At 55.2% G+C, this 54,436-nt stretch overlaps 6 protein-coding genes across 6 annotated transcripts; 2 read left to right on the top strand and 4 right to left on the bottom strand.

Moving 5' to 3' along the window:
- Positions 1 to 9,202: 9,202 nt before the first annotated feature.
- LOC113567213 (IQ motif and SEC7 domain-containing protein 2-like) lies at positions 9,203 to 11,593 on the bottom strand. Its single transcript, XM_026994391.1, has 3 exons — positions 11,392 to 11,593; positions 10,005 to 11,323; positions 9,203 to 9,937 (listed from the first exon to the last, which is right to left on the bottom strand). Exons 1-3 carry the CDS (start codon positions 11,441 to 11,443, stop codon positions 9,203 to 9,205), a joined length of 2,106 nt encoding a protein of 701 aa, XP_026850192.1. The 5' UTR covers positions 11,444 to 11,593.
- A 2,224-nt stretch (positions 11,594 to 13,817) lies between these two features.
- On the bottom strand, positions 13,818 to 17,269 carry LOC113567212 (IQ motif and SEC7 domain-containing protein 3-like). Its single transcript, XM_026994390.1, is given in 6 exon segments — positions 13,818 to 14,379; positions 14,444 to 15,296; positions 15,364 to 16,247; positions 16,250 to 16,654; positions 16,723 to 16,916; positions 17,205 to 17,269. Coding segments are annotated over 6 exon segments (2,880 nt in total). The 3' UTR covers positions 13,818 to 13,900.
- Positions 17,270 to 19,143: 1,874 nt separating this feature from the next.
- On the bottom strand, positions 19,144 to 22,586 carry LOC113567211 (IQ motif and SEC7 domain-containing protein 3-like). Its single transcript, XM_026994389.1, is given in 6 exon segments — positions 19,144 to 19,705; positions 19,770 to 20,622; positions 20,690 to 21,573; positions 21,576 to 21,971; positions 22,040 to 22,233; positions 22,522 to 22,586. Coding segments are annotated over 6 exon segments (2,871 nt in total). The 3' UTR covers positions 19,144 to 19,226.
- Positions 22,587 to 24,464: 1,878 nt separating this feature from the next.
- Positions 24,465 to 27,932, bottom strand: LOC113567210 (IQ motif and SEC7 domain-containing protein 3-like). The gene is made up of 5 exons (XM_026994388.1): positions 27,868 to 27,932; positions 27,386 to 27,579; positions 26,011 to 27,317; positions 25,091 to 25,943; positions 24,465 to 25,026 (listed from the first exon to the last, which is right to left on the bottom strand). The coding sequence occupies exons 1-5, from the start codon at positions 27,930 to 27,932 to the stop codon at positions 24,548 to 24,550; spliced, it is 2,898 nt and encodes a 965-aa protein (XP_026850189.1). The 3' UTR covers positions 24,465 to 24,547.
- A 2,168-nt stretch (positions 27,933 to 30,100) lies between these two features.
- On the top strand, positions 30,101 to 33,580 carry LOC113567209 (IQ motif and SEC7 domain-containing protein 3-like). The gene is made up of 5 exons (XM_026994387.1): positions 30,101 to 30,165; positions 30,451 to 30,647; positions 30,716 to 32,034; positions 32,102 to 32,954; positions 33,019 to 33,580. Exons 1-5 carry the CDS (start codon positions 30,101 to 30,103, stop codon positions 33,495 to 33,497), a joined length of 2,913 nt encoding a protein of 970 aa, XP_026850188.1. The 3' UTR covers positions 33,498 to 33,580.
- A 3,815-nt stretch (positions 33,581 to 37,395) lies between these two features.
- Positions 37,396 to 40,618, top strand: LOC6603920 (IQ motif and SEC7 domain-containing protein 3; the record flags this gene model as incomplete). Its single annotated transcript, XM_026994386.1, has 4 exons — positions 37,396 to 37,604; positions 37,673 to 38,991; positions 39,024 to 39,962; positions 40,030 to 40,618. Coding segments are annotated over exons 1-4 (2,899 nt in total), but the record flags the coding sequence as incomplete, so codon positions are not given.
- Positions 40,619 to 54,436: the final 13,818 nt, after the last annotated feature.

Genomic DNA, 54,436 nt, shown 5'->3' with positions numbered 1-54,436 from the left:
TCCAGCCTCTTTTCCAATCGCGTCATCCTCTGCGTATTCTCCAACAGTGCCTGGCTGCAGGATCCCTCGCAAGATTGGCGTTTCGGCTGCAATCTTCTGCCGGGAGCGGTTGTGGCAAGCTGCTGCTGCTGCTGTCGCTGTTGTTGTACGCGCTGCGGCTGGCTGTTGCAGCTGCTGTAGCTGCTGCTGCTGTTGTGCCTGGGAACGGCTCAATGGCTGCTCTGGACGTCGTCGCCCAGTGCGTGGGCCAGAGGCAGCAGGCGTCGGTTTTTTTGTATGTATTGGCTGCTGCTGCTTCTGCTTCTGCTGATGTTGTTGTCCTCTTCGTCGCCCAGGAGAGGAGACATTGAGTGGCGTCCATGCTGCCTGCTGCTGCTGTCCGCGCCAGGGATTGGCTGGCGTTTGAGCTTGCTGTTGCTGCTGCTGTCGGCGCCCTGGATGTGCTGGTGTTGTTCTTGCTGGTGGTGGCTGCTGCTCTGGCAATGGCTGCAGAAGCGAGCTGCGCTTGCGACGCAACTCCTGCATGGCCACTCGGTGCCGGACATCCCTTGTAGGCGCTGATGTGGGCGCCCTGGCAATTGGCGCATTTAGGGGCGTCTGCCCTTGGCTTGGCACATGCCGTGGACGCGTGGGCACCCGCACACTTCATACAGACGAATGAACGCCTGCAGTAGGTGCGGGTGTGCCCGAATGCCTGACATCTGTGGCACTGGGCTGGGTCCACCGGCTTGGCCTGCCTCTCAACGGTCACCAACTGGTTGCCCAGTTGGGTTAATTGGAGGACATCGTGGTGGCTTTCATCCGTCTTGGGGGCTATCTCCAACTCGAACTGGTCGAGCGGCTGTCCATCGGATCTCCCTTTAATGGCTCTAATAAATATAACATAATAACCCAATTCGGCCATCTGATTTTTATTAGTTGGGTGCTTGTGGAGTGGTGTAGATCTCTCACGACGATCCGTAGCCCACGGTCACTCTTGTGCTGGTGTGTGTAGTGGCCAGTCATCGCCTCGTTGCCGTCGCCATCGCCCAGGATTGCCATGATGGCATCCCTGGTAGCCATGTCGCGGGCCTGGATACGGACACCATTGCGGCTGATGAGCTTGGTGTGATAGCTACTGTTGCCCACCCTCGGGTCATTCTGCAGCTTGTCCAGAATGGGCATAATGTCGGGGGACAGCTGGCAGAATGATGGGGGGGGGGGAATAATTGTCGTTGGTTGGTGCTGTCGCTGCAGCATCCGAGTTTGTCTGGCATTGGGCATACTCAGGGCGGGCAGCTGGAGCAGCCCAACGCCGCCGCCGCTGCTGCTGCTGTGGGTTCGTGTGCCGCAGCTACTAGTTGCATTTGCAGGTGAGTGAGGTAGAGCTAGTGGAGCATTGGCTGGAGCAGGGGCAGGGGCAGGGGCAGGGGCGGGGGCATTTTGTGTAATTGTCCGCTGATGTTGTTGCTGTTGCTGGTTTGATTGTTGGTGATGGAGATGGTTTTGAATTTGGGGGATATGGGATTTGCTTGCCTGTTGGTTACTTTCCCGGAGTCGTCGTTTGGCCGATGCATAATTGGCATCCAAATTGTCGTCGTCATCGTCATCAAACTCAACAACCATATCATCACTGTCATCATCGTCATCGTCATCCACCTCGGCGCGGACGCGCTTCAGTGGCGAACCGGCCGCTGCAGCAGAGGTGGATGGGATATCATCGGTATTGGCTGTGTTTGTTGCTATTGGCTGATGTTGTTGTTGTTGTTGATGTGTTTGCTGCTGCTGATGTTCCTCTGGCGGCGGTGGTGGGGGGGGTCCGCCTGTTAACATTGCTGTTAACAGGCATCGTCTGGCTGCCGACGTAATTGTAGTTGTCGTTTTTGTGTTTGATGTCGCTGTTTGTGTGCTGATGTATGTCATCATTGTATTTGTGGTTGTGGTATTGGCTTTGTGCATTGCATTTGGAACCGCTGCTGTGGCCGATCGAGCGGGGTTTGTGCCATGGCTGTGGTTCGAGTTCGAACTCGCTCCCGAACGGGCACTCGAGCGCGAATCTTGTGTTGGCTGCTGTTCGTGTAGAGGCTGCTCGAGTGCCCTCTCGTACTGTCGCTGGTACGAGGTCGTTACCCGCTCTCTCTTTACGCCTTCTCTCGTTCCTTGCTGTTTCCGGCTCTCTCCACACGAAGCATCGGCATACGGTGCATCGATACGTGTATGTGTGTGTTGGAGTGTGGGAAGCGGAATTATTGGCGCGCTCGGTACCGCTAGGCTTGGCTTGGCTTGGCATAGCGGTGCTTGACATTGCGGTGCTTTGGCTGACGCCGCTGCCGCTGCCGACGCCGCCAATGCCTCAAGCCGGCGACTACCGCTGCTGCTGCTGCTGATGTTCTGCTGCTTCTGCTGCCGCTGGCGTTCCTGGGTATGGACCGCCTCAACCCAATCGCCGATCTGGAACTGCTCCTGGCTGGTGAGATTGGGAATGGCCGCCCGGCTGTTGGGGCAGGGCAGGTCGGGGATGGGGCTTGTGGCCGGAGTGGCCGTGATGGTGGTGTCGGTATTTGTGGTCCTCACATACCCGGTAATGGTGGCTGGAGCCGGTCCAGGAATTGGAGGAAGTGCCTCCAACCAGGTGGCGGAGTCGGTGGATTGGCGTCTCAGTATCGCTGCGTTTGCCACGGCGCCGGTGGCTGCGCTGTCGGCGCTGGCTTCGCCGTCGGCGGCGCTGTCGGAGCTGGCAGTGGAAATGGCTGATTTGGGGCGATCCCTGGCTGTGACGCCGTGTGGTCCTCGTCGTCGTCGTCCTCTTCTGGCAGTGGAACCGCGTGGCATAGCTGCGCTGGATTGGCTTTGGTTGGATTTGGTAATAAATTTTTTCGACCGACGCGAGTGGAGATTTTGTCAAGTCAGATTGATTCACACAGTTTTTTTCGCTTTTTTTTTTCCAATTAAGGGAAAAAGAGAAAAAGAGACAGATAAACTTTTCGGCACTTTGACGGAGGGACTAAACCTCAAACACGACTCGACTCCACAACGTTCACGACACGACTTTCCATTTAGGATAGAGATCCAGACTCGAGACTCGATTCCACGATCGGGGCAAAAGGCTCCAAAAGTATGAATTGTCAAGAGGGTGTCAAGTGTGTGTGTGTGCGGTGTGAGTCAAGAAAGTAAAGTGGGGCCACGCTCAAAAGTATGCTGTCTCTTCCTTGTAATTTTCCCTAACTTAAAATTTGATTTGATCCCCTGTGAATTTGTCAACTTGATGTTTTGTTGGTTCTAATGCGGTATGTGTTTGCAACACGTAGTCAGTTGAGGAATATATAAAGAGAAAGGTAAACAATGCAGGTGCTTTGCATGGAAAATAAGTGGAAAGGCACTAAATAAAAGAGACAAGCACTTGCAGAAATAGCAATACAGATAAGTAATAGACTGGAGTGGAGACGACGGAAAAACAGGTAATAAAAGAGATACTACACTGGAACAAAGACGAGACAAAACAGGTACAATTGATTTACGTTTACAATATTACAATAACATAACAATTTAAAATAATGTCTATATCTTTTACTATAATTACAGGGAAGACAAGAAGCATCGGCCGGCATAGCAAAACACAATGCTTGTAAAGACATTGCGTTGCATACCGGCCGACCCCGTCGTCCCCCCTGGTCGTCGAAATTGGCGTCATCCGAAGTCGTCAGAGGTAGCTGCAATTAGCACCTCGTCGTCGTTGTGGCTGTGGCTCCCCGCTTGGAGAACCAGTGGCACTGGTCCGGCCACCAGCTGGGAGCCAGGAGTAGACGGCACACATAGTACTGTGGCGACACGGGTCCGGCCGCCAAAGTGAAATGGATGTGAGTGTGTGTGTGTGCGTCGGTAATTGTGGCCCTAATGTAGAGCGAGTGGCACTGGTCCGGCCACCATCTGTGGGCAATGGCGGTCGATGACACGCCTACTCGAACGGCGCAGGTCCGGCCGCCCAAGTGTAATGGATGTGTGTGTGTGTGTGTGTCTGAATGGCTGGCGGTAGGTATTTTGAGAGCCCTTTTTTAATCGTATGTGTGGCTGATGGATTTTTCCTTTTCCAGGACCATAGGGCACTCTGAATGCCATGGCACTGGATCCGGCCACCAGCTAAGGACGATGGCGGACACGACACACATCTACTCGAACGGCACAGGTCCGGCCGCCCAAGTGTAATGGATGTTTGTGTGTGTGTTGATGTTTTATTTAATTGCTTTGATGGCGGCAGCGTCCGTTGTTAATTTTTGTTGTGGCATGCGGTTGATATGCATTTGTCATTTAATCCATTGCAGTGGCAGAGATGTGTCCAATTAGTACACAGCGTTCCAGGATATCTGGTTGTCAAGATGGTACCTCATGTTGCGGGCGTAGGCCTTAATGTCATCCATGGAGTCGTCATCTGTCCACATCTCATCGTCATCATTTTCTTCATCCGTTTCAGGATCCGTCTCTGGAATGGCGGCTGGCATTGGCCCTGACGTTTTTTGTGGTGGCTGTGGAGCTGGGGCAACCACTGCTGCTGCTGCCATTGTTGGTGGATTTTCCGATGTCACTGGAACTGCTGGAGTTGCCGTCACTGCCTGGGATTGGATGAGCGAGGTGAGTAGTGACATCATCGCTTCCAGCCTCTTTTCCAATCGCGTCATCCTCTGCGTATTCTCCAACAGTGCCTGGCTGCAGGATCCCTCGCAAGATTGGCGTTTCGGCTGCATCTTCTGCCGGGAGCGGTTGTTGGCAAGCTGCTGCTGCTGCTGTCGCTGTTGTTGTTCGCGCTGCGGCTGCTGTTGCAGCTGCTGTAGCTGCTGCTGCTGTTGTGCCTGGGAACGGCTCAATGGCTGCTCTGGACGTCGTCGCCCAGTGCGTGGGCCAGAGGCAGCAGGCGTCTGTTTTTTTGTATGTATTGGCTGCTGCTGCTTCTGCTTCTGCTGATGTTGTTGTCCTCTTCGTCGCCCAGGAGAGGAGACATTGAGTGGCGTCCATGCTGCCTGCTGCTGCTGTCCGCGCCAGGGATTGGCTGGCGTTTGAGCTTGCTGTTGCTGCTGCTGTCGGCGCCCTGGATGTGCTGGTGTTGTTCTTGCTGGTGGTGGCTGCTGCTCTGGCAATGGCTGCAGAAGCGAGCTGCGCTTGCGACGCAACTCCTGCATGGCCACTCGGTGGGACAGAAGGCGGCCCCTTGCTGCCTTGAATGCCGGACATCCCTTGTAGGCGCTGATGTGGGCGCCCTGGCAATTGGCGCATTTAGGGGCGTCTGCCCTTGGCTTGGCACATGCCGTGGACGCGTGGGCACCCGCACACTTCATACAGACGAATGAACGCCTGCAGTAGGTGCGGGTGTGCCCGAATGCCTGACATCTGTGGCACTGGGCTGGGTCCACCGGCTTGGCCTGCCTCTCAACGGTCACCAACTGGTTGCCCAGCTGGGTTAATTGGAGGACATCGTGGTGGCTTTCATCCGGCTTGGGGGCTATCTCCAACTCGAACTGGTCGAGCGGCTGTCCATCGGATCTCCCTTTAATGGCTCTAATAAATATAACATAATAACCCAATTCGGCCATCTGATTTTTTATTAGTTGGGTGCTTGTGGAGTGGTGTAGATCTCGCACGACGATCCGTAGCCCACGGTCACTCTTGTGCTGGTGTGTGTAGTGGCCAGTCATCGCCTCGTTGCCGTCGCCATCGCCTAGGATTGCCATGATGGCATCCCTGGTAGCCATGTCGCGGGCCTGGATACGGACACCATTGCGGCTGATGAGCTTGGTGTGATAGCTACTGTTGCCCACCCTCGGGTCATTCTGCAGCTTGTCCAGAATGGGCATAATGTCGGGGACAGCTGGCAGAATGATGGGGGGGGGGAATAATTGTCGTTGGTTGGTGCTGCCGCTGCAGCATCCGAGTTTGTCTGGCATTGGGCATACTCAGGGCGGGCAGCTGGAGCAGCCCAACGCCGCCGCCGCTGCTGCTGCTGTGGGTTCCTGTGCCGCAGCTACTAGTTGCATTTGCAGGTGAGTGAGGTAGAGCTAGTGGAGCATTGGCTGGAGCAGGGGCAGGGGCAGGGGCAGGGGCGGGGGCAGGGGCATTTTGTGTAATTGTCCGCTGATGTTGTTGCTGTTGCTGGTTTGATTGTTGGTGATGGAGATGGTTTTGAATTTGGGGGATATGGGATTTGCTTGCCTGTTGGTTACTTTCCCGGAGTCGTCGTTTGGCCGATGCATAATTGGCATCCAAATTGTCGTCGTCATCGTCATCAAACTCAAAAACCATATCATCACTGTCATCATCGTCATCGTCATCCACCTCGGCGCGGACGCGCTTCAGTGGCGAACGGGCCGCTGCAGCAGAGGTGGATGGGATATCATCGGTATTGGCTGTGTTTGTTGCTATTGGCTGATGTTGTTGTTGTTGTTGATGTGTTTGCTGCTGCTGATGTTCCTCTGGCGGCGGTGGTGGGGGGGGTCCGCCTGTTAACATTGCTGTTAACAGGCATCGTCTGGCTGCCGACGTAATTGTAGTTGTCGTTTTTGTGTTTGATGTCGCTGTTTGTGTGCTGATGTATGTCATCATTGTATTTGTGGTTGTGGTATTGGCTGTGTGCATTGCATTTGGAACCGCTGCTGTGGCCGATCGAGCGGGGTTTGTGCCATGGCTGTGGTTCGAGTTCGAACTCGCTCCCGAACGGGCACTCGAGCACGAATCTTTTGTTGGCTGCTGTTCGTGTAGGGGCTGCTCGAGTGCCCTCTCGTACTGTCGCTGGTACGAGGTCGTTACCCGCTCTCTCTTTGCGCCTTCTCTCGTTCCTTGCTGTTTCCGGCTCTCTCCACACGAAGCATCGGCATACGGTGCATCGATACGTGTATGTGTGTGTTGGAGTGTGGGAAGCGGAATTATTGGCGCGCTCGGTACCGCTAGGCTTGGCTTGGCTTGGCATAGCGGTGCTTGACATTGCGGTGCTTTGGCTGACGCCGCTGCCGCTGCCGACGCCGCCAATGCCTCAAGCCGGCGACTACCGCTGCTGCTGCTGCTGATGTTCTGCTGCTTCTGCTGCCGCTGGCGTTCCTGGGTATGGACCGCCTCAACCCAATCGCCGATCTGGAACTGCTCCTGGCTGGTGAGATTGGGAATGGCCGCCCAGCTGTTGGGGCAGGGCAGGTCAGGGATGGGGCTTGTGGCCGGAGTGGCCGTGATGGTGGTGTCGGTATTTGTGGTCCTCACATACCCGGTAATGGTGGCTGGAGCCGGTCCAGGAATTGGAGGAAGTGCCTCCAACCAGGTGGCGGAGTCGGTGGATTGGCGTCTCAGTATCGCTGCGTCTGCCACGGCGCCGGTGGCTGCGCTGTCGGCGCTGGCTTCGCCGTCGGCGGCGCTGTCGGAGCTGGCAGTGGAAATGGCTGATTTGGGGCGATCCCTGGCTGTGACGCCGTGTGGTCCTCGTCGTCGTCGTCCTCTTCTGGCAGTGGAACCGCGTGGCATAGCTGCGCTGGATTGGCTTTGGTTGGATTTGGTAATAAATTTTTTCGACCGACGCGAGTGGAGATTTTGTCAAGTCAGATTGATTCACACAGTTTTTTTGCGTTTTTTTTTCCAATTATATACCCGCTTTGGGTTGAGGGCTCCATACAGTGCTCCATACAGGGGAGGAACTGAGAGGCTGGGGTGTGAGCCGCCAGCAACCAAGCGCGTTGCTTTATTAATTTCTCTTTGTGGGCAGTATATGTCTTAATTTAGTAGATGTACATTTTTGTTTGTTTTTACAATTTAACTTTAAACGGCACTCAAACACTTTTTACTGGTACATTTAATGGCACAATAATTTACAAACATATAAACTGCAGCAACGTTAAACACTTGTAACCTCGACTAGGCCCGCACTCAGCAGGGGGGGGGGGGCAAGGGAAAAAGAGAAAGAGAGAGAGATAAACTTTTCGGCACTTTGACGGAGGGACTAAACCTCAAACACGACTCGACTCCACAACGCTCACGACACGACTTTTTCTCGTTTGGACAGAGATCCAGACTCGAGACTCGATTCCACGATCGGGGCAAAAGGCTCCAAAAGTATGAATTGTCAAGAGGGTGTCAAGTGTGTGTGTGTGCGGTGTGAGTCAAGAAAGTTAAGTGGGGCCACGCTCAAAAGTATGCTGTCTCTTCTTTGTAATTTTCCCTAACTTAAAATTTGATTTGATCCCCTGTGAGTTTGTCAACTTGATGTTTTGTTGGTTGTAATGCGGTATGTGGTCTTCAGTCCCCTCTACTACCCTTGCCGCCTGCTGAGGGCAGACGACTAGGAATGTATCATGTACATGTGGGCGGGCAGTTTATAGGGAACGTAGTGGATATATGCGAAGACTAGCATATTTGGCTCAATTTAGGCCGTAGTGGTGGGGTGTGGCGGCAACTGATGCTGATTTGAAAGTCGATTACGAAACCGATAATCAATTGTCAGCACCGTTGCCGCCGAAGTTTTATCACAGATTGTAATAATTTTTTTTTAGTGGGGTGTCGGAGAACCGCACTAATTACGATAGTAACAATAAGGGGGGGGGAAGAAGGGGTTAAAGAAATGAGATCGAAATGTGCAGAAATGTGCAGTGTTGCAACACGTAGTCAATTGGGGAATAGATAAAGGGAAAAGGTAAACAATGCATGTGCTTTGCATGGAAAATAAGTGGAAAGGCACTAAATAAAAGAGACAAGCACTTGCAGAAATAGCAATACAGATAAGTAATAGACTGGAGTGGAGACGACGGAAAAACAGGTAATAAAAGAGATACTACACTGGAACAAAGACGAGACAAAACAGTTACAATTGATTTACGTTTACAATATTACAATAAACATAACAATTTAAAATAATGTCTATATGTCAGCGTTATGTCGCTTAGAGGTTGCCTTGGGTAAATTGGTGTTTCAAGTTCTTGGAGGAAGTCAAGTGTTATACAATTTGTTTGTATATATACATATATATATATATATATATCTATATATATGTGTGTACGTGTTTGTATATATATATTGAGAATAGCTATCGTAGATCGTAGGGGCTACATGTATATGTATATCGCACGTGTATGCGTGTATGCTGAATGTATATATATACAATTAGTTTTAGAAACTTATTTTAGCAAGTAGATAGTGCGGGAAACAGACAATTGTTTAATTTATGTACATCAATTAATATTAGCAGAGAACGAAGGAACATTCAAAGGAACGCACAGGGACACACCGCCACATCAGCCACGCTACTATCGCGGTTCTCTGCGTTCCCCGGGGCCCGGTTGCGCGCCGACTTCTGGCGCTCCAGCTCTGCCTCGATGCGCAGCGATTCCATTTCGTCCATCTCGCTGATGGACTCCTTGAGATCCTCGGCAAACTTGCAGCGGTCGTGCTCGTTGCGGGCATTGAAGGTGATCAGGATCTTACCGTCGACCTTCTGCGACAGCTGGATACAGAACGGATAGTTGGGCATGTCCAGCAGGGTCACCACCGTGCCGCAGAGCGGGAAGCTGTTGCGGAACGTGTACGTCACGGAGGTCTTCTTCTTGCTGAATATCTTGGTGATGACCAGCAGGTCGTTGAAGAGGAACACCTCGCGCTGGTGGACGCCCGGCCGCTCCTTCTTGTTCACGTCGGGTATCTCGTACAGGCGGCAATAGCAGACCAGCCGCCGGTGGGGCAGCGCCAGATTCGGCTTCTTGCCGACAATGGTGGCCTGCACCTTCATCACCTGGGTGACGTGGTCGCTGCCCGGCTTGAACTCGTCCGACTTGACGCGCTCATAGATGCCGCTCAGCATGTCCTTGTCAATGTCGTGGCAATCGTCGATGCCTCGCAGATTCTTGATGAAGTCCTCGACGCGCATGCGCCTTTCCGGCTTCAGATTGGGCGTGTGCAGATCCGTATTGAGCATAATGATGGCAAATGCCAGCACAAAGATCTGTAAACAAATATAAATCGGATTAGTAGGCGAACCTCCAAGGAGGGGAGGGGAGGGGAGACTCTACCGTATCGGATGATCTTAGGCGCCCCACAATGTCCGCATTGCACTCGCAGTAGCGCTGCGAGAAGATCTCCATCAGCCGCTCAATCTTCTGCGCCTCCCCGGGCATCCGGAAGTAGGCCTGGAACTTGCGCAGGGCCACGTCCACCTGGCGGCCGGACAGGTCCAGCTCCATGGCGAAGCAGCTGAGCACGGCCATGTTGAACTGGTTCTGCAGATTGCCCAGATACTCGCCGATCATCTGGCGGGAGAGGCCCTTGCGCGTGATCAGGAAACGAGCCACGCCCTGTGGCGTGTTCTCGAGGAAGCCCCTGCGGATGAGATAGGTGATGCCCTTCTCCGGCTTCTTGTTGAACAGATTGAGGCCCACGCGGTACTGCCGCTTGCGTATGGTCTCCGACATCTTGTAGTTCTGGGCCACGCCCGCGGCGGAGGCCGCTGCCTGCAGCTGCTGCTGCTCGTGCTGCTGCTGTTCGTGCTGCTCGTACTGCGCGGCGCTGGTGTGCGACGAGACGGCATGATCGTCCGTCGGCGGTACTCCGCCCGCCGCTGTGGCCGCTGCCACGGCCGCCTGCATCTGTGCGGCATAAGCTCCGGGCCCAGCAGCAGCTATGGCTGCTCCGGAGACCACAACGGCTCCACCTCCACCTCCGCTGGGCACCGAGACCGATACCGAGTCGGCCGAGTGCGTGGAGAACTGCTGGGAGCTGTTCAGGGCCGTGCCACGCTTCCACGTGTGGGGGGAGTTGCTGCGGTCCGATCCGAGGTCGCTGTTCATGTTCCGCTCCGCCGAGGTGACGCTCGAGTCTGAGCCGGAACTCTGGACGGAGGTCAGGCTGCCGTTCTCCGCCGTCTTGCAGAGCCCGTTGGTCCGCAGCAGCGACGGGGGCGGCGGTGTCTGGCGCTGCAGCAGCAGCAGCTGGCTCTGCTGCTGTGCCGTGATCGAAGAGGTGCGCTTGGGCACCTCCGGCGGAACCTTCTTGCAGCTGCCGCTGCCACTGCCGCTGCCGCTGCCCGTGCTGCCGCTGCAGCTGGGAGTGGGCGTGGTGCTGCCGCCCTTGGGGCGCATGTAGATCTGTGCCGCCGAGTAGTAGGGCGTGTGGGGGCTGTGCCCGCTGGCGTTCACCCACGAGGCGTTCAGCGAGACGTCCGCGGAGCTGGCGTAGCTCAGGTCGTGCGGGGAGCCGTGGTAGCTGGTGTAGTAGACGGCTCCCTGGGCATTGTAGTAATGCGGCTCGGCCGCGTGCAGCAGATTCACATGCGGATGGGAGGCCATTCCGCCAGCGGTGGCTGTGGATCCCGAAATGGAAACGGGAGAGGCGCCTGCAAAAAGACAGAGGAGTTGGATTAAGCAAAGGATCCACAAGCAGGGGGAGAGAGTGATTCCTTACCCGATTGACTACGTGGTATGGGACTGCAGTCCAGCTGTCGTCGCTCCCGCATCGACAGAGAGCGCGACTTTTGATTGCCAGAATGCCCAGAGTGTGCAATGGAGGAGGGGATCTGGCGTTTAATAGAGCTCTTAGTCCAGCTGCCACCTGCCTCCTGTACTGCTTTCAATCTCCTCCGTAGATACGTATCTATGCTTTGTCACAGAGCTAACAACTATGCTATGCTATTGATTGTTGATTGATTGAGGCAAAACAAACAGAGATCTAAACTGGAATTTTTAACAGCAGAATTTCCGTCTTTAAACGGAAGGGACATCGCCAAAATATCACCAAAGGGTCGTATCTATTCTATTAATCTGTTCCCGATTCCCTTTCAAGACACTCAATGCCTCCAAACGAGACTTATATCTTTGGGTAATCCCATAAAGAAGAGGCTCCCCAATCGTGTCCATGGTTTTCCCTTTGAGAGAGGCAATACTTACGCTGACTGTGCCCGTCCGCGCTTGAGGACATCTCCGCCATTGCGGATCGAGTTCTTCTTGTGCATTCCCTGGTGCTGGTGCTGCTGCTGCTGGTGGTGCTGCTGCATCTGCTGTAGCTGCTGCTGCTGTTGTGCCTGGGAACGGCTCAATGGCTGCTCTGGACGTCGTCGCCCAGTGCGTGGGCCAGAGGCAGCAGGCGTCTGTTTTTTTGTATGTATTGGCTGCTGCTGCTTCTGCTTCTGCTGATGTTGTTGTCCTCTTCGTCGCCCAGGAGAGGAGACATTGAGTGGCGTCCATGCTGCCTGCTGCTGCTGTCCGCGCCAGGGATTGGCTGGCGTTTGAGCTTGCTGTTGCTGCTGCTGTCGGCGCCCTGGATGTGCTGGTGTTGTTCTTGCTGGTGGTGGCTGCTGCTCTGGCAATGGCTGCAGAAGCGAGCTGCGCTTGCGACGCAACTCCTGCATGGCCACTCGGTGGGACAGAAGGCGGCCCCTTGCTGCCTTGAATGCCGGACATCCCTTGTAGGCGCTGATGTGGGCGCCCTGGCAATTGGCGCATTTAGGGGCGTCTGCCCTTGGCTTGGCACATGCCGTGGACGCGTGGGCACCCGCACACTTCATACAGACGAATGAACGCCTGCAGTAGGTGCGGGTGTGCCCGAATGCCTGACATCTGTGGCACTGGGCTGGGTCCACCGGCTTGGCCTGCCTCTCAACGGTCACCAACTGGTTGCCCAGCTGGGTTAATTGGAGGACATCGTGGTGGCTTTCATCCGGCTTGGGGGCTATCTCCAACTCGAACTGGTCGAGCGGCTGTCCATCGGATCTCCCTTTAATGGCTCTAATAAATATAACATAATAACCCAATTCGGCCATCTGATTTTTTATTAGTTGGGTGCTTGTGGAGTGGTGTAGATCTCGCACGACGATCCGTAGCCCACGGTCACTCTTGTGCTGGTGTGTGTAGTGGCCAGTCATCGCCTCGTTGCCGTCGCCATCGCCCAGGATTGCCATGATGGCATCCCTGGTAGCCATGTCGCGGGCCTGGATACGGACACCATTGCGGCTGATGAGCTTGGTGTGATAGCTACTGTTGCCCACCCTCGGGTCATTCTGCAGCTTGTCCAGAATGGGCATAATGTCGGGGACAGCTGGCAGAATGATGGGGGGGGAATAATTGTCGTTGGTTGGTGCTGTCGCTGCAGCATCCGAGTTTGTCTGGCATTGGGCATACTCAGGGCGGGCAGCTGGAGCAGCCCAACGCCGCCGCCGCTGCTGCTGCTGTGGGTTCCTGTGCCGCAGCTACTAGTTGCATTTGCAGGTGAGTGAGGTAGAGCTAGTGGAGCATTGGCTGGAGCAGGGGCAAAAAAACTATCATCCGCGCACTCAACGGGGCGGGATGTTAGTATGTGCTAATAGAACTAGTAATCGTACATTCATAGATCGCATTTGTAATTAATTGGTAGAGAAGATTAGATAAAAATGTGTGTGTGGGGGGGGGGGGGCGTTATGTCGCTTAGAGGTTGCCTTGGGTAAATTGGTGTTTCAAGTTCTTGGAGGAAGTCAAGTGTTATACAATTTGTTTGTATATATACATATATATATATATATATCTATATATATGTGTGTACGTGTTTGTATATATATATTGAGAATAGCTATCGTAGATCGTAGGGGCTACATGTATATGTATATCGTACGTGTATGCGTGTATGCTGAATGTATATATATACAATTAGTTTTAGAAACTTATTTTAGCAAGTAGATAGTGCGGGAAACAGACAATTGTTTAATTTATGTACATCAATTAATATTAGCAGAGAACGAAGGAACATTCAAAATTCACTATATACTCGTAAGCTGTGTGTGTGGTGTGTGTGTATGTTTGTTTGTTAGGTGTTGCAGAAAAAATGGCTTTCGGTTCGTTTCGATTCGGATTATACAGATATTTGACTCTATATGCTATATAGATTTAATATTTATCGCTTTGCTGAACAACGGAAATGTACAATACGTAGATGAGTAGATGACTTAGACCTCCGTCGACCGTGCGTTCTCATCGGAGCGTGAGGCCTTCCTCTCCCTTCCAGGGATTCGACCCGTGACCACGGCTCCTCCTCCTACTCCTGCTCCTCCGCCTCCCTGCTGCTGTAGCGCCTGCGCCTGAGCCTGCGCTTGGGCCTGGGCTTGCGCCTGGGCTTGCATTTGTGCCTGTTGCTGAAGCATTTGCTGCTGCTGCATCATGTAGGCGGCCTGCGACTGCTGCACAAAGTTGGCATGCGTGTACGCCTGCATTCCGGGCGCTGCATACACATTGTTGGGCGTGGCAATCGCCGCCGTTGGCGGCATGTTGAAACGCATCTTGGCAGCCGCCGCTGCATTGGCGGCAGCTGCAATGGCCGCCGCATTCTCCCGCGAGGCGCTGGACGTGGTGGTCGACTGGAAGGAGATGCTCATGCCGCTGTCCAGGGAGCCGACGCTGCCTCGTCGCTGGGGCTTCTCGTTGCCAACTGGAAGGAGACTCGGAATAAGACAAACGCTCTCACATATCAAAATTTGAGTCTGAGAACTCACATTGCTCGTGCATGTCCAGGAGACTGTTGCTGAGCGCACTGCGCTTCAGCTGCTGCGTGGAGTCGGCCGAGTTGCCAGCTGCCTGCTCGCCGGCTGCCTGGGAGCCGCCGCCGGGCTGGGAGCCATAGGGACAGGGACACACCTCCACATCAGCCACGCCACTATCGCGGTTCTCTGCGTTCCCCGGGGCCCGGTTGCGCGCCGACTTCTGGCGCTCCAGCTCTGCCTCGATGCGCAGCGATTCCATTTCGTCCATCTCGCTGATGGACTCCTTGAGATCCTCGGCAAACTTGCAGCGGTCGTGCTCGTTGCGGGCATTGAAGGTGATCAGGATCTTACCGTCGACCTTCTGCGACAGCTGGATACAGAACGGATAGTTGGGCATGTCCAGCAGGGTCACCACCGTGCCGCAGAGCGGGAAGCTGTTGCGGAACGTGTACGTCACGGACGTCTTCTTCTTGCTGAATATCTTGGTGATGACCAGCAGGTCGTTGAAGAGGAACACCTCGCGCTGGTGGACGCCCGGCCGCTCCTTCTTGTTCACGTCGGGTATCTCGTACAGGCGGCAATAGCAGACCAGCCGCCGGTGGGGCAGCGCCAGATTCGGCTTCTTGCCGACAATGGTGGCCTGCACCTTCATCACCTGGGTGACGTGGTCGCTGCCCGGCTTGAACTCGTCCGACTTGACGCGCTCATAGATGCCGCTCAGCATGTCCTTGTCAGTGTCGTGGCAATCGTCGATGCCTCGCAGATTCTTGATGAAGTCCTCGACGCGCATGCGCCTTTCCGGCTTCAGATTGGGCGTGTGCAGATCCGTATTGAGCATAATGATGGCAAATGCCAGCACAAAGATCTGTAAACAAATATAAATCGGATTAGTAGGCGAACCTCCAAGGAGGGGAGGGGAGGGGAGACTCTACCGTATCGGATGATCTTAGGCGCCCCACAATGTCCGCATTGCACTCGCAGTAGCGCTGCGAGAAGATCTCCATCAGCCGCTCAATCTTCTGCGCCTCCCCGGGCATCCGGAAGTAGGCCTGGAACTTGCGCAGGGCCACGTCCACCTGGCGGCCGGACAGGTCCAGCTCCATGGCGAAGCAGCTGAGCACGGCCATGTTGAACTGGTTCTGCAGATTGCCCAGATACTCGCCGATCATCTGGCGGGAGAGGCCCTTGCGCGTGATCAGGAAACGAGCCACGCCCTGTGGCGTGTTCTCGAGGAAGCCCCTGCGGATGAGATAGGTGATGCCCTTCTCCGGCTTCTTGTTGAACAGATTGAGGCCCACGCGGTACTGCCGCTTGCGTATGGTCTCCGACATCTTGTAGTTCTGGGCCACGCCCGCGGCGGAGGCCGCTGCCTGCAGCTGCTGCTGCTCGTGCTGCTGCTGTTCGTGCTGCTCGTACTGCGCGGCGCTGGTGTGCGACGAGACGGCATGATCGTCCGTCGGCGGTACTCCGCCCGCCGCTGTGGCCGCTGCCACGGCCGCCTGCATCTGTGCGGCATAAGCTCCGGGCCCAGCAGCAGCTATGGCTGCTCCGGAGACCACAACGGCTCCACCTCCACCTCCGCTGGGCACCGAGACCGATACCGAGTCGGCCGAGTGCGTGGAGAACTGCTGGGAGCTGTTCAGGGCCGTGCCACGCTTCCACGTGTGGGGGGAGTTGCTGCGGTCCGATCCGAGGTCGCTGTTCATGTTCCGCTCCGCCGAGGTGACGCTCGAGTCTGAGCCGGAACTCTGGACGGAGGTCAGGCTGCCGTTCTCCGCCGTCTTGCAGAGCCCGTTGGTCCGCAGCAGCGACGGGGCGGCGGTGTCTGGCGCTGCAGCAGCAGCAGCTGGCTCTGCTGCTGTGCCGTGATCGAAGACGTGCGCTTGGGCACCTCCGGCGGAACCTTCTTGCAGCTGCCGCTGCCACTGCCGCTGCCGCTGCCCGTGCTGCCGCTGCAGCTGGGGCGCATGTAGATCTGTGCCGCCGAGTAGTAGGGCGTGTGGGGGCTGTGCCCGCTGGCGTTCACCCACGAGGCGTTCAGCGAGACGTCCGCGGAGCTGGCGTAGCTCAGGTCGTGCGGGGAGCCGTGGTAGCTGGTGTAGTAGACGGCTCCCTGGGCATTGTAGTAATGCGGCTCGGCCGCGTGCAGCAGATTCACATGCGGATGGGAGGCCATTCCGCCAGCGGTGGCTGTGGATCCCGAAATGGAAACGGGAGAGGCGCCTGCAAAAAGACAGAGGAGTTGGATTAAGCAAAGGATCCACAAGCAGGGGGAGAGAGTGATTCCTTACCCGATTGACTACGTGGTATGGGACTGCAGTCCAGCTGTCGTCGCTCCCGCATCGACAGAGAGCGCGACTTTTGATTGCCAGAATGCCCAGAGTGTGCAATGGAGGAGGGGATCTGGCGTTTAATAGAGCTCTTAGTCCAGCTGCCACCTGCCTCCTGTACTGCTTTCAATCTCCTCCGTAGATACGTATCTATGCTTTGTCACAGAGCTAACAACTATGCTATGCTATTGATTGTTGATTGATTGAGGCAAAACAAAAAGAGATCTAAACTGGAATTTTTAACAGCAGAATTTCCGTCTTTAAACGGAAGGGACATCGCCAAAATATCACCAAAGGGTCGTATCTATTCTATTAATCTGTTCCCGATTCCCTTTCAAGACACTCAATGCCTCCAAACGAGACTTATATCTTTGGGTAATCCCATAAAGAAGAGGCTCCCCAATCGTGTCCATGGTTTTCCCTTTGAGAGAGGCAATACTTACGCTGACTGTGCCCGTCCGCGCTTGAGGACATCTCCGCCATTGCGGATCGAGTTCTTCTTGTGCATTCCCTGGTGCTGGTGCTGCTGCTGCTGGTGCTGCTGCATCTGCTGTAGCTGCTGCTGCTGTTGTGCCTGGGAACGGCTCAATGGCTGCTCTGGACGTCGTCGCCCAGTGCGTGGGCCAGAGGCAGCAGGCGTCTGTTTTTTTGTATGTATTGGCTGCTGCTGCTTCTGCTTCTGCTGATGTTGTTGTCCTCTTCGTCGCCCAGGAGAGGAGACATTGAGTGGCGTCCATGCTGCCTGCTGCTGCTGTCCGCGCCAGGGATTGGCTGGCGTTTGAGCTTGCTGTTGCTGCTGCTGTCGGCGCCCTGGATGTGCTGGTGTTGTTCTTGCTGGTGGTGGCTGCTGCTCTGGCAATGGCTGCAGAAGCGAGCTGCGCTTGCGACGCAACTCCTGCATGGCCACTCGGTGTGACAGAAGGCGGCCCCTTGCTGCCTTGAATGCCGGACATCCCTTGTAGGCGCTGATGTGGGCGCCCTGGCAATTGGCGCATTTAGGGGCGTCTGCCCTTGGCTTGGCACATGCCGTGGACGCGTGGGCACCCGCACACTTCATACAGACGAATGAACGCCTGCAGTAGGTGCGGGTGTGCCCGAATGCCTGACATCTGTGGCACTGGGCTGGGTCCACCGGCTTGGCCTGCCTCTCAACGGTCACCAACTGGTTGCCCAGCTGGGTTAATTGGAGGACATCGTGGTGGCTTTCATCCGGCTTGGGGGCTATCTCCAACTCGAACTGGTCGAGCGGCTGTCCATCGGATCTCCCTTTAATGGCTCTAATAAATATAACATAATAACCCAATTCGGCCATCTGATTTTTTATTAGTTGGGTGCTTGTGGAGTGGTGTAGATCTCGCACGACGATCCGTAGCCCACGGTCACTCTTGTGCTGGTGTGTGTAGTGGCCAGTCATCGCCTCGTTGCCGTCGCCATCGCCCAGGATTGCCATGATGGCATCCCTGGTAGCCATGTCGCGGGCCTGGATACGGACACCATTGCGGCTGATGAGCTTGGTGTGATAGCTACTGTTGCCCACCCTCGGGTCATTCTGCAGCTTGTCCAGAATGGGCATAATGTCGGGGACAGCTGGCAGAATGATGGGGGGGGAATAATTGTCGTTGGTTGGTGCTGTCGCTGCAGCATCCGAGTTTGTCTGGCATTGGGCATACTCAGGGCGGGCAGCTGGAGCAGCCCAACGCCGCCGCCGCTGCTGCTGCTGTGGGTTCCTGTGCCGCAGCTACTAGTTGCATTTGCAGGTGAGTGAGGTAGAGCTAGTGGAGCATTGGCTGGAGCAGGGGCAAAAAAACTATCATCCGCGCACTCAACGGGGCGGGATGTTAGTATGTGCTAATAGAACTAGTAATCGTACATTCATAGATCGCATTTGTAATTAATTGGTAGAGAAGATTAGATAAAAATGTGTGTGTGGGGGGGGGGGCGTTATGTCGCTTAGAGGTTGCCTTGGGTAAATTGGTGTTTCAAGTTCTTGGAGGAAGTCAAGTGTTATACAATTTGTTTGTATATATACATATATATATATATATATCTATATATATGTGTGTACGTGTTTGTATATATATATTGAGAATAGCTATCGTAGATCGTAGGGGCTACATGTATATGTATATCGTACGTGTATGCGTGTATGCTGAATGTATATATATACAATTAGTTTTAGAAACTTATTTTAGCAAGTAGATAGTGCGGGAAACAGACAATTGTTTAATTTATGTACATCAATTAATATTAGCAGAGAACGAAGGAACATTCAAAATTCACTATATACTCGTAAGCTGTGTGTGTGGTGTGTGTGTATGTTTGTTTGTTAGGTGTTGCAGAAAAAATGGCTTTCGGTTCGTTTCGATTCGGATTATACAGATATTTGACTCTATATGCTATATAGATTTAATATTTATCGCTTTGCTGAACAACGGAAATGTACAATACGTAGATGAGTAGATGACTTAGACCTCCGTCGACCGTGCGTTCTCATCGGAGCGTGAGGCCTTCCTCTCCCTTCCAGGGATTCGACCCGTGACCACGGCTCCTCCTCCTACTCCTGCTCCTCCGCCTCCCTGCTGCTGTAGCGCCTGCGCCTGAGCCTGCGCTTGGGCCTGGGCTTGCGCCTGGGCTTGCATTTGTGCCTGTTGCTGAAGCATTTGCTGCTGCTGCATCATGTAGGCGGCCTGCGACTGCTGCACAAAGTTGGCATGCGTGTACGCCTGCATTCCGGGCGCTGCATACACATTGTTGGGCGTGGCAATCGCCGCCGTTGGCGGCATGTTGAAACGCATCTTGGCAGCCGCCGCTGCATTGGCGGCAGCTGCAATGGCCGCCGCATTCTCCCGCGAGGCGCTGGACGTGGTGGTCGACTGGAAGGAGATGCTCATGCCGCTGTCCAGGGAGCCGACGCTGCCTCGTCGCTGGGGCTTCTCGTTGCCAACTGGAAGGAGACTCGGAATAAGACAAACGCTCTCACATATCAAAATTTGAGTCTGAGAACTCACATTGCTCGTGCATGTCCAGGAGACTGTTGCTGAGCGCACTGCGCTTCAGCTGCTGCGTGGAGTCGGCCGAGTTGCCAGCTGCCTGCTCGCCGGCTGCCTGGGAGCCGCCGCCGGGCTGGGAGCCATAGGGACAGGGACACACCTCCACATCAGCCACGCTACTATCGCGGTTCTCTGCGTTCCCCGGGGCCCGGTTGCGCGCCGACTTCTGGCGCTCCAGCTCTGCCTCGATGCGCAGCGATTCCATTTCGTCCATCTCGCTGATGGACTCCTTGAGATCCTCGGCAAACTTGCAGCGGTCGTGCTCGTTGCGGGCATTGAAGGTGATCAGGATCTTACCGTCGACCTTCTGCGACAGCTGGATACAGAACGGATAGTTGGGCATGTCCAGCAGGGTCACCACCGTGCCGCAGAGCGGGAAGCTGTTGCGGAACGTGTACGTCACGGAGGTCTTCTTCTTGCTGAATATCTTGGTGATGACCAGCAGGTCGTTGAAGAGGAACACCTCGCGCTGGTGGACGCCCGGCCGCTCCTTCTTGTTCACGTCGGGTATCTCGTACAGGCGGCAATAGCAGACCAGCCGCCGGTGGGGCAGCGCCAGATTCGGCTTCTTGCCGACAATGGTGGCCTGCACCTTCATCACCTGGGTGACGTGGTCGCTGCCCGGCTTGAACTCGTCCGACTTGACGCGCTCATAGATGCCGCTCAGCATGTCCTTGTCAATGTCGTGGCAATCGTCGATGCCTCGCAGATTCTTGATGAAGTCCTCGACGCGCATGCGCCTTTCCGGCTTCAGATTGGGCGTGTGCAGATCCGTATTGAGCATAATGATGGCAAATGCCAGCACAAAGATCTGTAAACAAATATAAATCGGATTAGTAGGCGAACCTCCAAGGAGGGGAGGGGAGGGGAGACTCTACCGTATCGGATGATCTTAGGCGCCCCACAATGTCCGCATTGCACTCGCAGTAGCGCTGCGAGAAGATCTCCATCAGCCGCTCAATCTTCTGCGCCTCCCCGGGCATCCGGAAGTAGGCCTGGAACTTGCGCAGGGCCACGTCCACCTGGCGGCCGGACAGGTCCAGCTCCATGGCGAAGCAGCTGAGCACGGCCATGTTGAACTGGTTCTGCAGATTGCCCAGATACTCGCCGATCATCTGGCGGGAGAGGCCCTTGCGCGTGATCAGGAAACGAGCCACGCCCTGTGGCGTGTTCTCGAGGAAGCCCCTGCGGATGAGATAGGTGATGCCCTTCTCCGGCTTCTTGTTGAACAGATTGAGGCCCACGCGGTACTGCCGCTTGCGTATGGTCTCCGACATCTTGTAGTTCTGGGCCACGCCCGCGGCGGAGGCCGCTGCCTGCAGCTGCTGCTGCTCGTGCTGCTGCTGTTCGTGCTGCTCGTACTGCGCGGCGCTGGTGTGCGACGAGACGGCATGATCGTCCGTCGGCGGTACTCCGCCCGCCGCTGTGGCCGCTGCCACGGCCGCCTGCATCTGTGCGGCATAAGCTCCGGGCCCAGCAGCAGCTATGGCTGCTCCGGAGACCACAACGGCTCCACCTCCACCTCCGCTGGGCACCGAGACCGATACCGAGTCGGCCGAGTGCGTGGAGAACTGCTGGGAGCTGTTCAGGGCCGTGCCACGCTTCCACGTGTGGGGGGAGTTGCTGCGGTCCGATCCGAGGTCGCTGTTCATGTTCCGCTCCGCCGAGGTGACGCTCGAGTCTGAGCCGGAACTCTGGACGGAGGTCAGGCTGCCGTTCTCCGCCGTCTTGCAGAGCCCGTTGGTCCGCAGCAGCGTTGGCTCTGCTGCTGTGCCGTGATCGAAGAGGTGCGCTTGGGCACCTCCGGCGGAACCTTCTTGCAGCTGCCGCTGCCACTGCCGCTGCCGCTGCCCGTGCTGCCGCTGCAGCTGGGAGTGGGCGTGGTGCTGCCGCCCTTGGGGCGCATGTAGATCTGTGCCGCCGAGTAGTAGGGCGTGTGGGGGCTGTGCCCGCTGGCGTTCACCCACGAGGCGTTCAGCGAGACGTCCGCGGAGCTGGCGTAGCTCAGGTCGTGCGGGGAGCCGTGGTAGCTGGTGTAGTAGACGGCTCCCTGGGCATTGTAGTAATGCGGCTCGGCCGCGTGCAGCAGATTCACATGCGGATGGGAGGCCATTCCGCCAGCGGTGGCTGTGGATCCCGAAATGGAAACGGGAGAGGCGCCTGCAAAAAGACAGAGGAGTTGGATTAAGCAAAGGATCCACAAGCAGGGGGAGAGAGTGATTCCTTACCCGATTGACTACGTGGTATGGGACTGCAGTCCAGCTGTCGTCGCTCCCGCATCGACAGAGAGCGCGACTTTTGATTGCCAGAATGCCCAGAGTGTGCAATGGAGGAGGGGATCTGGCGTTTAATAGAGCTCTTAGTCCAGCTGCCACCTGCCTCCTGTACTGCTTTCAATCTCCTCCGTAGATACGTATCTATGCTTTGTCACAGAGCTAACAACTATGCTATGCTATTGATTGTTGATTGATTGAGGCAAAACAAACAGAGATCTAAACTGGAATTTTTAACAGCAGAATTTCCGTCTTTAAACGGAAGGGACATCGCCAAAATATCACCAAAGGGTCGTATCTATTCTATTAATCTGTTCCCGATTCCCTTTCAAGACACTCAATGCCTCCAAACGAGACTTATATCTTTGGGTAATCCCATAAAGAAGAGGCTCCCCAATCGTGTCCATGGTTTTCCCTTTGAGAGAGGCAATACTTACGCTGACTGTGCCCGTCCGCGCTTGAGGACATCTCCGCCATTGCGGATCGAGTTCTTCTTGTGCATTCCCTGGTGCTGGTGCTGCTGCTGCTGGTGCTGCTGCATCTGCTGTAGCTGCTGCTGCTGTTGTGCCTGGGAACGGCTCAATGGCTGCTCTGGACGTCGTCGCCCAGTGCGTGGGCCAGAGGCAGCAGGCGTCTGTTTTTTTGTATGTATTGGCTGCTGCTGCTTCTGCTTCTGCTGATGTTGTTGTCCTCTTCGTCGCCCAGGAGAGGAGACATTGAGTGGCGTCCATGCTGCCTGCTGCTGCTGTCCGCGCCAGGGATTGGCTGGCGTTTGAGCTTGCTGTTGCTGCTGCTGTCGGCGCCCTGGATGTGCTGGTGTTGTTCTTGCTGGTGGTGGCTGCTGCTCTGGCAATGGCCGCAGAAGCGAGCTGCGCTTGCGACGCAACTCCTGCATGGCCACTCGGTGGGACAGAAGGCGGCCCCTTGCTGCCTTGAATGCCGGACATCCCTTGTAGGCGCTGATGTGGGCGCCCTGGCAATTGGCGCATTTAGGGGCGTCTGCCCTTGGCTTGGCACATGCCGTGGACGCGTGGGCACCCGCACACTTCATACAGACGAATGAACGCCTGCAGTAGGTGCGGGTGTGCCCGAATGCCTGACATCTGTGGCACTGGGCTGGGTCCACCGGCTTGGCCTGCCTCTCAACGGTCACCAACTGGTTGCCCAGCTGGGTTAATTGGAGGACATCGTGGTGGCTTTCATCCGGCTTGGGGGCTATCTCCAACTCGAACTGGTCGAGCGGCTGTCCATCGGATCTCCCTTTAATGGCTCTAATAAATATAACATAATAACCCAATTCGGCCATCTGATTTTTTATTAGTTGGGTGCTTGTGGAGTGGTGTAGATCTCGCACGACGATCCGTAGCCCACGGTCACTCTTGTGCTGGTGTGTGTAGTGGCCAGTCATCGCCTCGTTGCCGTCGCCATCGCCCAGGATTGCCATGATGGCATCCCTGGTAGCCATGTCGCGGGCCTGGATACGGACACCATTGCGGCTGATGAGCTTGGTGTGATAGCTACTGTTGCCCACCCTCGGGTCATTCTGCAGCTTGTCCAGAATGGGCATAATGTCGGGGACAGCTGGCAGAATGATGGGGGGGGGGAATAATTGTCGTTGGTTGGTGCTGTCGCTGCAGCATCCGAGTTTGTCTGGCATTGGGCATACTCAGGGCGGGCAGCTGGAGCAGCCCAACGCCGCCGCCGCTGCTGCTGCTGTGGGTTCCTGTGCCGCAGCTACTAGTTGCATTTGCAGGTGAGTGAGGTAGAGCTAGTGGAGCATTGGCTGGAGCAGGGGCAAAAAAACTATCATCCGCGCACTCAACGGGGCGGGATGTTAGTATGTGCTAATAGAACTAGTAATCGTACATTCATAGATCGCATTTGTAATTAATTGGTAGAGAAGATTAGATAAAAATGTGTGTGTGGGGGGGGGGGGGCGTTATGTCGCTTAGAGGTTGCCTTGGGTAAATTGGTGTTTCAAGTTCTTGGAGGAAGTCAAGTGTTATACAATTTGTTTGTATATATACATATATATATATATATATCTATATATATGTGTGTACGTGTTTGTATATATATATTGAGAATAGCTATCGTAGATCGTAGGGGCTACATGTATATGTATATCGTACGTGTATGCGTGTATGCTGAATGTATATATATACAATTAGTTTTAGAAACTTATTTTAGCAAGTAGATAGTGCGGGAAACAGACAATTGTTTAATTTATGTACATCAATTAATATTAGCAGAGAACGAAGGAACATTCAAAATTCACTATATACTCGTAAGCTGTGTGTGTGGTGTGTGTGTATGTTTGTTTGTTAGGTGTTGCAGAAAAAATGGCTTTCGGTTCGTTTCGATTCGGATTATACAGATATTTGACTCTATATGCTATATAGATTTAATATTTATCGCTTTGCTGAACAACGGAAATGTACAATACGTAGATGAGTAGATGACTTAGACCTCCGTCGACCGTGCGTTCTCATCGGAGCGTGAGGCCTTCCTCTCCCTTCCAGGGATTCGACCCGTGACCACGGCTCCTCCTCCTACTCCTGCTCCTCCGCCTCCCTGCTGCTGTAGCGCCTGCGCCTGAGCCTGCGCTTGGGCCTGGGCTTGCGCCTGGGCTTGCATTTGTGCCTGTTGCTGAAGCATTTGCTGCTGCTGCATCATGTAGGCGGCCTGCGACTGCTGCACAAAGTTGGCATGCGTGTACGCCTGCATTCCGGGCGCTGCATACACATTGTTGGGCGTGGCAATCGCCGCCGTTGGCGGCATGTTGAAACGCATCTTGGCAGCCGCCGCTGCATTGGCGGCAGCTGCAATGGCCGCCGCATTCTCCCGCGAGGCGCTGGACGTGGTGGTCGACTGGAAGGAGATGCTCATGCCGCTGTCCAGGGAGCCGACGCTGCCTCGTCGCTGGGGCTTCTCGTTGCCAACTGGAAGGAGACTCGGAATAAGACAAACGCTCTCACATATCAAAACTTGAGTCTGAGAACTCACATTGCTCGTGCATGTCCAGGAGACTGTTGCTGAGCGCACTGCGCTTCAGCTGCTGCGTGGAGTCGGCCGAGTTGCCAGCTGCCTGCTCGCCGGCTGCCTGGGAGCCGCCGCCGGGCTGGGAGCCATAGGGACAGGGACACACCTCCACATCGGCCACGCCACTATCGCGGTTCTCTGCGTTCCCCGGGGCCCGGTTGCGCGCCGACTTCTGGCGCTCCAGCTCTGCCTCGATGCGCAGCGATTCCATTTCGTCCATCTCGCTGATGGACTCCTTGAGATCCTCGGCAAACTTGCAGCGGTCGTGCTCGTTGCGGGCATTGAAGGTGATCAGGATCTTACCGTCGACCTTCTGCGACAGCTGGATGCAGAACGGATAGTTGGGCATGTCCAGCAGGGTCACCACCGTGCCGCAGAGCGGGAAGCTGTTGCGGAACGTGTACGTCACGGAGGTCTTCTTCTTGCTGAATATCTTGGTGATGACCAGCAGGTCGTTGAAGAGGAACACCTCGCGCTGGTGGACGCCCGGCCGCTCCTTCTTGTTCACGTCGGGTATCTCGTACAGGCGGCAATAGCAGACCAGCCGCCGGTGGGGCAGCGCCAGATTCGGCTTCTTGCCGACAATGGTGGCCTGCACCTTCATCACCTGGGTGACGTGGTCGCTGCCCGGCTTGAACTCGTCCGACTTGACGCGCTCATAGATGCCGCTCAGCATGTCCTTGTCAATGTCGTGGCAATCGTCGATGCCTCGCAGATTCTTGATGAAGTCCTCGACGCGCATGCGCCTTTCCGGCTTCAGATTGGGCGTGTGCAGATCCGTATTGAGCATAATGATGGCAAATGCCAGCACAAAGATCTGTAAACAAATATAAATCGGATTAGTAGGCGAACCTCCAAGGAGGGGAGGGGAGGGGAGACTCTACCGTATCGGATGATCTTAGGCGCCCCACAATGTCCGCATTGCACTCGCAGTAGCGCTGCGAGAAGATCTCCATCAGCCGCTCAATCTTCTGCGCCTCCCCGGGCATCCGGAAGTAGGCCTGGAACTTGCGCAGGGCCACGTCCACCTGGCGGCCGGACAGGTCCAGCTCCATGGCGAAGCAGCTGAGCACGGCCATGTTGAACTGGTTCTGCAGATTGCCCAGAAACTCGCCGATCATCTGGCGGGAGAGGCCCTTGCGCGTGATCAGGAAACGAGCCACGCCCTGTGGCGTGTTCTCGAGGAAGCCCCTGCGGATGAGATAGGTGATGCCCTTCTCCGGCTTCTTGTTGAACAGATTGAGGCCCACGCGGTACTGCCGCTTGCGTATGGTCTCCGACATCTTGTAGTTCTGGGCCACGCCCGCGGCGGAGGCCGCTGCCTGCAGCTGCTGCTGCTCGTGCTGCTGCTGTTCGTGCTGCTCGTACTGCGCGGCGCTGGTGTGCGACGAGACGGCATGATCGTCCGTCGGCGGTACTCCGCCCGCCGCTGTGGCCGCTGCCACGGCCGCCTGCATCTGTGCGGCATAAGCTCCGGGCCCAGCAGCAGCTATGGCTGCTCCGGAGACCACAACGGCTCCACCTCCACCTCCGCTGGGCAGCGAGACTGATACCGAGTCGGCCGAGTGCGTGGAGAACTGCTGGGAGCTGTTCAGGGCCGTGCCACGCTTCCACGTGTGGGGGGAGTTGCTGCGGTCCGATCCGAGGTCGCTGTTCATGTTCCGCTCCGCCGAGGTGACGCTCGAGTCTGAGCCGGAACTCTGGACGGAGGTCAGGCTGCCGTTCTCCGCCGTCTTGCAGAGCCCGTTGGTCCGCAGCAGCGACGGGGGCGGCGGTGTCTGGCGCTGCAGCAGCAGCAGCTGGCTCTGCTGCTGTGCCGTGATCGAAGAGGTGCGCTTGGGCACCTCCGGCGGAACCTTCTTGCAGCTGCCGCTGCCGCTGCCCGTGCTGCCGCTGCAGCTGGGAGTGGGCGTGGTGCTGCCGCCCTTGGGGCGCATGTAGATCTGTGCCGCCGAGTAGTAGGGCGTGTGGGGGCTGTGCCCGCTGGCGTTCACCCACGAGGCGTTCAGCGAGACGTCCGCGGAGCTGGCGTAGCTCAGGTCGTGCGGGGAGCCGTGGTAGCTGGTGTAGTAGACGGCTCCCTGGGCATTGTAGTAATGCGGCTCGGCCGCGTGCAGCAGATTCACATGCGGATGGGAGGCCATTCCGCCAGCGGTGGCTGTGGATCCCGAAATGGAAACGGGAGAGGCGCCTGCAAAAAGACAGAGGAGTTGGATTAAGCAAAGGATCCACAAGCAGGGGGAGAGAGTGATTCCTTACCCGATTGACTACGTGGTATGGGACTGCAGTCCAGCTGTCGTCGCTCCCGCATCGACAGAGAGCGCGACTTTTGATTGCCAGAATGCCCAGAGTGTGCAATGGAGGAGGGGATCTGGCGTTTAATAGAGCTCTTAGTCCAGCTGCCACCTGCCTCCTGTACTGCTTTCAATCTCCTCCGTAGATACGTATCTATGCTTTGTCACAGAGCTAACAACTATGCTATGCTATTGATTGTTGATTGATTGAGGCAAAACAAAAAGAGATCTAAACTGGAATTTTTAACAGCAGAATTTCCGTCTTTAAACGGAAGGGACATCGCCAAAATATCACCAAAGGGTCGTATCTATTCTATTAATCTGTTCCCGATTCCCTTTCAAGACACTCAATGCCTCCAAACGAGACTTATATCTTTGGGTAATCCCATAAAGAAGAGGCTCCCCAATCGTGTCCATGGTTTTCCCTTTGAGAGAGGCAATACTTACGCTGACTGTGCCCGTCCGCGCTTGGGGACATCTCCGCCATTGCGGATCGAGTTCTTCTTGTGCATTCCCTGGTACTGGTGCTGCTGCTGCTGGTGCTGCTGCATCTGCTGTAGCTGCTGCTGCTGTTGTGCCTGGGAACGGCTCAATGGCTGCTCTGGACGTCGTCGCCCAGTGCGTGGGCCAGAGGCAGCAGGCGTCTGTTTTTTTGTATGTATTGGCTGCTGCTGCTTCTGCTTCTGCTGATGTTGTTGTCCTCTTCGTCGCCCAGGAGAGGAGACATTGAGTGGCGTCCATGCTGCCTGCTGCTGCTGTCCGCGCCAGGGATTGGCTGGCGTTTGAGCTTGCTGTTGCTGCTGCTGTCGGCGCCCTGGATGTGCTGGTGTTGTTCTTGCTGGTGGTGGCTGCTGCTCTGGCAATGGCTGCAGAAGCGAGCTGCGCTTGCGACGCAACTCCTGCATGGCCACTCGGTGGGACAGAAGGCCACACTCCAACACACACATACACGTATCGATGCACCGTATGCCGATGCTTCGTGTGGAGAGAGCCGGAAACAGCAAGGAACGAGAGAAGGCGCAAAGAGAGAGCGGGTAACGACCTCGTACCAGCGACAGTACGAGAGGGCACTCGAGCAGCCTCTACACGAACAGCAGCCAACACAAGATTCGTGCTCGAGTGCCCGTTCGGGAGCGAGTTCGAACTCGAACCACAGCCATGGCACAAACCCCGCTCGATCGGCCACAGCAGCGGTTCCAAATGCAATGCACACAGCCAATACCACAACCACAAATACAATGATGACATACATCAGCACACAAACAGCGACATCAAACACAAAAACGACAACTACAATTACGTCGGCAGCCAGACGATGCCTGTTAACAGCAATGTTAACAGGCGGACCCCCCCCACCACCGCCGCCAGAGGAACATCAGCAGCAGCAAACACATCAACAACAACAACAACATCAGCCAATAGCAACAAACACAGCCAATACCGATGATATCCCATCCACCTCTGCTGCAGCGGCCCGTTCGCCACTGAAGCGCGTCCGCGCCGAGGTGGATGACGATGACGATGATGACAGTGATGACTCGGATGCTGCAGCGACAGCACCAACCAACGACAATTATTCCCCCCCCCCATCATTCTGCCAGCTGTCCCCGACATTATGCCCATTCTGGACAAGCTGCAGAATGACCCGAGGGTGGGCAACAGTAGCTATCACACCAAGCTCATCAGCCGCAATGGTGTCCGTATCCAGGCCCGCGACATGGCTACCAGGGATGCCATCATGGCAATCCTGGGCGATGGCGACGGCAACGAGGCGATGACTGGCCACTACACACACCAGCACAAGAGTGACCGTGGGCTACGGATCGTCGTGCGAGATCTACACCACTCCACAAGCACCCAACTAATAAAAAATCAGATGGCCGAATTGGGTTATTATGTTATATTTATTAGAGCCATTAAAGGGAGATCCGATGGACAGCCGCTCGACCAGTTCGAGTTGGAGATAGCCCCCAAGCCGGATGAAAGCCACCACGATGTCCTCCAATTAACCCAACTGGGCAACCAGTTGGTGACCGTTGAGAGGCAGGCCAAGCCGGTGGACCCAGCCCAGTGCCACAGATGTCAGGCATTCGGGCACACCCGCACCTACTGCAGGCGTTCATTCGTCTGTATGAAGTGTGCGGGTGCCCACGCGTCCACGGCATGTGCCAAGCCAAGGGCAGACGCCCCTAAATGCGCCAATTGCCAGGGCGCCCACATCAGCGCCTACAAGGGATGTCCGGCATTCAAGGCAGCAAGGGGCCGCCTTCTGTCCCACCGAGTGGCCATGCAGGAGTTGCGTCGCAAGCGCAGCTCGCTTCTGCAGCCATTGCCAGAGCAGCAGCCACCACCAGCAAGAACAACACCAGCACATCCAGGGCGCCGACAGCAGCAGCAACAGCAAGCTCAAACGCCAGCCAATCCCTGGCGCGGACAGCAGCAGCAGGCAGCATGGACGCCACTCAATGTCTCCTCTCCTGGGCGACGAAGAGGACAACAACATCAGCAGAAGCAGAAGCAGCAGCAGCCAATACATACAAAAAAACAGACGCCTGCTGCCTCTGGCCCACGCACTGGGCGACGACGTCCAGAGCAGCCATTGAGCCGTTCCCAGGCACAACAGCAGCAGCAGCTACAGCAGATGCAGCAGCACCAGCAGCAGCAGCACCAGCACCAGGGAATGCACAAGAAGAACTCGATCCGCAATGGCGGAGATGTCCTCAAGCGCGGACGGGCACAGTCAGCGTAAGTATTGCCTCTCTCAAAGGGAAAACCATGGACACGATTGGGGAGCCTCTTCTTTATGGGATTACCCAAAGATATAAGTCTCGTTTGGAGGCATTGAGTGTCTTGAAAGGGAATCGGGAACAGATTAATAGAATATATACGACCCTTTGGTGATATTTTGGCGATGTCCCTTCCGTTTAAAGACGGAAATTCTGCTGTTAAAAATTCCAGTTTAGATCTCTGTTTGTTTTGCCTCAATCAATCAACAATCAATAGCATAGCATAGTTGTTAGCTCTGTGACAAAGCATAGATACGTATCTACGGAGGAGATTGAAAGCAGTACAGGAGGCAGGTGGCAGCTGGACTAAGAGCTCTATTAAACGCCAGATCCCCTCCTCCATTGCACACTCTGGGCATTCTGGCAATCAAAAGTCGCGCTCTCTGTCGATGCGGGAGCGACGACAGCTGGACTGCAGTCCCATACCACGTAGTCAATCGGGTAAGGAATCACTCTCTCCCCCTGCTTGTGGATCCTTTGCTTAATCCAACTCCTCTGTCTTTTTGCAGGCGCCTCTCCCGTTTCCATTTCGGGATCCACAGCCACCGCTGGCGGAATGGCCTCCCATCCGCATGTGAATCTGCTGCACGCGGCCGAGCCGCATTACTACAATGCCCAGGGAGCCGTCTACTACACCAGCTACCACGGCTCCCCGCACGACCTGAGCTACGCCAGCTCCGCGGACGTCTCGCTGAACGCCTCGTGGTTGAACGCCAGCGGGCACAGCCCCCACACGCCCTACTACTCGGCGGCACAGATCTACATGCGCCCCAAGGGCGGCAGCACCACGCCCACTCCCAGCTGCAGCGGCAGCACGGGCAGCGGCAGCGGCAGTGGCAGCGGCAGCTGCAAGAAGGTTCCGCCGGAGGTGCCCAAGCGCACCTCTTCGATCACGGCACAGCAGCAGAGCCAGCTGCTGCTGCTGCAGCGCCAGACACCGCCGCCCCCGTCGCTGCTGCGGACCAACGGGCTCTGCAAGACGGCGGAGAACGGCAGCCTGACCTCCGTCCAGAGTTCCGGCTCAGACTCGAGCGTCACCTCGGCGGAGCGGAACATGAACAGCGACCTCGGATCGGACCGCAGCAACTCCCCCCACACGTGGAAGCGTGGCACGGCCCTGAACAGCTCCCAGCAGTTCTCCACGCACTCGGCCGACTCGGTATCGGTCTCGGTGCCCAGCGGAGGTGGAGGTGGAGCCGTTGTGGTCTCCGGAGCAGCCATAGCTGCTGCTGGGCCCGGAGCTTATGCCGCACAGATGCAGGCGGCCGTGGCAGCGGCCACAGCGGCGGGCGGAGTACCGCCGACGGACGATCATGCCGTCTCGTCGCACACCAGCGCCGCGCAGTACGAGCAGCACGAACAGCAGCAGCACGAGCAGCAGCAGCTGCAGGCAGCGGCCTCCGCCGCGGGCGTGGCCCAGAACTACAAGATGTCGGAGACCATACGCAAGCGGCAGTACCGCGTGGGCCTCAATCTGTTCAACAAGAAGCCGGAGAAGGGCATCACCTATCTCATCCGCAGGGGCTTCCTCGAGAACACGCCACAGGGCGTGGCTCGTTTCCTGATCACGCGCAAGGGCCTCTCCCGCCAGATGATCGGCGAGTATCTGGGCAATCTGCAGAACCAGTTCAACATGGCCGTGCTCAGCTGCTTCGCCATGGAGCTGGACCTGTCCGGCCGCCAGGTGGACGTGGCCCTGCGCAAGTTCCAGGCCTACTTCCGGATGCCCGGGGAGGCGCAGAAGATTGAGCGGCTGATGGAGATCTTCTCGCAGCGCTACTGCGAGTGCAATGCGGACATTGTGGGGCGCCTAAGATCATCCGATACGGTAGAGTCTCCCCTCCCCTCCCCTCCTTGGAGGTTCGCCTACTAATCCGATTTATATTTGTTTACAGATCTTTGTGCTGGCATTTGCCATCATTATGCTCAATACGGATCTGCACACGCCCAATCTGAAGCCGGAAAGGCGCATGCGCGTCGAGGACTTCATCAAGAATCTGCGAGGCATCGACGATTGCCACGACATTGACAAGGACATGCTGAGCGGCATCTATGAGCGCGTCAAGTCGGACGAGTTCAAGCCGGGCAGCGACCACGTCACCCAGGTGATGAAGGTGCAGGCCACCATTGTCGGCAAGAAGCCGAATCTGGCGCTGCCCCACCGGCGGCTGGTCTGCTATTGCCGCCTGTACGAGATACCCGACGTGAACAAGAAGGAGCGGCCGGGCGTCCACCAGCGCGAGGTGTTCCTCTTCAACGACCTGCTGGTCATCACCAAGATATTCAGCAAGAAGAAGACCTCCGTGACGTACACGTTCCGCAACAGCTTCCCGCTCTGCGGCACGGTGGTGACCCTGCTGGACATGCCCAACTATCCGTTCTGCATCCAGCTGTCGCAGAAGGTCGACGGTAAGATCCTGATCACCTTCAATGCCCGCAACGAGCACGACCGCTGCAAGTTTGCCGAGGATCTCAAGGAGTCCATCAGCGAGATGGACGAAATGGAATCGCTGCGCATCGAGGCAGAGCTGGAGCGCCAGAAGTCGGCGCGCAACCGGGCCCCGGGGAACGCAGAGAACCGCGATAGTGGCGTGGCCGATGTGGAGGTGTGTCCCTGTCCCTATGGCTCCCAGCCAGGCGGCGGCTCCCAGGCAGCCGGCGAGCAGGCAGCTGGCAACTCGGCCGACTCCACGCAGCAGCTGAAGCGCAGTGCGCTCAGCAACAGTCTCCTGGACATGCACGAGCAATGTGAGTTCTCAGACTCAAATTTTGATATGTGAGAGCGTTTGTCTTATTCCGAGTCTCCTTCCAGTTGGCAACGAGAAGCCCCAGCGACGAGGCAGCGTCGGCTCCCTGGACAGCGGCATGAGCATCTCCTTCCAGTCGACCACCACGTCCAGCGCCTCGCGGGAGAATGCGGCGGCCATTGCAGCTGCCGCCAATGCAGCGGCGGCTGCCAAGATGCGTTTCAACATGCCGCCAACGGCGGCGATTGCCACGCCCAACAATGTGTATGCAGCGCCCGGAATGCAGGCGTACACGCATGCCAACTTTGTGCAGCAGTCGCAGGCCGCCTACATGATGCAGCAGCAGCAAATGCTTCAGCAACAGGCACAAATGCAAGCCCAGGCGCAAGCCCAGGCCCAAGCGCAGGCTCAGGCGCAGGCGCTACAGCAGCAGGGAGGCGGAGGAGCAGGAGTAGGAGGAGGAGCCGTGGTCACGGGTCGAATCCCTGGAAGGGAGAGGAAGGCCTCACGCTCCGATGAGAACGCACGGTCGACGGAGGTCTAAGTCATCTACTCATCTACGTATTGTACATTTCCGTTGTTCAGCAAAGCGATAAATATTAAATCTATATAGCATATAGAGTCAAATATCTGTATAATCCGAATCGAAACGAACCGAAAGCCATTTTTTCTGCAACACCTAACAAACAAACATACACACACACCACACACACAGCTTACGAGTATATAGTGAATTTTGAATGTTCCTTCGTTCTCTGCTAATATTAATTGATGTACATAAATTAAACAATTGTCTGTTTCCCGCACTATCTACTTGCTAAAATAAGTTTCTAAAACTAATTGTATATATATACATTCAGCATACACGCATACACGTACGATATACATATACATGTAGCCCCTACGATCGACGGAGGTCTAAGTCATCTACTCATCTACGTATTGTACATTTCCGTTGTTCTGCAAAGCGATAAATATTAAATCTATATAGCATATAGAGTCAAATATCTGTATAATCCGAATCGAAACGAACCGAAAGCCATTTTTTCTGCAACACCTAACAAACAAACATACACACACACCACACACACAGCTTACGAGTATATAGTGAATTTTGAATGTTCCTTCGTTCTCTGCTAATATTAATTGATGTACATAAATTAAACAATTGTCTGTTTCCCGCACTATCTACTTGCTAAAATAAGTTTCTAAAACTAATTGTATATATATACATTCAGCATACACGCATACACGTACGATATACATATACATGCTCCACTAGCTCTACCTCACTCACCTGCAAATGCAACTAGTAGCTGCGGCACAGGAACCCACAGCAGCAGCAGCGGCGGCGGCGTTGGGCTGCTCCAGCTGCCCGCCCTGAGTATGCCCAATGCCAGACAAACTCGGATGCTGCAGCGACAGCACCAACCAACGACAATTATTCCCCCCCCCCCCCCCCATCATTCTGCCAGCTGTCCCCGACATTATGCCCATTCTGGACAAGCTGCAGAATGACCCGAGGGTGGGCAACAGTAGCTATCACACCAAGCTCATCAGCCGCAATGGTGTCCGTATCCAGGCCCGCGACATGGCTACCAGGGATGCCATCATGGCAATCCTGGGCGATGGCGACGGCAACGAGGCGATGACTGGCCACTACACACACCAGCACAAGAGTGACCGTGGGCTACGGATCGTCGTGCGAGATCTACACCACTCCACAAGCACCCAACTAATAAAAAATCAGATGGCCGAATTGGGTTATTATGTTATATTTATTAGAGCCATTAAAGGGAGATCCGATGGACAGCCGCTCGACCAGTTCGAGTTGGAGATAGCCCCCAAGCCGGATGAAAGCCACCACGATGTCCTCCAATTAACCCAGCTGGGCAACCAGTTGGTGACCGTTGAGAGGCAGGCCAAGCCGGTGGACCCAGCCCAGTGCCACAGATGTCAGGCATTCGGGCACACCCGCACCTACTGCAGGCGTTCATTCGTCTGTATGAAGTGTGCGGGTGCCCACGCGTCCACGGCATGTGCCAAGCCAAGGGCAGACGCCCCTAAATGCGCCAATTGCCAGGGCGCCCACATCAGCGCCTACAAGGGATGTCCGGCATTCAAGGCAGCAAGGGGCCGCCTTCTGTCCCACCGAGTGGCCATGCAGGAGTTGCGTCGCAAGCGCAGCTCGCTTCTGCAGCCATTGCCAGAGCAGCAGCCACCACCAGCAAGAACAACACCAGCACATCCAGGGCGCCGACAGCAGCAGCAACAGCAAGCTCAAACGCCAGCCAATCCCTGGCGCGGACAGCAGCAGCAGGCAGCATGGACGCCACTCAATGTCTCCTCTCCTGGGCGACGAACACACACATACACGTATCGATGCACCGTATGCCGATGCTTCGTGTGGAGAGAGCCGGAAACAGCAAGGAATGAGAGAAGGCGCAAAGAGAGAGCGGGTAACGACCTCGTACCAGCGACAGTACGAGAGGGCACTCGAGCAGCCTCTACACGAACAGCAGCCAACACAAGATTCGTGCTCGAGTGCCCGTTCGGGAGCGAGTTCGAACTCGAACCACAGCCATGGCACAAACCCCGCTCGATCGGCCACAGCAGCGGTTCCAAATGCAATGCACACAGCCAATACCACAACCACAAATACAATGATGACATACATCAGCACACAAACAGCGACATCAAACACAAAAACGACAACTACAATTACGTCGGCAGCCAGACGATGCCTGTTAACAGCAATGTTAACAGGCGGACCCCCCCCACCACCGCCGCCAGAGGAACATCAGCAGCAGCAAACACATCAACAACAACAACAACATCAGCCAATAGCAACAAACACAGCCAATACCGATGATATCCCATCCACCTCTGCTGCAGCGGCCCGTTCGCCACTGAAGCGCGTCCGCGCCGAGGTGGATGACGATGACGATGATGACAGTGATGACTCGGATGCTGCAGCGACAGCACCAACCAACGACAATTATTCCCCCCCCCATCATTCTGCCAGCTGTCCCCGACATTATGCCCATTCTGGACAAGCTGCAGAATGACCCGAGGGTGGGCAACAGTAGCTATCACACCAAGCTCATCAGCCGCAATGGTGTCCGTATCCAGGCCCGCGACATGGCTACCAGGGATGCCATCATGGCAATCCTGGGCGATGGCGACGGCAACGAGGCGATGACTGGCCACTACACACACCAGCACAAGAGTGACCGTGGGCTACGGATCGTCGTGCGAGATCTACACCACTCCACAATCACCCAACTAATAAAAAATCAGATGGCCGAATTGGGTTATTATGTTATATTTATTAGAGCCATTAAAGGGAGATCCGATGGACAGCCGCTCGACCAGTTCGAGTTGGAGATAGCCCCCAAGCCGGATGAAAGCCACCACGATGTCCTCCAATTAACCCAACTGGGCAACCAGTTGGTGACCGTTGAGAGGCAGGCCAAGCCGGTGGACCCAGCCCAGTGCCACAGATGTCAGGCATTCGGGCACACCCGCACCTACTGCAGGCGTTCATTCGTCTGTATGAAGTGTGCGGGTGCCCACGCGTCCACGGCATGTGCCAAGCCAAGGGCAGACGCCCCTAAATGCGCCAATTGCCAGGGCGCCCACATCAGCGCCTACAAGGGATGTCCGGCATTCAAGGCAGCAAGGGGCCGCCTTCTGTCCCACCGAGTGGCCATGCAGGAGTTGCGTCGCAAGCGCAGCTCGCTTCTGCAGCCATTGCCAGAGCAGCAGCCACCACCAGCAAGAACAACACCAGCACATCCAGGGCGCCGACAGCAGCAGCAACAGCAAGCTCAAACGCCAGCCAATCCCTGGCGCGGACAGCAGCAGCAGGCAGCATGGACGCCACTCAATGTCTCCTCTCCTGGGCGACGAAGAGGACAACAACATCAGCAGAAGCAGAAGCAGCAGCAGCCAATACATACAAAAAAACAGACGCCTGCTGCCTCTGGCCCACGCACTGGGCGACGACGTCCAGAGCAGCCATTGAGCCGTTCCCAGGCACAACAGCAGCAGCAGCTACAGCAGATGCAGCAGCACCAGCAGCAGCAGCACCAGCACCAGGGAATGCACAAGAAGAACTCGATCCGCAATGGCGGAGATGTCCTCAAGCGCGGACGGGCACAGTCAGCGTAAGTATTGCCTCTCTCAAAGGGAAAACCATGGACACGATTGGGGAGCCTCTTCTTTATGGGATTACCCAAAGATATAAGTCTCGTTTGGAGGCATTGAGTGTCTTGAAAGGGAATCGGGAACAGATTAATAGAATAGATACGACCCTTTGGTGATATTTTGGCGATGTCCCTTCCGTTTAAAGACGGAAATTCTGCTGTTAAAAATTCCAGTTTAGATCTCTGTTTGTTTTGCCTCAATCAATCAACAATCAATAGCATAGCATAGTTGTTAGCTCTGTGACAAAGCATAGATACGTATCTACGGAGGAGATTGAAAGCAGTACAGGAGGCAGGTGGCAGCTGGACTAAGAGCTCTATTAAACGCCAGATCCCCTCCTCCATTGCACACTCTGGGCATTCTGGCAATCAAAAGTCGCGCTCTCTGTCGATGCGGGAGCGACGACAGCTGGACTGCAGTCCCATACCACGTAGTCAATCGGGTAAGGAATCACTCTCTCCCCCTGCTTGTGGATCCTTTGCTTAATCCAACTCCTCTGTCTTTTTGCAGGCGCCTCTCCCGTTTCCATTTCGGGATCCACAGCCACCGCTGGCGGAATGGCCTCCCATCCGCATGTGAATCTGCTGCACGCGGCCGAGCCGCATTACTACAATGCCCAGGGAGCCGTCTACTACACCAGCTACCACGGCTCCCCGCACGACCTGAGCTACGCCAGCTCCGCGGACGTCTCGCTGAACGCCTCGTGGGTGAACGCCAGCGGGCACAGCCCCCACACGCCCTACTACTCGGCGGCACAGATCTACATGCGCCCCAAGGGCGGCAGCACCACGCCCACTCCCAGCTGCAGCGGCAGCACGGGCAGCGGCAGCGGCAGTGGCAGCGGCAGCTGCAAGAAGGTTCCGCCGGAGGTGCCCAAGCGCACCTCTTCGATCACGGCACAGCAGCAGAGCCAGCTGCTGCTGCTGCAGCGCCAGACACCGCCGCCCCCGTCGCTGCTGCGGACCAACGGGCTCTGCAAGACGGCGGAGAACGGCAGCCTGACCTCCGTCCAGAGTTCCGGCTCAGACTCGAGCGTCACCTCGGCGGAGCGGAACATGAACAGCGACCTCGGATCGGACCGCAGCAACTCCCCCCACACGTGGAAGCGTGGCACGGCCCTGAACAGCTCCCAGCAGTTCTCCACGCACTCGGCCGACTCGGTATCGGTCTCGGTGCCCAGCGGAGGTGGAGGTGGAGCCGTTGTGGTCTCCGGAGCAGCCATAGCTGCTGCTGGGCCCGGAGCTTATGCCGCACAGATGCAGGCGGCCGTGGCAGCGGCCACAGCGGCGGGCGGAGTACCGCCGACGGACGATCATGCCGTCTCGTCGCACACCAGCGCCGCGCAGTACGAGCAGCACGAACAGCAGCAGCACGAGCAGCAGCAGCTGCAGGCAGCGGCCTCCGCCGCGGGCGTGGCCCAGAACTACAAGATGTCGGAGACCATACGCAAGCGGCAGTACCGCGTGGGCCTCAATCTGTTCAACAAGAAGCCGGAGAAGGGCATCACCTATCTCATCCGCAGGGGCTTCCTCGAGAACACGCCACAGGGCGTGGCTCGTTTCCTGATCACGCGCAAGGGCCTCTCCCGCCAGATGATCGGCGAGTATCTGGGCAATCTGCAGAACCAGTTCAACATGGCCGTGCTCAGCTGCTTCGCCATGGAGCTGGACCTGTCCGGCCGCCAGGTGGACGTGGCCCTGCGCAAGTTCCAGGCCTACTTCCGGATGCCCGGGGAGGCGCAGAAGATTGAGCGGCTGATGGAGATCTTCTCGCAGCGCTACTGCGAGTGCAATGCGGACATTGTGGGGCGCCTAAGATCATCCGATACGGTAGAGTCTCCCCTCCCCTCCCCTCCTTGGAGGTTCGCCTACTAATCCGATTTATATTTGCGCTGCTGCAGCGCCAGACACCGCCGCCCCCGTCGCTGCTGCGGACCAACGGGCTCTGCAAGACGGCGGAGAACGGCAGCCTGACCTCCGTCCAGAGTTCCGGCTCAGACTCGAGCGTCACCTCGGCGGAGCGGAACATGAACAGCGACCTCGGATCGGACCGCAGCAACTCCCCCCACACGTGGAAGCGTGGCACGGCCCTGAACAGCTCCCAGCAGTTCTCCACGCACTCGGCCGACTCGGTATCGGTCTCGGTGCCCAGCGGAGGTGGAGGTGGAGCCGTTGTGGTCTCCGGAGCAGCCATAGCTGCTGCTGGGCCCGGAGCTTATGCCGCACAGATGCAGGCGGCCGTGGCAGCGGCCACAGCGGCGGGCGGAGTACCGCCGACGGACGATCATGCCGTCTCGTCGCACACCAGCGCCGCGCAGTACGAGCAGCACGAACAGCAGCAGCACGAGCAGCAGCAGCTGCAGGCAGCGGCCTCCGCCGCGGGCGTGGCCCAGAACTACAAGATGTCGGAGACCATACGCAAGCGGCAGTACCGCGTGGGCCTCAATCTGTTCAACAAGAAGCCGGAGAAGGGCATCACCTATCTCATCCGCAGGGGCTTCCTCGAGAACACGCCACAGGGCGTGGCTCGTTTCCTGATCACGCGCAAGGGCCTCTCCCGCCAGATGATCGGCGAGTATCTGGGCAATCTGCAGAACCAGTTCAACATGGCCGTGCTCAGCTGCTTCGCCATGGAGCTGGACCTGTCCGGCCGCCAGGTGGACGTGGCCCTGCGCAAGTTCCAGGCCTACTTCCGGATGCCCGGGGAGGCGCAGAAGATTGAGCGGCTGATGGAGATCTTCTCGCAGCGCTACTGCGAGTGCAATGCGGACATTGTGGGGCGCCTAAGATCATCCGATACGGTAGAGTCTCCCCTCCCCTCCCCTCCTTGGAGGTTCGCCTACTAATCCGATTTATATTTGTTTACAGATCTTTGTGCTGGCATTTGCCATCATTATGCTCAATACGGATCTGCACACGCCCAATCTGAAGCCGGAAAGGCGCATGCGCGTCGAGGACTTCATCAAGAATCTGCGAGGCATCGACGATTGCCACGACATTGACAAGGACATGCTGAGCGGCATCTATGAGCGCGTCAAGTCGGACGAGTTCAAGCCGGGCAGCGACCACGTCACCCAGGTGATGAAGGTGCAGGCCACCATTGTCGGCAAGAAGCCGAATCTGGCGCTGCCCCACCGGCGGCTGGTCTGCTATTGCCGCCTGTACGAGATACCCGACGTGAACAAGAAGGAGCGGCCGGGCGTCCACCAGCGCGAGGTGTTCCTCTTCAACGACCTGCTGGTCATCACCAAGATATTCAGCAAGAAGAAGACCTCCGTGACGTACACGTTCCGCAACAGCTTCCCGCTCTGCGGCACGGTGGTGACCCTGCTGGACATGCCCAACTATCCGTTCTGCATCCAGCTGTCGCAGAAGGTCGACGGTAAGATCCTGATCACCTTCAATGCCCGCAACGAGCACGACCGCTGCAAGTTTGCCGAGGATCTCAAGGAGTCCAGTAGGTGCGGGTGTGCCCGAATGCCTGACATCTGTGGCACTGGGCTGGGTCCACCGGCTTGGCCTGCCTCTCAACGGTCACCAACTGGTTGCCCAGCTGGGTTAATTGGAGGACATCGTGGTGGCTTTCATCCGGCTTGGGGGCTATCTCCAACTCGAACTGGTCGAGCGGCTGTCCATCGGATCTCCCTTTAATGGCTCTAATAAATATAACATAATAACCCAATTCGGCCATCTGATTTTTTATTAGTTGGGTGCTTGTGGAGTGGTGTAGATCTCGCACGACGATCCGTAGCCCACGGTCACTCTTGTGCTGGTGTGTGTAGTGGCCAGTCATCGCCTCGTTGCCGTCGCCATCGCCCAGGATTGCCATGATGGCATCGCTGGTAGCCATGTCGCGGGCCTGGATACGGACACCATTGCGGCTGATGAGCTTGGTGTGATAGCTACTGTTGCCCACCCTCGGGTCATTCTGCAGCTTGTCCAGAATGGGCATAATGTCGGGGACAGCTGGCAGAATGATGGGGGGGGGAATAATTGTCGTTGGTTGGTGCTGTCGCTGCAGCATCCGAGTCATCACTGTCATCATCGTCATCGTCATCCACCTCGGCGCGGACGCGCTTCAGTGGCGAACGGGCCGCTGCAGCAGAGGTGGATGGGATATCATCGGTATTGGCTGTGTTTGTTGCTATTGGCTGATGTTGTTGTTGTTGTTGATGTGTTTGCTGCTGCTGATGTTCCTCTGGCGGCGGTGGTGGGGGGGGTCCGCCTGTTAACATTGCTGTTAACAGGCATCGTCTGGCTGCCGACGTAATTGTAGTTGTCGTTTTTGTGTTTGATGTCGCTGTTTGTGTGCTGATGTATGTCATCATTGTATTTGTGGTTGTGGTATTGGCTGTGTGCATTGCATTTGGAACCGCTGCTGTGGCCGATCGAGCGGGGTTTGTGCCATGGCTGTGGTTCGAGTTCGAACTCGCTCCCGAACGGGCACTCGAGCACGAATCTTGTGTTGGCTGCTGTTCGTGTAGAGGCTGCTCGAGTGCCCTCTCGTACTGTCGCTGGTACGAGGTCGTTACCCGCTCTCTCTTTGCGCCTTCTCTCGTTCCTTGCTGTTTCCGGCTCTCTCCACACGAAGCATCGGCATACGGTGCATCGATACGTGTATGTGTGTGTTGGAGTGTGGGAAGCGGAATTATTGGCGCGCTCGGTACCGCTAGGCTTGGCTTGGCTTGACATAGCGGTGCTTGACATTGCGGTGCTTTGGCTGACGCCGCTGCCGCTGCCGACGCCGCCAATGCCTCAAGCCGGCGACTACCGCTGCTGCTGCTGCTGCTGCTGATGTTCTGCTGCTTCTGCTGCCGCTGGCGTTCCTGGGTATGGACCGCCTCAACCCAATCGCCGATCTGGAACTGCTCCTGGCTGGTGAGATTGGGAATGGCCGCCCAGCTGTTGGGGCAGGGCAGGTCGGGGATGGGGCTTGTGGCCGGAGTGGCCGGAGTGGCCGTGATGGTGGTGTCGGTATTTGTGGTCCTCACATACCCGGTAATGGTGGCTGGAGCCGGTCCAGGAATTGGAGGAAGTGCCTCCAACCAGGTGGCGGAGTCGGTGGATTGGCGTCTCAGTATCGCTGCGTCTGCCACGGCGCCGGTGGCTGCGCTGTCGGCGCTGGCTTCGCCGTCGGCGGCGCTGTCGGAGCTGGCAGTGGAAATGGCTGATTTGGGGCGATCCCTGGCTGTGACGCCGTGTGGTCCTCGTCGTCGTCGTCCTCTTCTGGCAGTGGAACCGCGTGGCATAGCTGCGCTGGATTGGCTTTGGTTGGATTTGGTAATAAATTTTTTCGACCGACGCGAGTGGAGATTTTGTCAAGTCAGATTGATTCACACAGTTTTTTTGAGTTTTTTTTTCCAATTATATACCCGCTTTGGGTTGAGGGCACTCAGTGCTCCATACAGGGGAGGAACTGAGAGGCTGGGGTGTGAGCCGCCAGCAACCAAGCGCGTTGCTTTATTAATTTCTCTTTGTGGGTATATGTCTTAATTTAGTAGATGTACATTTTTATACCCGATACTCAAAATGAGTATTGGGGTATATTAGATTTGTGGTAAAAGTGGATGTGTGTAACGTCCAGAAGGAATCGTTTCCGACCCTATAAAGTATATATATTCTTGATCAGCATCAATAGCCGAGTCGATTGAGCCCTGTCTGTCTGTCCGTCCGTCCGTCTGTCCGTCTGTCCGTCCCCTTCAGCGCCTAATGCTCAAAGACTATAAGAGCTAGAGCAACGATGTTTTGGATCCAGACTTCTGTGATATGTCACTGCTCCAAAAATATTTCAAAACTTTGCCCCGCCCACTTCCGCCCCCACAAAAGGCGAAAATCTGTGGCATCCACAATTTCGACGATACGAGAAAACTAAAAACGCAGAATCGTAGAAGATGACTATATCTTCTAGAGTGCAAAATCTGAACCAGATCGTATAATTATTACAGCCAGAATCACGAAAACAATTTCACTCTTTCTCGCTCTGTCTCACTCTAACACACAGGTTTCATGGTCGGTTTTGCCAATTGCAAAATATGAGTTCAAGGATCTCAGAACCTATAAAAGCCAGAGCAACCAAATTTGGTATCCACACTCCTGTGATATCGGACCTTGACCGTTTCCTGTCCAAATTTCGCCACACCCCCTTCCGCCCCCGCAAAGGACGAAAATCTGAGGCAACCACAAATCTCAGAGACTATTAAGGCTAGAGTAACCAAATTTGGTGCACACACTCCTTTAAGATGTCACTATAAAACGTATATCTCAGAATTTCGCCCCACCCCCATCCGCCCCCACAAAGGACGAAAATCTGTTGCATCCACAATATTGCAGATTTGAGAAAACTAAAAACGAAGAATCATAGATAATGACCATATCTATTAGATTGTTGAATCTGGATCAGATCAGACCATTTTTTTAGCCAAAAGGAACAAATCAATTTGCAGTGGCTACGCAGCGCCCGACGTCACGCTCAGACTGATTTCCTGTCTTGTCGACTCTCTGTCGTGTCGTTAAATATTAGCGGCGTCTGCCGGAGGAGAGCCATACTGACTTAGTATCGGGTATAACCTTAGAGTTGCGGTGTCCGCAGCAACTCACAACGTTCCCCCTCGTTGTTTGTTTGTTTTTTACAATTTAACTTTTAAACGGCACTCAAACACACTAGTACATTTAATGGCACAATAATTTACAAACATATAAACTGCAGCAACGTTAAACACTTGTAACCTCGACTAGGCCCGCAGTCAGCAGGGGGGGGCAAGGGAAAAAGAGAAAGAGAGAGAGATAAACTTTTCGGCACTTTGACGGAGGGACTAAACCTCAAACACGACTCGACTCCACAACGCTCACGACACGACTTTTTCTCGTTTGGACAGAGATCCAGACTCGAGACTCGATTCCACGATCGGGGCAAAAGGCTTCAAAAGTATGAATTGTCAAGAGGGTGTCAAGTGTGTGTGTGTGTGCGGTGTGAGTCAAGAAAGTAAAGTGGGGCCACGCTCAAAAGTATGCTGTCTCTTCCGTGTAATTTTCCCTAACTTAAAATTTGATTTGATCCCCTGTGAGTTTGTCAACTTGATGTTTTGTTGGTTGTAATGCGGTATGTGGTCTTCAGTCCCCTCTACTACCCTTGCCGCCTGCTGAGGGCAGACGACTAGGAATGTATCATGTACATGTGGGCGGGCAGTTTATAGGGAACGTAGTGGATATATGCGAAGACTTGCATATTTGGCTCAATTTAGGCCGTAGTGGTGGGGTGTGGCGGCAACTGATGCTGATTTGAAAGTCGATTACGAAACCGATAATCAATTGTCAGCACCGTTGCCGCCGAAGATTTATCACAGATTGTAATAATTTTTTTTAGTGGGGTGTCGGAGAACCGCACTAATTACGATAGTAACAATAAGGGGGAAGAAGGGGTTAAAGAAATGAGATCGAAATGTGCAGAAATGTGCAGTGTTGCAACACGTAGTCAGTTGAGGAATAGATAAAGAGAAAAGGTAAACAATGCATGTGCTTTGCATGGAAAATAAGTGGAAAGGCTCTAAATAAAAGAGACAAGCACTTGCAGAAATAACAATACAGGTAAGTAGTAGACTGGAGTGGAGACGACGGAAAAACAGGTAATAAAAGAGATACTACACTGGAACAAAGACGAGACAAAACAGTTACAATTGATTTACGTTTACAATATTACAATAAACATAACAATTTAAAATAATGTCTATATCTTTTACTATAATTACAGGGAAGACAAGAAGCATCGGCCGGCATAGCAAAACACAATGCTTGTAAAGACATTGCGTTGCATACCGGCCGACCCCGTCGTCCCCCCTGGTCGTCGAAATTGGCGTCTTCCAAAGTCGTCAGAGGTAGGTGCAATTAGCACCTCGTCGTCGTTGTGGCTGTGGCTCCCCGCTTGGAGAACCAGTGGCACTGGTCCGGCCACCAGCTGGGAGCCAGGAGTAGACGGCACACATAGTACTGTGGCGACACGGGTCCGGCCGCCAAAGTGAAATGGATGTGAGTGTGTGTGTGTGCGTCGGTAATTGTGGCCCTAATGTAGAGCGAGTGGCACTGGTCCGGCCACCATCTGTGGGCAATGGCGGTCGATGACACGCCTACTCGAACGGCGCAGGTCCGGCCGCCCAAGTGTAATGGATGTGTGTGTGTGTGTGTGTCTGAATGGCTGGCGGTAGGTATTTTGAGAGCCCTTTTTTAATCGTATGTGTGGCTGATGGATTTTTCCTTTTCCAGGACCATAGGGCACTCTGAATGCCATGGCACTGGATCCGGCCACCAGCTAAGGACGATGGCGGACACGACACACATCTACTCGAACGGCACAGGTCCGGCCGCCCAAGTGTAATGGATGTTTGTGTGTGTGTGTCTGAATTGCTGGCGGTAAGTATTTTGAGCGCCCTTTTTAATCGTATGTGTGGCTGATGGATTTTTCCTTTTCCAGGACCATAGGGCACTCTGAATGCCATGGCACTGGATCCGGCCACCAGCTAAGGACGATGGCGGACACGACACACATCTACTCGAACGGCACAGGTCCGGCCGCCCAAGTGTAATGGATGTTTGTGTGTGTGTGTCTGAATGGCTGGCGGTAAGTATTTTGAGCGCCCTTTTTAATCGTATGTGTGGCTGATGGATTTTTCCTTTTCCAGGACCATTGGGCACTCTGAATGCCATGGCACTGGATCCGGCCACCAACTAAGGACGATGGCGGACACGGCACACATCTACTCGAACGGCACAGGTCCGGCCGCCCAAGTGTAGTGTGTGTGTGTGTCTGAATGGCTAGCGGTAGGTATTTTGAGAGCCCTTTTTAATCGTATGTGTGGCTGATGGATTTTTCCTTTTCCAGGACCATTGGGCACTCTGAATGCCATGGCACTGGATCCGGCCACCAACTAAGGACGATGGCGGACACGGCACACATCTACTCGAACGGCACAGGTCCGGCCGCCCAAGTGTAATGGATGTTTGTGTGTATATTTCCATTCCAGGTACACATGGCACTCTGAATGCCACGGCACCTGGTTCCAGCAACCAGATGAGGGCAATGGCGGAGAACGACACACCTACTCGAACGGCACAGGTCCGGCCGCCCAAGTGTAATGGATGTTTGTGTGTGTGTGTCTGAATGGCTGGCGGTAAGTATTTTGAGCGCCCTTTTTAATCGTATGTGTGGCTGATGGATTTTTCCTTTTCCAGGACCATAGGGCACTCTGAATGCCATGGCACTGGATCCGGCCACCAGCTAAGGACGATGGCGGACACGACACACATCTACTCGAACGGCACAGGTCCGGCCGCCCAAGTGTAATGGATGTTTGTGTGTGTGTTGATGTTTTATTTAATTGCTTTGATGGCGGCAGCGTCCGTTGTTAATTTTTGTTGTGGCATGCGGTTGATATGCATTTGTCATTTAATCCATTGCAGTGGCAGAGATGTGTCCAATTAGTACACAGCGTTCCAGGATATCTGGTTGTCAAGATGGTACCTCATGTTGCGGGCGTAGGCCTTAATGTCATCCATGGAGTCGTCATCTGTCCACATCTCATCGTCATCATTTTCTTCATCCGTTTCAGGATCCGTCTCTGGAATGGCGGCTGGCATTGGCCCTGACGTTTTTTGTGGTGGCTGTGGAGCTGGGGCAACCACTGTTGCTGCTGCCATTGTTGGTGGATTTTCCGATGTCACTGGAACTGCTGGAGTTGCCGTCACTGCCTGGGATTGGATGAGCGAGGTGAGTAGTGACATCATCGCTTCCAGCCTCTTTTCCAATCGCGTCATCCTCTGCGTATTCTCCAACAGTGCCTGGCTGCAGGATCCCTCGCAAGATTGGCGTTTCGGCTGCATCTTCTGCCGGGAGCGGTTGTTGGCAAGCTGCTGCTGCTGCTGTCGCTGTTGTTGTTCGCGCTGCGGCTGCTGTTGCAGCTGCTGTAGCTGCTGCTGCTGTTGTGCCTGGGAACGGCTCAATGGCTGCTCTGGACGTCGTCGCCCAGTGCGTGGGCCAGAGGCAGCAGGCGTCTGTTTTTTTGTATGTATTGGCTGCTGCTGCTGCTGCTTCTGCTGATGTTGTTGTCCTCTTCGTCGCCCAGGAGAGGAGACATTGAGTGGCGTCCATGCTGCCTGCTGCTGCTGTCCGCGCCAGGGATTGGCTGGCGTTTGAGCTTGCTGTTGCTGCTGCTGTCGGCGCCCTGGATGTGCTGGTGTTGTTCTTGCTGGTGGTGGCTGCTGCTCTGGCAATGGCTGCAGAAGCGAGCTGCGCTTGCGACGCAACTCCTGCATGGCCACTCGGTGGGACAGAAGGCGGCCCCTTGCTGCCTTGAATGCCGGACATCCCTTGTAGGCGCTGATGTGGGCGCCCTGGCAATTGGCGCATTTAGGGGCGTCTGCCATTGGCTAGGCACATGCCGTGGACGCGTGGGCACCCGCACACTTCATACAGACGAATGAACGCCTGCAGTAGGTGCGGGTGTGCCCGAATGCCTGACATCTGTGGCACTGGGCTGGGTCCACCGGCTTGGCCTGCCTTTCCACGGTCACCAACTGGTTGCCCAGCTGGGTTAATTGGAGGACATCGTGGTGGCTTTCATCCGGCTTGGGGGCTATCTCCAACTCGAACTGGTCGAGCGGCTGTCCATCGGATCTCCCTTTAATGGCTCTAATAAATATAACATAATAACCTAATTCGGCCATCTGATTTTTTATTAGTTGGGTGCTTGTGGAGTGGTGGAGATCTCGCACGACGATCCGTAGCCCACGGTCACTCTTGTGCTGGTGTGTGTAGTGGCCAGTCATCGCCTCGTTGCCGTCGCCATCGCCCAGGATTGCCATGATGGCATCCCTGGTAGCCATGTCGCGGGCCTGGATACGGACACCATTGCGGCTGATGAGCTTGGTGTGATAGCTACTGTTGCCCACCCTCGGGTCATTCTGCAGCTTGTCCAGAATGGGCATAATGTCGGGGACAGCTGGCAGAATGATGGGGGGGGGGGGAATAATTGTCGTTGGTTGGTGCTGCCGCTGCAGCATCCGAATTTGTCTGGCATTGGGCATACTCAGGGCGGGCAGCTGGAGCAGCCCAACGCCGCCGCCGCTGCTGCTGTGGGTTCCTGTGCCGCAGCTACTAGTTGCATTTGCAGGTGAGTGAGGTAGAACTAGTGGAGCATTGGCAGGGGCAGGAGCAGGGGCAGGGGCGGGGGCGGGGGCATTTTGTGTAATTGTCCGCTGATGTTGTTGCTGGTTTGATTGTTGGTGATGGGGATGGTTTTGAATTTGGGGGATATGGGATTTGCTTGCCTGTTGGTTAGTTTCCCGGAGTCGTCGTTTGGCCGATGCATAATTGGCATCCAAATTGTCGTCGTCGTCATCGTCATCAAACTCAACAACCATATCATCACTGTCATCATCATCATCCACCTCGGCGCGGACGCGCTTCAGTGGCGAACGGGCCGCTGCAGCAGAGGTGGATGGGATATCATCGGTATTGGCTGTGTTTGTTGCTATTGGCTGATGTTGTTGTTGTTGTTGATGTGTTTGCTGCTGCTGATGTTCCTCTGGCGGCGGTGGTGGGGGGGGTCCGCCTGTTAACATTGCTGTTAACAGGCATCGTCTGGCTGCCGACGTAATTGTAGTTGTCGTTTTTGTGTTTGATGTCGCTGTTTGTGTGCTGATGTATGTCATCATTGTATTTGTGGTTGTGGTATTGGCTGTGTGCATTGCATTTGGAACCGCTGCTGTGGCCGATCGAGCGGGGTTTGTGCCATGGCTGTGGTTCGAGTTCGAACTCGCTCCCGAACGGGCACTCGAACACGAATCTTTTGTTGGCTGCTGTTCGTGTAGAGGCTGCTCGAGTGCCCTCTCGTACTGTCGCTGGTACGAGGTCGTTACCCGCTCTCTCTTTGCGCCTTCTCTCGTTCCTTGCTGTTTCCGGCTCTCTCCACACGAAGCATCGGCATACGGTGCATCGATACGTGTATGTGTGTGTTGGAGTGTGGGAAGCGGAATTATTGGCGCGCTCGGTACCGCTAGGCTTGGCTTGGCTTGACATAGCGGGGCTTGACATTGCGGTGCTTTGGCTGACGCCGCTGCCGCTGCCGACGCCGCCAATGCCTCAAGCCGGCGACTACCGCTGCTGCTGCTGCTGATGTTCTGCTGCTGCTGCTGCTGGCGTTCCTGGGTATGGACCGCCTCCACCCAATCGCCGATCTGGAACTGCTCCTGGCTGGTGAGATTGGGAATGGCCGCCCAGCTGTTGGGGCAGGGCAGGTCGGGGATGGGGCTTGTGGCCGGAGTGGCCGTGATGGTGGTGTCGGTATTTGTGGTCCTCACATACCCGGTAATGGTGGCTGGAGCCGGTCCAGGAATTGGAGGAAGTGTGGAACCAGGTGGCGGAGTCGGTGGATTGGCGTCTCAGTATCGCTGCGTTTGCCACGGCGCCGGTGGCTGCGCTGTCGGCGCTGGCCTCGCCGTCGGCGGCGCTGTCGGAGCTGGCAGTGGAAATGGCTGATTTGGGGCGATCCTCGTCGTCGTCGTCCTCTTCTGGCAGTGGATCCGCGTGGCATAGCTGCGCTGGATTGGCTTTGGTTGGATTTGGTAATAAAGTTTTTCGACCGACGCGAGTGGAGATTTTGTCAAGTCAGATTGATTCACACAGTTTTTTTCGCTTTTTTTCCAATTATATACCCGCTTTGGGTTGAGGGCTCTCAGTGCTCCATACAGGGGAGGAACTGAGAGGCTGGGGTGTGAGCCGCCAGCAACCAAGCGCGTTGCTTTATTAATTTCTCTTTGTGGGCAGTATATGTCTTAATTTAGTAGATGTACATTTTTGTTTGTTTTTACAATTTAACTTTAAACGGCACTCAAACACTTTTTACTGGTACATTTAATGGCACAATAATTTACAAACATATAAACTGCAGCAACGTTAAACACTTGTAACCTCGACTAGGCCCGCAGTCAGCAGGGGGGGCAAGGGAAAAAGAGAAAAAGAGACAGATAAACTTTTCGGCACTCTGACGGAGGGACTAAACCTCAAACACGACTCGACTCCACAACGTTCACGACACGACTTTTTCTCGTTTGGACAGAGATCCAGACTCGAGACTCGATTCCACGATCGGGGCAAAAGGCTCCAAAAGTATGAATTGTCAAGAGGGTGTCAAGTGTGTGTGTGTGCGGTGTGAGTCAAGAAAGTAAAGTGGGGCCACGCTCAAAAGTATGCTGTCTCTTCCTTGTAATTTTCACTAACTTAAAATTTGATTTGATCCCCTGTGAGTCAACTTGATGTTTTGTTGGTTGTAATGCGGTATGTGGTCTTCAGTCCCCTCTACTACCCTTGTCGCCTGCTGAGGGCAGACGACTAGGAATGTATCATGTACATGTGGGCGGGCAGTTTATAGGGAACGTAGTGGATATATGCGAAGACTTGCATATTTGGCTCAATTTAGGCCGTAGTGGTGGGGTGTGGCGGCAACTGATGCTGATTTGAAAGTCGATTACGAAACCGATAATCAATTGTCAGCACCGTTGCGGCCGAAGATTTATCACAGATTGTAATAATTTTTTTTTAGTGGGGTGTCGGAGAACCGCACTAATTACGATAGTAACAATAAGGGGGGGGAAGAAGGGGTTAAAGAAATGAGATCGAAATGTGCAGAAATGTGCAGTGTTGCAACACGTAGTCAATTGGGGAATAGATAAAGGGAAAAGGTAAACAATGCATGTGCTTTGCATGGAAAATAAGTGGAAAGGCACTAAATAAAAGAGACAAGCACTTGCAGAAATAGCAATACAGATAAGTAATAGACTGGAGTGGAGACGACGGAAAAACAGGTAATAAAAGAGATACTACACTGGAACAAAGACGAGACAAAACAGGTACAATTGATTTACGTTTACAATATTACAATAAACATAACAATTTAAAATAATGTCTATATCTTTTACTATAATTACAGGGAAGACAAGAAGCATCGGCCGGCATAGCAAAACACAATGCTTGTAAAGACATTGCGTTGCATACCGGCCGACCCCGTCGTCCCCCCTGGTCGTCGAAATTGGCGTCATCCGGAGTCGTCAGAGGTAGCTGCAATTAGCACCTCGTCGTCGTTGTGGCTGTGGCTGCCCTCTTGGAGAACCAGTGGCACTGGTCCGGCCACCAGCTGGGAGCCAGGATTGACGGCACACATATTACTGTGGCGACACGGGTCCGGCCGCCAAAGTGAAATGGATGTGAGTGTGTGTGTGCGTTGGCAATTGTGGCCCTGATGTAGAGCGAGTGGCACTGGTCCGGCCACCAGCTGTGGGCAAAGGTGGACAATGACACACATAACTCGAACGGCACAGGTCCGGCCGCCCAAGTGTAATGGATGTGTGTGTGTGTGTGTGTCTGAATGCCTGGCGGTAAGTATTTTCAGAGCCCTTTTTTAATCATATTTGTGGCTGATGGATTTTTCCTTTTCCAGGACCATAGGGCACTCTGAATGCCATGGCACTGGATCCGGCCACCAGCTAAGGACGATGGCGATGGCATAACTCGAAGGGCACAGGTCCGGCCGCCCAAGTGTAATGGATGTTTGTGTGTGTGTGTGTATTTCCATTCCAGGTACACATGGCACTCTGAATGCCACGGCACCTGGTTCCAGCAAACCAGATGAGGGCAATGGCGGAGAACGACACACCTACTCGAACGGCACAGGTCCGGCCGCCCAAGTGTAATGGATGTTTGTGTGTGTGTGTGTCTGAGTGGCTGGCGGTAAGTATTTTGAGAGCCCTTTTTAATCGTATGTGTGGCTGATGGATTTTTCCTTTTCCAGGACCATAGGGCATTCTGAATGCCATGGCACTGGATCCGGCCACCAACTAAGGACGATGGCGATGGCATAACTCGAACGGCCCAGGTCCGGCCGCCCAAGTGTAATGGATGTTTGTGTGTGTGTGTCTGAATGGCTGGCGGTAAGTATTTTGAGCGCCCTTTTTAATCGTATGTGTGGCTGATGGATTTTTCCTTTCCTAAGGACGATGGCGGACACGACACACATCTACTCGAACGGCACAGGTCCGGCCGCCCAAGTGTAATGGATGTTTGTGTGTGTGTTGATGTTTTATTTAATTGCTTTGATGGCGGCAGCGTCCGTTGTTAATTTTTGTTGTGGCATGCGGTTGATATGCATTTGTCATTTAATCCATTGCAGTGGCAGAGATGTGTCCAATTAGTACACAGCGTTCCAGGATATCTGGTTGTCAAGATGGTACCTCATGTTGCGGGCGTAGGCCTTAATGTCATCCATGGAGTCGTCATCTGTCCACATCTCATCGTCATCATTTTCTTCATCCGTTTCAGGATCCGTCTCTGGAATGGCGGCTGGCATTGGCCCTGACGTTTTTTGTGGTGGCTGTGGAGCTGGGGCAACCACTGCTGCTGCTGCCATTGTTGGTGGATTTTCCGATGTCACTGGAACTGCTGGAGTTGCCGTCACTGCCTGGGATTGGATGAGCGAGGTGAGTAGTGACATCATCGCTTCCAGCCTCTTTTCCAATCGCGTCATCCTCTGCGTATTCTCCAACAGTGCCTGGCTGCAGGATCCCTCGCAAGATTGGCGTTTCGGCTGCATCTTCTGCCGGCTTGGCCTGCCTCTCAACGGTCACCAACTGGTTGCCCAGCTGGGTTAATTGGAGGACATCGTGGTGGCTTTCATCCGGCTTGGGGGCTATCTCCAACTCGAACTGGTCGAGCGGCTGTCCATCGGATCTCCCTTTAATGGCTCTAATAAATATAACATAATAACCCAATTCGGCCATCTGATTTTTTATTAGTTGGGTGCTTGTGGAGTGGTGTAGATCTCGCAAGACGATCCGTAGCCCACGGTCACTCTTGTGCTGGTGTGTGTAGTGGCCAGTCATCGCCTCGTTGCCGTCGCCATCGCCCAGGATTGCCATGATGGCATCCCTGGTAGCCATGTCGCGGGCCTGGATACGGACACCATTGCGGCTGATGAGCTTGGTGTGATAGCTACTGTTGCCCACCCTCGGGTCATTCTGCAGCTTGTCCAGAATGGGCATAATGTCGGGGACAGCTGGCAGAATGATGGGGGGGGAATAATTGTCGTTGGTTGGTGCTGTCGCTGCAGCATCCGAGTTTGTCTGGCATTGGGCATACTCAGGGCGGGCAGCTGGAGCAGCCCAACGCCGCCGCCGCTGCGGTATTGGCTGTGTTTGTTGCTATTGGCTGATGTTGTTGTTGTTGTTGATGTGTTTGCTGCTGCTGATGTTCCTCTGGCGGCGGTGGTGGGGGGGGGTCCGCCTGTTAACATGCTGTTAACAGGCATCGTCTGGCTGCCGACGTAATTGTAGTTGTCGTTTTTGTGTTTGATGTCGCTGTTTGTGTGCTGATGTATGTCATCATTGTATTTGTGGTTGTGGTATTGGCTTTGTGCATTGCATTTGGAACCGCTGCTGTGGCCGATCGAGCGGGGTTTGTGCCATGGCTGTGGTTCGAGTTCGAACTCGCTCCCGAACGGGCACTCGAGCACGAATCTTGTGTTGGCTGCTGTTCGTGTAGAGGCTGCTCGAGTGCCCTCTCGTACTGTCGCTGGTACGAGGTCGTTACCCGCTCTCTCTTTGCGCTCACTCTCGCTCCTTGCTGTTTCCGGCTCTCTCCACACGAAGCATCGGCATACGGTGCATCGATACGTGTATGTGTGTGTTGGAGTGTGGGAAGCGGAATTATTGGCGCGCTCGGTACCGCTAGGCTTGGCTTGGCTTGACATAGCGGTGCTTGACATTGCGGTGCTTTGGCTGACGCCGCTGCCGCTGCCGACGCCGCCAATGCCTCAAGCCGGCGACTACCGCTGCTGCTGCTGCTGATGTTCTGCTGCTGCTGCTGCTGGCGTTCCTGGGTATGGACCGCCTCAACCCAATCGCCGATCTGGAACTGCTCCTGGCTGGTGAGATTGGGAATGGCCGCCCAGCTGTTGGGGCAGGGCAGGTCGGGGATGGGGCTTGTGGCCGGAGTGGCCGTGATGGTGGTGTCGGTATTTGTGGTCCTTACATACCCGGTAATGGTGGCTGGAGCCGGTCCAGGAATTGGAGGAAGTGCCTCCAACCAGGTGGCGGAGTCGGTGGATTGGCGTCTCAGTATCGCTGCGTTTGCCACGGCGCCGGTGGCTGCGCTGTCGGCGCTGGCTTCGCCGTCGGCGGCGCTGTCGGAGCTGGCAGTGGAAATGGCTGATTTGGGGCGATCCCTGGCTGTGACGCC

Source organism: Drosophila persimilis, unplaced genomic scaffold, assembly GCF_003286085.1.
Source record: "Drosophila persimilis strain 14011-0111.01,24,50 unplaced genomic scaffold, DperRS2 tig00002470-arrow-arrow-pilon, whole genome shotgun sequence".
Taxonomy (NCBI): Eukaryota; Metazoa; Arthropoda; class Insecta; order Diptera; family Drosophilidae; genus Drosophila; species Drosophila persimilis.
Note: the sequence above shows the minus strand (reverse complement) of the source record. Positions and strands in the feature narration are given on the sequence as shown.

Excerpts from the sequence above, each read along its gene's own strand:
- LOC113567209 (XM_026994387.1), top strand. The coding sequence starts at position 30,101 with ATGCACAAGAAGAACTCGATCCGCAATGGCGGAGATGTCCTCAAGCGC. Across the intron at positions 30,166-30,450 it reads CGCGGACGGGCACAGTCAGC|AAGCATAGATACGTATCTAC; the intron begins GTAAGTATTGCC and ends AGCTCTGTGACA. Across the intron at positions 32,035-32,101 it reads GCCTAAGATCATCCGATACG|ATCTTTGTGCTGGCATTTGC; the intron begins GTAGAGTCTCCC and ends ATTTGTTTACAG.
- LOC113567213 (XM_026994391.1), bottom strand. The coding sequence starts at position 11,443 with ATGCGGGAGCGACGACAGCTGGACTGCAGTCCCATACCACGTAGTCAA. Across the intron at positions 11,324-11,391 it reads CATACCACGTAGTCAATCGG|GCGCCTCTCCCGTTTCCATT; the intron begins GTAAGGAATCAC and ends GTCTTTTTGCAG. Across the intron at positions 9,938-10,004 it reads GCCTAAGATCATCCGATACG|ATCTTTGTGCTGGCATTTGC; the intron begins GTAGAGTCTCCC and ends ATTTGTTTACAG.
- LOC113567210 (XM_026994388.1), bottom strand. The coding sequence starts at position 27,932 with ATGCACAAGAAGAACTCGATCCGCAATGGCGGAGATGTCCCCAAGCGC. Across the intron at positions 25,944-26,010 it reads GCCTAAGATCATCCGATACG|ATCTTTGTGCTGGCATTTGC; the intron begins GTAGAGTCTCCC and ends ATTTGTTTACAG. Across the intron at positions 25,027-25,090 it reads CCTGGACATGCACGAGCAAT|TTGGCAACGAGAAGCCCCAG; the intron begins GTGAGTTCTCAG and ends GTCTCCTTCCAG.